The sequence below is a fragment of the Diabrotica virgifera genome, chromosome 5 (assembly GCF_917563875.1).
Source record: "Diabrotica virgifera virgifera chromosome 5, PGI_DIABVI_V3a".
Lineage (NCBI taxonomy): Eukaryota > Metazoa > Arthropoda > Insecta > Coleoptera > Chrysomelidae > Diabrotica > Diabrotica virgifera.
The window spans coordinates 199,127,500-199,199,588 of NC_065447.1; positions in this window are offsets into that span (position 1 = coordinate 199,127,500).

Here is a 72,089-nt window from a genome sequence, read left to right on the forward strand (position 1 = left end):
TATATATTAATATAATCGAATAAACAAAAACACAATTTCATACTTCACTTGTATTAATACCTAACTTAAAACATTTAAGAATTTTTTTAATTTTACACGAAATAAATATTCAGTATGACAGTAATGACAGAATGCTTTTGCATGATAGCGGGTTTCGATGATTAATCGATAGTTGGTATTAATATTTAATAGTACTTAATTACTAAATATGTAAAGTTTTGATTTATTTTGTATGAATATAATTGCAAAATACTATAGAATTTCACTTTTTGACATAAATTTAATTAATAATAACGTAAATTATGTACAATATTTTTAATAATTAAAGTAAATAATTTGTAAGTTCACTCAAATAAATAATCGATTACTGCCATCGACCACTTACATTCAATCTCATATAATTTGAATAATCGCGGCAGGTAAAGTAAAATTCTTCTTTCAGTACAATAAAGTGTTACTTTGCTGCCGCAAATGAGGGTAAATGAGTACAATAATGAATGACTTTAGTGACGGTTGGCGATAAATGTATTTATTTAACTAATACGAATTTCTTCTAATTGAGTCTATGGATCAATCACAAGTCACATTTAACGTTGACTTCTCTTTCTGTCGGTTCCTCCCCTGTCGGAGACTGGATATCATCGAGGATATCATCTAACTTTGTTTACATTTGTTCCAAATAGTTGGTTTGTGGTGCAAAGAATCCAATCTCTTAATATACTACTCGTGAAGTTGATCGAAGTTCAGCTAGCACGATAGTGTAGATAGGTACTTTATGCGACTTCGCTTCGCCTCGGCCTACTTCTATTCTCTGTCGGTTTTTGCGACCGAGTCAAAGGATTCAAAGTCGGTATCGCCCCGCTTCAATGTGTTCCTCGCGAAGTTGAACGAGTGTGTGGTGACATGTACTTCGGATTTCGGTCAAATTTCCCGAGTAACTTCGCGAGCAGTGTGGAGCTTGCTTAGATTTCTCCTCCCGCAGAATGTCCTGGATGAGAAATCAGTACCGGTTTCTTCAACCAATGTTAGGATGGCATTAATGGTGTTCATATTGTCTGATTCGAATCCTATGACAAATAAATATTGTTAAGGAATACGATAGAATTTAATTCTAAAAGAGAATAAAATGAGTTGCTTCAAGTTAAAATTGACGTTTTTTACACAATATTCCAATTGAATATTCACTAATTAATAGCTGCTACAAAAAAGAGTGTGCGGATTTCGAGACCACAGGTGTTAACAATATTTATCAGTACTTATTCAGGCTAATTGTTTACATGTACCTGTAACAAATACCAAAAATACATAGCAGTCATGGAGTTTTCTATGTCGCTATTGTATCATTAGAATAGAAATATGCTTTATTGTCACTGAAAATTATACAATTTTATGGACAAAGCTTAACATAGATTCACGAAAAAGATATACATAACAATAACAAATACAATTTTATAAAATTAGATAAATCGTCAATAAAAAAAGTATAAAAAAGTTAAAAAAGTGAAGTAAAAAAACAAAAACCAATATATTGCAAAATTACTATAAATTGCAAAATTGAACATACAACATAATATAATAAAACACAAACAAAGGAACTAATAAGTTTAAGCTGCTGTATGTGACACCCAAATATATATAAATACACTTTAGTTACTTGTACATTACTGTGATTTCTTAGTTAGTCATTACTAAAGACCGGATTATATGTTCCTGTTTTGACTGAAATATGTACATATATATGTCTGAAATATGAGTAAAATATGTTGAAAATATTCCCTAAAAGTTTAAAATATGTTCCAAATATGTGGAATATGTGAAAAACATTGTAAAGTAACAAGAAAATATGCATTAAAAATGTATGAAAGTTTTATTAAATAACGGTAAGTACATATATTGACAAAATTAACCTAAATATACCAATGTATACCTATCTAGTACCTATTACTATTATTTACGTTTCTACATTTTATTCCTTCTTATAAAAACAATTCACATTCAAATGTTTTTCAACATTTTCAATAGTAGAATTATGTCGCCTATCCGTTAGTAGTAATTTGTATGTTGAAAAGCTTCGTTCAACATCAACTGATGTGATTGGTGCAAGTTTTAAAACATTAACAATCTCCGCATTTAAATTGGTATTAACATCAAAATCGCCACAAAGAATTTGGTTTGATTCCTGTAATAATTTTAAATCACTATTTTTCTGTAGTAAAGTTTCAATACATTTTTTATTTATTGATTATCCAATTTTTCCAGAAACTTCTTCAGCGTTTTCCTGAAATTTCTGAATTAAATTAAGAGACTCTTGTAGTGGAAGCGATTCAGTTTCAAGATTGAGGATGGTTTTATAAACAAATTCTTAATTCGATTTAATAAAACAAATTTCATTGTGCAGTCATCTGTTTTCTAAAATTGATTTGCATTTTGAAATCGCACCAATATTTGTTTCTTCAAAACTTAAAATTAGTTCTTTTACAGGGAGAAAATGTTCCGCATAAAAACAGGCAGCTTTTAAATATGTTCCCTATCTTGTGATTATAGGCTTCGGTGGCAAAAGAGTATTTGGTAATTTTTCTTTATATATCTGAATCCTTAAAGGCGATTTTAAAAATATTTTCTTCACGTTGCTAATTAAAATATTAACTGTGGGGAATGAATTTCGAATTTCTTCCGCCACTCTATTTAAACCATGGTCCAAACACGTCACATGAATTAAATTGGGATATAAAACTTTTAGTTGTTGGCCAGTCTTGACCATGTATGACGCAGCATCGGAAACCATAATCAAGATTTCGTTGGAACAATGTCGGGAAGGAAAAAGTTCATGAAAGCATCATTTATAAACCTAACCATTGTTACGTGGTTAACTGTGTCAAGCTGTTTATAAGCAATCAAATATGATTTACCAGGGGCGCTCTCATTTAAACAACCTATTAATAAATTTACCATATAGCCGCCACAACCGTCGTTTCATCTACTATAGATATATATAATTGTTATCTATAGTTTGGTGGGTTTTTCCGTAGGTCTGCGACGATTCTTGTGACATCAACAAAAATTTCGCTAAAATTTATTAAAAATATGCCAAAATATGTGAAATGGTCGAAAATATGTTCAAACCATCAAAATATGTTAAAAAAACGAAAATATTCTAAATATGTAAAATTAAATTAGTGTCAAACGCCTTTAATTATCATAATTCGTCCACATCCGGAAGCATTTGATTGTATCTTTGATGGTTATCGATATGCAAAAAACATATAATCCGGTCTTTAGTCATTACCATCTTCTATTCATTGCCTCTTCAACCAATGCGGTCTGTTAAATTTTAGCCTTACCCAGAGATCGAATCACTGTTGCTACGCAGTGCTATGTAAAGTTGCAAGTAATACCAAGCAGAAGTCGACAGTAGGCATTATTTTAAAGAAGTTAGTGTTAGAAATGAAAAAATAGAGTTTAGTGTAGTGAAAAAGTTCCTCTTAAACGAAAGTTCATCAATAAATGGGGGGCAGAGCTTAACCGTGACCATTAGAGTGTCGAAGATAATCCACGCAAATTCCGACTAAAAATTGTAACAAAATTGGAAACTACTAAAAATGTAAAATTGTGAATAATCTAAGAACATCAGAGAAACATATTTACTATATATTGCACCAAAAAATCTAAGACTAGGACAAAATCTGGTTGTTCAGCTCCAAAGAAATCCAGGATGGTGCTTTCTGAGGAGTATGGCATAGCAAGGTGATAAATACGGAAAAAAATTTCTGATTTACTAGATTAAAAAATCTAGAGTCTTAGTTGAAGAATATTACTTTTAATTTCTCATAAAATTAAATCAAACATTCGCAAAAATAAACCCAATTTAGAGAAGAAAAAATTGTAGTCTCCCAGAATAATGCTTGTACACAAAAATGTATTGACAATCGGAAAATTGATAGATATTTGACAAATTAAGAGAACATTTTTTTATTTAGGAATTCGCATCAACCCGAAGGTTATTAGCGAGAAGCAATTTACAATATTAAAAATTATATATTTACAAAATTAATAGCTTTTAAATAGTTTAACATATTTGTGAACGAACCGTTTGCACCTAGTGCTTCCTCAAGTTTGTTGGGATACTGTAAATTCTTCTTGTTGTGGAGAAAACTGCACAGTCTACAATTATATGTTTCACCGAGAGCTTAACGTTACACTGATCACATTTCGGTTCCGGTTCTTTTGTTATATTAAGAACTTGTGTGTAGCACTGGTATGGCCTAACCTAAGACGGGTTAAGGTCACTTGATCCCTTCTTTTGGTGAGGAAACATCTCCATGGTTTAATGTTCCGCTTAATATTCCGAAGATTGGACACTGAAAATTGCCACCGGTTTTGCTACTCACTTAGGATACGCGATTTGATAACACTTGAAACATCACTAGTTGTCACATATTTCACGATAGTAGAGTCAGCTGAGTTGACGGCTTCACGCGCACACTTGTCTGCTTCTTTATTACCTCTAATACCAATATGTGATGGGATCCAAATGAAGATTACCTCCTTATTTCGATTTTGTTTCTCGATCAGATTTTGTTTTATTTTTCCCAGAATGTGATTTTCTGGGTATATTTTTCCTATGGATTGTAGTAAACTTAGTGAATCAGTCAAAATGATGTATTTCTGATCTGGTGAGGATATAATATATGTCAATGCCCCATATATGGCATATAATTCTGCATTGAAAATACTATAGTGTATTGTTTTCGAATAGGTCTGTTATCTGAACATAGCTTAAAATAAATGGTGGTGACTGCTGGTTTATGAATGCTTCTAGAGATTTTGTTTTATTTTGTTTTTTCTTTCTCTTAGGATTAAGTGATATCGCTGCTGGATTGGTAAACTCCGGTTTATTAGTGGTATCATAAGGAGGCGGGGAAGGACTTAAGGTATCGTCAATCGTTCGTTTTGAACTGTTTTGTGAAGATTCAATATTCATATGTAAAATAGTTGATTCGCTCTCAGTTTGTTTAGTGTTCAGTTGATTTTTTGTAGTTGGGGTATCTGTTTGAATTGAAGTAGATGCTGGTGTGATGGTTAATATTTCTGGAGGAGTAGGTATTGGGATTTTTTCTGCTGTGGTTGGATCAATGGAATTTGGGTTTGGATTGATAGGTGCTGGAATGTTGGTTGATATTTCTGGAGCAGTAAATGTTGGGATTTTTTTTGCTGTGGTTGGAGCGATAGGATTTGGATTCGAATTGATAGGATTTTTGCAGTTAGCTGCCGTATGCCCATTTTGTTTACAGTTGTAACATGTTAGGTTACCGTTTGATAAGAAGATTCTGTGTGAAGTATTATCGTAGTTGATTACAAAGGATTCTGGAATTGTGAGATATGTTGGGCTAATAAAGATTTGCCTTCTAAAGCTCAGTATACGACTAAATTCAGGTAACGGTGCACCAATTTTTAGAAAGGACATTGTAGATAGAATTACAAGTTCCATGGATTCAAATTCATTTATTAATACATCATGAGGAATTGATGGGCAAACACTAGAGGGAATTATTCTTTCGGAGGGAGTTATTTGTTTGATAGTCTAGAGCAGAAGAGTTTGTTTTTTGGATGGATGATTTTTCCCAAAGAAAGGAGGTAATCTTGTATTTTCGCATCTTTAATGGAATTAAAAATGATGGCCTGGTGTTTAGAGGGGAATTTATCTTGAGTAAGAGCGGTAGAGTAACTTCTTGGTGCAGAATTATCCATTTGAGAATGGCCTGGTAAATTTATTTCATAATTTTCTAACATATTTTTCGATGTTTAAACATTTCTAAGTACGGACCTGTCATTCGTCAGAAGAAAGACCGAGCGGACACACAGGTCGACGATAATTAAATGTTTTTGTTTAACGTCAAGCAGATTTCGATATGAAAAATTTACAATGATGTTAAATACTAATTAGGTGTTCTCGGTGAAAATTACAGTAAAACTGTGCTTACAAATTATCACAGTTGAGATTCAGTTGTCACTAGTAACTTCACCAATATTGGTTAAATTTTGAAAACTTATTCTCACTTAATTTTAACTATTTTGTAGAGCAAAAATAAACACACCGTTCCGACATATAATCAGGATCGGCCCCTAAGAGAACATTCATCGGGCATATTTTACAGATTTTGCTCCCTTAGACTTCATTTAATAAGACTATATGTGTTTTTGCAGAAATTCCAGAGAGACAATATACAAACATGGAAACACAGCTGGATAGTCATTCATATTAAAAAAGATGAAAAATGAAGAAACCTGTCTTCTGGACAAGCAGAAATTAATTAATGTTTTTACTTAAACAATGTTTAATAATGTTTATTAATGTTTGGGAACGAGAGTAGATACCAAGAGAAAGAGAGGAAGACCAAGATAAACATGGCACCAATCTATTGGAAAAGTTATGCAAAAGAGACGCAAATCCTGGAAAGAAGCAAAAGTCTTGGCACAAAATAGAAAGCAGTGGCGCTTTTTACACAATATCTAAGTTATTATTGTAATCCCGACACCAGTAGGGTAGAAGAGAATTAGATTTTATACTTATAAGCCATTTAATAGTGAAATGCAAGCTACTGTATACCCGTGTTTCCTAACTACAAATTAATTTGTTACTTTGCAAAAACAAATTACTACTCACAGATTAAATCGATTTTTTTCTGAAATAGGCCTTCATAAGAGCATTAGATATAGTGACTATTTCTTATATAAAAATCAAAGTTAAATGAAATCATCATCAATGGGGTTACAACTCTTATTGAGTCTTTTCCGTGTTTAGTATTCCCTTCATTGTTTGTCAATCCTGTGTCACTATTTCTTATTATTTTACTCTAATTTTCTCCAGATCCTACCTGACTGCATCTTTCCCTTTTTCTAGGCCGTCCTACAGACCTTCGCTCATCTGGTATTTGACAAAACACATTGTATAATACAAGGAATTGTTTTTACTATATTCTGTTGATAACATGTCCTGCCCATCTTAGTCTATTGGCCTTTATAGATCTCAATAGATTTTTATTTCCAAAATGAGACTGTAATTCGTTGTTTTCTTCGTTTGTCACGCTTTCTCTGCAAGGGCCATATATTTGGCATAAACGAGTTTACGTCCCACACCAACAATTTATTTACTTCTTTTTCAGTTAGCGTCCATGTTTCGCTTCCATACATGACTCTTTTCGCCATTATTCGAGTCACACGTTCCACGAGAAAGTTTAGTATAATCATGTTAACAAGTCGCTTATAATTGCTTCTAAAAATATAAAATATATTCAGGCTACATGCTACTAAAACTTTTCAATTTAACAAAACACTAGAATATCTTCTCTTGAGAGTCCCCAATATTCAGCATTCATCCAGTCAATAAAGCAAGAAAGACCAATTATTAAGTCTACTAAAGTCCCTCAATATACATTAAAATTGTGAACCTACGTCCCTGTTCGTAGTACAACAGAGAAACTGAGCTTTTGGGATTGCTTCTGATGCCACTGAGAGTCTTAACAAAACATAATTAATACCCAACGGAAGTTGTGTAGGGTGTAAGGACAGTTGGGTCTGTGTTTTATTACTTTTAGTTATATTACATTGAGATTGTAACTTATTCAGCTGGTTTATACGAACGCTTCATCGGGAATTTCTATTTTAAAATATCAGAGACGGATACCAGAGCTCAATTAGGATTTCTAATTAAAAAATTTACTTTATTTTCTGGAAAATGGAGAGAGAAATTTTAGAAATTATAGAACATTTAATTTTATATAACAAAAACAAGGACAATTTAAACACAATTCACAAATTTCTTCCTCGCTTATTTAGGGTATTAAAAATATATGTATTACTAAACATATCTATCTAATGCATCTATCTATGCGCTGCATGTGTCCTAATTACAAACGTTTATACATTAGGCTAAAGTGGGATAGTTCCTGGAGGCATATTTACAGATGCTATGGTATGTTGGCACCAGAGTGTTGAAATCTCTAAGGTTTAGGAAAAACATTACATTTGCAAATACTTATAGATTTGGACACCAGAGTGTTGAAACCAGCGAGCTCTTGCAGTGGCTATACGTGCATAGATGCTAACGGATATTGACACTGATTTTAAATGTGGCCGGAATGGCAGCTATCGGGTTGCTTGTTTGCCAAAAGGTATGGGAAGGATATATTATATAGTTTACACAAAATGAGTATAAAAAAAAGAATGTGTGTGTACTTTGTACGCACGTAAGAAGATATTCTTCTATTATATAATAGGTAATTTAAACGAAGTAAATATACTTAAAAGGTTATTTGTACTTATTTTATTTAAAAATCAAACTAACTTTCTTATCTACCACTTTCAAAAAAGAAGAATATCTTCAAAAATTATATAATAATATACTTACAATCATAAAATCTATAAAAAAATAAAAAAATAATAACTTGCTTGGGGCTCGAACCCACTTCACGTCTACCGCGCCGTACGAAAGCTGACGGCATTTCAAACTAGACCACATTCGCGTGTACGTCATGTGGGAATATACACAAACCAAACGTTTACACCATAAATTTATATGAATTTAATAAAATTATTAGTTTGATTTTTGTCGAAATAAAATACAACAAAATATAGCGTAAGAAAACAATATATGAGATGAAGATTTGTAGAAAGTTTGTTCGTAATCAGATTATGTAAATTAAAGCATTGCCTACCAATAGGTAACTACATTATTTTGTTTACATTTTCCAAATAGATCGGTATTGAAACTATTAGGTATTTCCAACTGAAACATGTAGAATTACGTACCTGCGGCTTTTCAAAACTATTTAAAAAGTCACTATAATTATAAATTTGATTTTATTTCTGTCCACACATCAATAAAACCTAATATTATGCAATATTTTTGTTTACCGATAATCTCCATATTGAACAATTATTGACAGATCATTTCAAAATTTCAACACCCAATCAGAGCCCGTATAACCACTAATACCATACTGTCGGTGTGCGCATGCGCGGGGATCAATCAAATTTTACCCTCAATCGATTCGACGCTAAAGAAGAATATCTTCAAAAAGTTAATAAACAAAATTAATCACTAAACGAGATTTTTTAGACATATACATATATTCTTCCTCGTTTATTGTGTGTACGGAAATTATATTATGTATTCCTGAACCATCTATCCAATAATAATCCAATGCATCTAGCTATGCGCTGCCTGTTTGCTATTACAAACGTTTATACGTTAGGCTAAATCTGGATAGTTCCTGGGATTTGGCTGTATACCATTTAGTTAAAGGACTTTAAGATGGAAGTGAGAAACTTCTTGTGTAACTGGTATAAATATTTGATTAAAGATTAAATATAAAATCCAAATGGATTACAATTATTGTTGATTATTTTTCAGGACCAATTATTCGGACTTATCAGTCCATCTTTAGTGAACTTTTAGGTACTTGAGATATTAACCTCAAAAACCAAGAGTGGTTGGATTTTTATTGAAGGATAAATAAGTAAAAGTATTAAATTAAACGACATAAAGGTGATTAAAAGAGATATAACTATCCTGGAACATGTATGGCCCTACCTCTAAATAGCAATTACATCGGTGTTGGTCTGCAGCAATAACCTGCCGACTAGAGTTGGCAGTGTTATTACTATAGTACCCTTATTGCAAGCAAACTATTGTATTTATTTAGGTCTACTTTTTCGGATATTTTTATTACCAATCCCCCCTTACTTTGGTAATTCTTCGTTAGTCCATATTTTGTTCAAAAATGTATGTATCATTTTTATTCATTGCTCAGTATCTGCTTTTAATAGGCCAATGGGTATAATATATTGTCGATTCCTGCGGCTTTGCCATTTTTTCGTATGTTTTCGATTTCTTCCGTTGTAATTTCGCTAATATTTACTTCTAGTTTTGGTGATTCTAATTCGACTTCTTGTGTTATTACATGTTTGGCATAGGTATACATTTTCGAATTATTTCTTTCATCTTTTATCCTTTACTTCCCGTATATTTTTTTGTGTCTCTCCTGTTAGGTGTCGTATGATTGTATATCGTGTTGACTTCCGTGTTTTTGTCTCATATTTATTTTTCTTCTCTAGCTTGGCCTTCCTTTTGCAGGATTTCTTTTTTAATTATTATTTCCCTTTCTTCTATAAGTCGTAAATTATCTTTAATTATCCAGTTTAACTTTTTTCCTCTTTTTAATCCGATTGTGTTTTATGCTGAATTTGTCATTACTTCTTTAAAATGTATCTAATTCGTAACACACTTCGGTTAATTGCCAGTTTCTCAGTGCTTTTACTTCTTATACTCTTTGGTTTTTGGGGCATCGACGTTCTATTTTTCATTCTCATTGTTCTTGTCTCTTGCTAATTTAATTTTTTAGCTTCTTTCTGACTAACATATGGTTTACCTCCACATAAGCAAAATATTACAACTAGGTATACCCTAAATATCCCCCATATAGGGACATCCCTCACATAATAACAAAGATATCACTTGAATATACAACTCTTTATCTTCCGACTATTAATTTAGATTGAACTAAAGAATGATGCCCATAATGTTGAAATAGGATTTTTGAACATTGTAGTGGTACTATAGAAAATTTAACTACAACTATTTTACTTGTGTGTCTTTGTGTATAAAATGTATGGGAAATGCACATGTGGGCAAGAAAATAAACGGTGAGTTAATGAACAATACAAGATATGCTGATGACAGGCAAGGATATCCTTGCCAGTAACATAGATAAATCACAACAGGCAATGTAAAGTGTTAATTCAGCTAGTGAGGAATATGGCCCGGGCCTCAACTTCAAGAAGAAAAAATGGATGCTGATAAGCAAAAGGCAACAATCTGCTCGATAACATACTAGTTGACAATGTATACCTTGGCACCAACGTAAATGCAAAATGGTAATATGCCACTGAACTTAAAGCGAAAATAAAACGAGCTAGTGCAGCATTTAACAATATGAAAAAGCTCCTCATAAGCAAAGATTTGCCTGTTTCACTAAAATTACGTCTAGTTAAATGCTACATTTTTTCGATATTACTGTATGGTGTGGAGGCCTGGACGCTGACAGGGACGCTCGTAAAAAACTAGAAGCATTCGAAATACGGGTATATCGACGCCGCCGACTCATTCTTTGTATATCCTGGACCGAATATGTCACCGACATTGAGGGAAACCACAGGATCGGAAAAGAAAAGGAAATCGTGCGCACAATTAAACCAACAAGACTCGAATACCAAGGTCACATAATGAGACACAATAAATAACGTCTACTGCAATTGATTATCCAGGGGAAGATAGACAGTAAGCGAGGGCCCGGCAGGAGAAGATACTCGTGGCTCTAAAATCGGTGGAAGTGGTTCATGCTCATATCGGTCGAGACTATTTAGAAGACAAGGATCTACAGACCGAGCGAGTCTCGTAAATTGCACGGCTTCGAGCCACGCTTCACGCAACCGTATTTGCGTACTTGTGTTTCGGGTTGCGTGGTCGTGTGGAGTTATAATTTACCAAATTTAAATATAATCGTTTCTACTGATTCATATAATATACTATTAAATTTTTAATATTGCTAATATTATTAAAGTTTTTAACATTGTATTTTAATATAATTTTTTTATTAATAATAATATTACCTAAGTACAGGGTGCGGCAAAAGTCAGTTCCCGCTATGTAGTTTCGTGCATAAGCGCTATAAGTACATGCTAACAATCGGCCTCGCATAACAGCTAGGTGTCCCCTACTGTTTGTAGGGTTAACCTTGAGTTTCGTTCATCTGCCTGTCACGTGTTGCTGTTCGTTGTGTGTGTCGGTGCGTTGTTAGTAACGAGTTAAACATGCAGGCGGGCGGCAAATACACGAAATAAGAACGCGTTTTTCTTTTGCGATTTCTTTTTATGGGGTCTGCTGAAGAATAGTGTGTATGCTAGGCGACCGCAAACTCTCCCACAGTTGAAGACAAAATTATTGAGGAAGAATTTGAACACCTCCGTCAGAACAAGGCAATCCTCAGCCGAACATGCCGTAGCGTTGCGAGCCGTTGTGAACGTTGTATCGAGAAAGATGGACACCAGTTCGAACAGAAAAGCTTAGATTTTTATATGCACCTTTGTAACCCAAATTTACGACTTAACTAAACGTTTTGCATTTTCATTTTCCGATATTTTTCGATTGTGCAAATCGGGGAACTGACTTTTGCCGCACCCTGTATTGCACCTAGTTCAAAAAAAGTACAAGATAAATACCGTGGTATTTTCATATGAAAATGCAAAGCTAATAAGCAAAATATACAATTTGCAGAGTAAATGCTTGTTTTTTTGATAAAATAATACAAATTGTATGTAGGTAGGTAGAGTAACTAAGCGTCGAGTAGTTATAGCAAAAGTAGCTACGCCATCTGTAAAAAAGGTATACTACATTCATCTCGCTAAACTCAACCGTTATCGAGATAAACGCATTTTAAATCTGAGAGACAACATAATTTTTTGCATAAGTAATATCATTGTAGTTACACCCGAAAAATAACTTAAAATCATCAAAATTTACAAAAATGTATTGCAAATTTCTTCAAATGGAATTTGCGATGCAATGACATAAATATGAGAACTGGCACAATAATTATGGTTTCATGTTTATTTTTCGGGTCTAGCTATACAATGATATTATGCAAAAAGTATGTTGTATCGCAGATTTAAAATGCGTTTATCTCGAAAACAGTAGTTGAGTTTATTAGTGAGATGAATGTAGTATACTTTTTTAAGTAAAAATATTGAGAGAACAAAAGTTTTTATTCAAAATGTATATAGGGTGAGGCAGATAACTGGCCTATTAGAAATATCTCGAGAACTAAAGGCAACAGAATCATGAAAATTGGATTAAAGGGGTTTTGAAGGATGATCTATTAAACGAAAATATTTTCATCTCTTTGCAACTTCCGGTTATACCGGAAGTTGTTTATAACTTCGTTTTTTTAAATGGGACACCCTGTATATTTTAACATTTTTGGATTCTCTTCGATGTCTTCTTTCTTAAAATATGAGGTTTTGTAATATTATACAGGGTATTTTAAAAGATAATTACGTTTTTTTATTAATTTCGTAGCAATATTCACACCCTGTAGAATTGTAGTAGTTTGACATATAAAACTCTACTTACGTTCAAATGATTTTTAATATGCTCTACTATTGTTAAGAATCATTAGTATAGCTAAATTTTTAATTTTAGTATACAGGGTTGGTCGAAACTCGGAATGAGTATTTTCTGAGTTTTCTTAAATGGAACACCCTGTCTTTTTGTATTGTAGTGAAATGATATTTTATAGTACTTTTTTATTTCTTAAGAATTCCCTATACCTAACTGCTTTAATTTGTGAGTTATTGGTGATTCAAGCTAAACATTAATTGCAAAAAAAATACGTAAAATTTTATTAGGTTGGCCGTGAAAATACTCAATCCCAAATAATTTTTCAGAAATGAATACATATGAATCCAGACTGGTCCTTAAAATTACCAATAATGGTTTAGCTATAAAAATACCTACGTAGTTAAAATTGTTGGTGCGATTAATAATTAAGCACAAATTAAAGTAGTTAGGTATAGGGAATGCTTAAGAAATAAAAAAGTACCATAAAATATCATTTCATTACAATACTAAAATACAGGGTGTTCCATTTAAGAAAACTCAGAGAATACTCATTCCCAGTTTCGACCAACCCTGTATACTAAAATTAAAAATTTACCTATACTAATGATTCTTACCAATAGTAGAGTATATTAAAAATCATTTGAACGTAAGTATAGTTTTAGATGTCAAACTACTACAATTCTACAGGGTGTTAATTTTGCTACGAAATTAATAAAAAAAACGTAATTATCTTTTAAAATACCCTGTATAATATTACAAAATCTCATATTTTAAGAAAGAATACATCGAAGAGAATCCAAAAATGTAAAAATATACAGGGTGTCCCATTAAAAAAAACGAAGTTATAACCGGAAGTTGCAAAGAGATGAAAATATTTTCATTTAATAGATCATCCTTCAAAACCCCTTTATTCCAATTTTCATGATTCTGTTGCTTTTAGTTCTCGAGATATTTCTAATAGGCCCGTTATTTGCCTCACCCTGTATAGAGTAGGGGATAAAAGTTGAACGTATTAAATGAGCGCTGAAAGACGTATATGTGGCGCCCTCTGGGTAATACATCAGTTTTGGTGGCGAATTTAGATTTTTCATCCAAAAAAACCCCCGCTTACCAAATTTCGTGTTATTATCCCATGCCTTTCGGGAAATATTCAAGAATAAATAAAATAAAAGTTTAATTTTGACACCCTGTATTTCGGTTATTATCAACTTTTATGCTAAGGTAAGTTAGCTTAAATCCACCTATTTTAAGCTTAGAAATCTACGGTTAAGTTATGGCCCATTCTTTATCAAACACCCTGTATAAAATATGATATTACTTGGATGTTTTCTTTTTATATGTGCCGTCAAGTTAGTAGATTTCGAAAAGTTTATGTTACACTTAGTACAACGACAGCTTTTCATTTTCTACTTACAACAAAAAGAACATTTTAAAAATAAAACAAAAGTTTAAATTAGGGATGGGGAAAACCTACCGGTTTAAACCTAAAACAGGTTTTTTTACTTCGCAATAACCGGTTTTACCGGTTGTTTTTTTGTCCCGGTTATAACCGGTTTTTTCTTTTTAAAGTAAAGACCCGTTATTAGGTTTTTACGGTGATTAGGATTAGGTTAGATATTATTTCGGATCCCAATCATAATTATTATTCTCAAGTAATTATTATTCTCAAAAAAAACCATAATTCAAATTTTATTTTATTTTATAAAATACAGAAGCAAACTGAAAGTGCAATCTCAGATCAGCCAAAAACAATTATTAAGTTTTATTATAATATTTCCTTGAAAAGGTATTTGTAATCATAATATTTACATAAGAAGTGATCTGGTTGAATTAGACGCAAACATCATCTATTTTTCAAACTTAACTCTTGACATTGAAAGTGGGTGAATGACTTTTTCTGATTACCAAAAATAATGCTCTGACTATGAATATAGAATTACTGATTACGAATACGAATCTCCAAGAATTTCGCTACGTTTTCAAAACGATACACTCATACAGGAAGTATTAAATGAGTTAAAATGTACCTATTCTACAAATATACAAACGTGTTAAAATTAATACGTGTTCTTTCGACAGTAATACTAATTTTGATCATATTGATATCGAGTCGAATGGAGTATCGCAAACTAAAGTGTATTGTAAATGTAACTTTGTAACCTATTGGATTAAAAAAACCGAAAACCGGTTTTTCCAAAAGCCGGTTTTTTTGGCCGGTTATAATCGCCAGGTTAAACCGTAAGCAAAAAACCGGTATAACCGAAAACCGGTGTTTTGTCAAAAACCGCCATCCCTAGTTTAAATTATAAACACAAAACTAAATAAATAATTTCTCACAACGGTCAAAAACCACACTTAAAAGTTTTAAAAATTCACACCACATAATATCAAATTTTTAAACACTTGACATGACGTGTCTCAAGTAGGATTGCGCGAAGACGTGCAATTTACGAGACGCACTCGGTCTGTAGATCCAAGTATTCAGAAGTGCCGTAAGCAAGATCAAAATAGCCATGTTAATAGCCAACATTGCACTTGTTGAACGGACAGGGCACTTGAAAAAGAAGAATGTTCACTTTTCGCATTTCTCCGCTGTGTATATAACTAAGTTTAAGTAATTTTTTCTTAATCGCAAGTGTCATCAAATAAAAACAAGATATAAAATACTGTAATCCCGTATAAACATTTTATGTACGTGATGCCAAGTCTCAAGTGTATGATTGCAGACGCCGAGCCCCGTTTTTATGGACTAATTTATTTCAAGAGAAATAGTCTGAAGCCTATTTAACACAATAACACAAAACGGCATCTAATGTCGTTATTATATCTCCAAAGGAATTGTTCCATTGCTACTGTCTCACAGACGATAAACCTAACCTAGTTTATTTGCTCATAAAACCAAATTGAAATTTTCCGCCACAATATAGAAGCTATTCAACGTATAACATATTGTTGTTTTCTTCTATGAAACTCACGAGGAATAAAAAAATCGTCAAACTATGGAACATAAAAATGTAATATAGCCACACAAAATTCGATCGGATTCGCGAAAATCCCAACAAAAAGTTGAATCCAATTTTCTGCTTGGTTTCACAAAAAACTTTCCCGGATTTATTCTTAAAATAAAACAATTTTGAACATAGTGTCGCTTCAATCCTGCGAGAGTTGGTTTTTCTTTATTAACAGTTCTCCCCCCCAGCGTTCAATTTATTATCCTCCGTCTATTATAGTAGGATCGAAACATCATTACACTTGTGATAAATTTATTGTTTTGCAAATTAATCCTCATAAAGTAGCATACACGGAGTGGATCAAAAGTCTTCTTTGTCACGTGTTTTTTCCGTTCTGAACGCTGGCAATTAAGATGGCTATTCTGACTTTATCTACGGTAAACCTGAATAGTTTATTTATTTATTTATTTATTTATTTATTTATTTATTTATTGAAATATACATCCACCAGGTATAAACCCATAAAGGTGTACATAAGAAAACTACATTGACTGAACACTTGATGACAAAATATAAAATAAAATAAAGAATAACCAAAAATGTTTCTGTTAATACACATACACAATAATAAAAAAAAACAAAGACCTTAATAAAGAAAAATAACATGACATCAATTCGATAAGCTATTGCGTATTTCGCGTTTAAATATGTTAAAACTAAGAAAAAAAAATGTCCACAGATCTTAACCCTTAAACGCCCAACCTTTTTTAGGTTCCATGTTAAGGGTGGGTAAAAAATGTCCACCTCCAAACTAGATAATATATTTATTGAGAGTTGTTGGAAATGGATTAAACTTAAGAACCTTATGCTTAATAAACACAGTATCTTCTAAAATATTAATATAAACAATTTACAAACCTTACAACAAAATTACAATGTACATCAAAATTAACATACCAATAAAAGCCAATAATTCAGATTTGTCGATGTTCTCCTCATTCTTCCTTCCATCCTATTCATTGGCGGATAATTATGTAGATTATTTAATTATTCGTCGATAATTATATGGATTATCTTCCTACCAACGAGAAATTATATAGAAACCTTTAGTATCAAGTTTTACCAGGGCTGTACTTTTTATGCCCACCCATATTTAACTCAAGATGCTACTTTTATTTTCAAAAATATCGGTAGAGCCAAAATAACATTCGATAGAAGGCTGTCTTTTTAACAATAAATAATTTTTTTAAAATATTTAAACACGTAATAAATATGTTACAAGGGAATACGCATTAGGTGGACATTTTTTACCCACCCTTGGGCGTTTAAGGGTTAAGTTATTTACACTTCTGCAAATACTTCATACGAGGTATGAAAAGTTACACCTGAACGTGACACAGCTCGTGGTACATTAAAGTCTATAAGACTAAGCAAAACATCGCTATTAATTAGGCAATAATATTAGGTCGTTTATTTCACGCTGCTTACGCAGTGAATGGAATCCAAACTCAGAAAGGAGTAAATTATAGCTGTAGCCTCTAACCGGATATCTGTTATATTTTTTGAGGTAACAATATCTTAAAAATCTTTTTTGAACAGATTCAAGATTAGAGACAAGTTCTGAATGATTAGGATTCCATACCACGCTGCAGTAATTAAGTTTACTATTAAGAAGTCCAAAATATAAACTTCGCAAAGCTCCAACAGACGTTACATCTCTGCAGCTTCTAAGAATATATCCTAAAGATTTGGTTGCTTTAGAGACCACGGTATTAATATGTGTTGAGAATGTTAATTTACTGTCAAATATAACACCAAGATCTTTAAACTCTGAGGTAGAAGACAGTAAAATGTTGTTGACCTTATAATCGAAATATATGTTATTGATCTTTCATTATATTTAAGGATAGTTGATTATTGAAACACCATTCAATAATGGCAGAGATATCCTGTTGAAATTTAACGCAGTCGGAAATATGGTTAAATTTGCGAAATATTTTCATACCGTCCGCATACAACAGTGTTTCAGAGTCTACGATGGAGCAGATATAATTAACAAAAAGGAGAAATAATAAGGGACCCAGATTTGATCCCTGAGGTACTCCAGACGTGGCAACAAAACGAAAAGATCGAAAGCCTTGATATTCTACGAACAAACTCCTATCAGTTAAATATGATTTCAGTAATTTTTGAAAGTTATTGGAAATTCCAAACTGATCCAATTTTGTTAGCAATTTATTGTGTGAGACTCGATCAAATGCTTTACTGAAATCAGTGTATATGACGTCCACCTGTCGTCTTGAATCTAAAGCTGACGAAACATATTCTGTAAATATACAAAGGTTTGTTGCCGTACTCCGAGCTTTCACAAAATCATGTTGAATGCTGGTAATCAAACAATGCACATGAGCATACAAGTAATCTGTCAAAACAATTTCGAACAGTTCAGAGAATGCTGATATAAGAGCAATAGGTCGACAGTTAGATATATCAGAGTTTGAACCTGATTTTAAAATAGGACAAACTCTTCTATTTTTCCACGCAGTTGGAAATGTTGTTGTCTTAAGAATGAGGTTAAAAATTACAACAAGCGGTTCTATGAATGACTCGACGTGACATTTAAGTATCGAAACAGGAAAATTATCAGGACCGCAGGAAAATTTATTTTTTAATTTCTTTGCACCTTCTATAATATCGTTACTGGTAATTTTACTGATATTAAAGTAAGAACTTGGATTATAACTAAAATTTGATGTAACAGAGGGAGAGCTATTACTATCAGAAATATAAACACTCTTAAAGAAGTTTGCAAATGCGTTCACTATATCTTGACTCGTGGTAAACTTATCACTACCGTATTTCATCAGACCAGGTATCCGGGATTTATTATTTTTGGCATTAACAAAATTCCAAAATTGTCTCGCATCTGACTTAAAAGAATTTTGGGATCTTTCAACAAATTTTTTATATTCTAGTTGTATTTCTAATTTAATAGTTCTTCTGAGATCTTTAGCTCGTTGGAGGTACAAACAATATTTACTTCGTCAATACATTCTCAGATAATGATGTTTACGTTTAACTTTGGCGATTATTTCAGATGTAAACCATGCTGGATATTTTTGAGATCTAGTTGAACTAAGTGGAACACATTTATTTATAATTTCTTGGAGAGACAAACTAAACGAATCTACAGCAGAATCGACATCTGAAAAATGTTTTAAATGATTCCAGTCCATTTCGGTTAAAAGTTTGTTAAATTTATTTACGCTATATTTTCTAAAATTAAGACGTTTCTGATTCGGAACAAAATATTCATCTTTTTGATTTCATACGAAAAATAACAAGTTAAAGCAGGATGATAATTATCAGTAGGAACTAAGGCATTGACTTCAGGTGTAACTTCGCAACTAAAAACTGACGGTGTTACAATCAAATCTAATATCTTTCTATGTATATTTTTTATTTTGTTACATTGTACAGAATCTGTATAGTTTAATAGTTGAACAAATCTATTAATTTAGGTAGTTAATTGACTATTATTAACATAATATGCCGCAAGATCTGTTAAATTAAAATCTCCAATCAAAACGACCTCATGAGTTTCATGGAAAGTTTCAATATATTCAAAAAAATCAGAATACTCACTAAATGTCAGGTTAGGTGGGATATAAACTGTTATAAAGAAGATTGGTTTGCAATTGGTTTTAAAAACTTTAACACATAAAAACATCAATTTTTTCTATAGGAAGCGCTACACTATGTTGTTCTGAATGACATACGTTATTATTTACAGCAAAAATCACTCCTCCTCCAAACTTGCCAAAACTTCGATCTTTACGATAAACTGTGTAGGTGTCTTCAGGAAATAGTTCACTACTGCGTACTCCATCCCGAAGCCACGATTCTGTGATTGCAATAATGTGATATTGTGATATTAAGACATTTTGAAAAAATATAGTTGTTTCCGAATTTAGACCGCGACAGTTTTGATAATATACAGAAAGTTTGTCATTATTTTTCGGTGATCCAGTGGATGATACTACAGATTTTTTGACACAATAAATGGTAGACTATGTTTGTATTTTATAATTAAGCTTGTTTCACCTGCTGCCAAGCGATCGCTAAGTTCCTTTTTGATTTTTGAAGTATACTCACGTTGCATAACAGTTTGATCTGACCTCATATATATATTCTTATAACAGTCTATTGATTTGAGTGGGATTTAGCTTAAAAAAATTAGTCACTTGATTACTATCCGCAAAACGTAACTTTAATTGGACGACATTTATTTGAGTTGGCTGACGGTTGTAGACCTAAACGGGAAACATGTAAACCATTTAATTGCGGATTTCGATTCATTGATACAGCTGTAAACATATTTTCAATATAAGCTTGCAAATTAATTTCAGTTTCAGGAACACCAAATATTAAAAAATTACTTTCTTTTCTTTTGATTTGGTTCAAATCTGTCGTTATTTTTATCATATCGAAGGAATCCCTTTTTTGTTTAAGTCAATTAGGCCTTAATTGTCTGTATTTCGACTTCATGGTCAGTTTTTATTTTTGTTATTTCAGTTTTTAGGTCGTCGATCTTTTTCTCATAGACATCAAGTTTGCTATTTAAAATTTGCACTATACCAGCAGAAACACTATCGACGATGGATTTAAAAAAAGTTTGATCTTCACAAAGTTGTTTAATGGATTCGTGGGCCGCACTTCTCATTTCAAGTTGCTGTTCCCTGGTTAATGGCATTTTTTTTACAAGAAAACGATGCTGACTGTCGAAAAAAAAAATTAAGTGGAAATTAAGTAGATACTTTTAACTTTTTAGAAGAAGATTGAAAAAGTTCGAATAATAATATATTAACAACACATGGTTAATTAACAGTAACACAGCAGGTCAACTTACGTGTTCACTCAACTGCGGTCGAACTACTAGATAATTATTTATTGAAGATGTTTCGGTAGATGACAATGCGAACCATTACCACAAGTTTTGGAGTCAAGAGTGTCTCCTCCTCCCGTGATCATTTCTGCTATTTATTTTCCGATAATAATTAGCTGAACGGGACGAGTTGAGTTCACTCCCAAAATATGAATATTACCATACTTTAGTTCGTAAAAGATAATATTTGAATTCACTCCCAGGCGATTTTAAGTCATCATTAGTATAAGTAATTGTTATACCTTAAAATTTGGACACCATTGATAGATCATTTGTCATATTTTTTATTGGACGTTCTTGCAGATCTACATCTAATTGGAATGATTTTTAAAGATGCAACCTTGTGATAATTCAAGGAAAAATTGCTTTTATTGCTATGTTCTTGTTAAAATTTGGTCACTAAGTTTCATCGAATACATAGAGTCAAGATGAAATTAAACATGAAAAAGCTGATTAAAATTTGGATGTGTATTGTAAAATGAAGCATTGAGTGAGAGTGAGAGTAAAAGACAAAAGGTTACTACGAGAAATAAGCTTCTCAGGAACCTTGTAGAGAGCAAGACGGGTATAAACCCATAGGTTTTCAAGTCAGCAGCTGCGGCCTTATGTTTCTCGGCAGGGAAATATGGTTTCATCCAAACGAACCATCCAAACTGTTTCCCCTACACCCAGTACCATCTAAAGGAATACACCTGGAATGGAGTTCAGCGTGTAGCCGTAGCCCGATACTCTACAGGAAGCTGTAGTAGGATCCAGATTCGGAAAAGTAAATTGACCTGTGATTTTGATATTGATTAATAAAATTAACAATAGCTCGCCAAATATTTTGCCAGAAAAACAATAAATGATTAGAATTTCAGTCATATCAATTTAGGTTTTCTGTTTTTATTCAAATCAAATCTCTGTAAATTTGATAAACACTGCTCATTTTTATTTGTAAGTTTAGTAACTGCATATTACAATTTAGCAGTGTGTTAGGTTCTTGGTTTGGTACATTTTTGAAAGTTGTTTAATGGCTAGAGTACGAAGTTGCGCAAATTTTCATCAACTGAGCAAGTTTTATAGGGGGCAGATAAATACCTAGGGCTACATTTGGATTGTAAATTAAAATGGCAGAAACATAGCAGAAAGAAAACTGAAGAACTAAAACTGAAATACAAGAAGTTATATTGGTTATTAGTTAGAAGCCCCCAACTTACAAACATTAACAAAATATTAGTTTACAAACAAATGCTTCAGCCAGAATGATCCTAAGTCCTAAGGTTTACAGTGATGAGTCCTAGGGAGAGTAACTATAATTGCCGTCAAAGAGTTCAAAACCGATTACAAAGAAACATAGTCAACGCTCTATGGTATATCCGCAACAAAGACCTAAATCGGGAACTGACCTGTGAAGCTCAATTTGAGTTGGTTTGGAACAGCCCCTTTGTTCCTCTTTTTTTGAGTCATATATCTCATATATCTAAAATTGCTCTTTCCACTGCCTTTTCTGTTGTGACTAGTTTATTTATTTCTATCTTGGTTAGGCTCCCGGTTTGGCATCCATATTGTCATGATAGGAAGGACGCACTGTTTGAACACTTTGCTCCTCAAGCATTGAGATATTTTTATAACTATCAAACTGAGTTTTTCCAAATCCTGTCCATGCCAGTCTTAGTTTTTTAATAATTTCTGCACTTTGGTTTTCTTTTTGGTCAAGTTTCAGAATTTGGCCTAGGTAGATATGTACTCGTATTCATGAACTTGTTCTATCTCACTGCCATATCTACTGCTAATTCGACTGTGTTTGTCACAGTCGAATTTCGACGTATTGGGAGCTATCTGCGACTTGCTGCATCATAATTTGTAGTTCCTCGAGGTGGTTTAACTCGATGCCATTAACACGAATCCACAAATGTTATATTTCGACCAATTTATAGTTTTGAAGACATCTTCTAGGGCTAGATTAAAACACTTTTTCTACGACCGTTTAATAACATGCTCATTATTCGCTATTATTTCATAGATAATAGCACCCATTACTGTACCCGTGAGTAATAATTCATTACTCACGGGCTGAAGTTTCTCACGGGTCATTACTCACGGGCTGAAGTTAGATTCAAATGGCGCATGCCACTTTTAATAATAATCGTATATAAATTGCAAATAAAATTACCTAAACTTGTTTATTTAATACAATAATTATTGTAATTTATACCAATAATTAACTTCGAAAAATGTTTAAAGGAATTTTAACTGTAACAATGTCAGTATATTTTGTACGTTTATATCTTGTTTACTAAAATTTTTGACGTTTATCATTCTATTTAGTGACAGTGACATTAGCGCATTTTGTTTATGTTAATTGGAGTTTATAACTAATATTGTGTTTGTTTTTCAAGTTATATTGCGTTAAATATGTTATAACATATTATGTATATTTATAATATTATATTATATATAGTTAAATGTAAATATACATTATAACTATATATATGAAATACGTCCACTAACAACAGCCATTTCCTATTTATTAGATTCACTGACAGTAGGTACAAATTTAAGCTTATAATTTTTCGGAAACGAATAGAACTTATATTGACTATTTCTAGTTGTATTTTTACCATAAATAAGAATTTGGTAATAGTTGGCAACCAATTATTCAACCACGTACTAGGGGTAAATAGCATTTAGGTATTTTTGTAAATTATTATATTTTAAATCTCGAGTAGTTGATAATTAAATTTTTTACTAATTAAAATAAAAAAAGGTCGTAGAAAAAGTATAGTATTCTACTCGCATATAATGGCTATTACTCACTCTGATGAATTACGACACTCGCCTACGGCTCGTGTCGCAAACTTCATCATCGTGAGTAATAGCCATCATTACATGCTCGTTGAATAATATACTATTGGCGATATTACATTTCCATGTCTAACTCATCTCTTAATCAGAATGGAATTTGTATTTTCGGTTAGTTGTATTATTATCGATTATATTTCGTCCAGTCTATTCTGCAATTATGTATTAGTATCTTGTTCAATGGCCCACATCCCGATACTATCAAAGTATATACCGATACTATTCATTTACTTTCTCTACGAATGTACTCATTGTCAGCAGGTGATCTGACGTACTATATCCTTTGCGGAAGGCAGCCTATTCAACTTGATGGTAATTATCCAATTGGACGGCGTTATGCAGAAAGCTACCAACCCTCAATAGTGGCAAACTGAGATAATCAAGTTTAAAGTTTTTATTGATTTAAAAAATCTGTAGGATATGTTGCTACTACTTTTTAACTTTTTTTTGACTCTGGATAAATATTTTGGTATTTTCTACATGTTTAAATATTTTAGTTGTAAATTAAATAGAGAAATGGCAAATTTTTGTGGATTGGTAGGTTTCTGCAGTTTTCAAAGTGGGAAATTAATACCAACAATATTAAATAAAGACAACATTAAAGTTAGAAAAATTACTTTTGTTTACAGGAAGTTAGGGATATGAATATTTAATGTATTAACTTAATAAATTTTAATATTCATCTACTTCATCCACTTCAGAATCTAGATCTTCAACATTGACATTGTAACCCTGTAACCATCTTCAGTTAAATTGGCACCCTGCAAATTTTGATAAAAAGTAAATGCATCAGCAGGAATAAGGTGCATCATTTCCTTTAAATTTTGTAATTTCGCCTCAGCGATAGGCTTCCCGTTAGGCCACAGTGGTATTAAATCGCTAAAGATTTCTTCGTTACAGTTCTACCTCGAGAAGATTTTTTGATAGAAATTTTTTGATATGGTTGTGAAAAATCGTGTTGTTGTATCTTTAGCCGAAATGGGCCAGACTTTTCTATTATGATTGACCTAATCTTCAACCAATTAATTTTTTCTTTATCTTCGGTAACTTTGCGATTAGCAATTTTTTTCTCAATGTACTACCAATGGTCTCTGCTTTCTACAAGAACGCATTACCTCGATATAGTCATTTGGGGTATATAATCTTTGCTGTCGTTTAAGAGCCGACTCAATGTCACTGAAATCATGCAGTGTCGTTGGGCAAAAAACTATGACCAGAACAGAGATATTTTACGGTAATGCTTTGTAGGTTTGTGCGTGTCCCATGCAAAATTGATTTAAGCATAAGTATTAACTTAATATTTCGATTTTGCCCACCGCAAGAATCACACCAAAGCGTAAGATGTTTGACTTCTGGAGTTAATTTAGTTGTAACATGTTTTATAAGGCAAGAGCCTATTTCTTGGGCGCCCCTTCCAGCTGAACCTTCTACCCAAACGTAGCAGTATCCTCTATTTTCTTTAGCACTGTGTATTCCTGCATTATACACCCACAACTGACGCTTATAAAATACGATGCCAGTAGGTATTCTGGGAAGCGGTAGGGTTTTTTCCAAGTCAAAACTTAAATACTCTTGATCTGTTTGTTCAGTCGCTATCTTGAAATCATCTCTTTTCATTTTCTGTACCTCCTCTGCAACTTGCAAATGCTTCGTATGTTCCTGCTTGAACTCTTCTTTTTTTTCTTCATCCTTTTCATTATCTATTTTCATTTTAAAAGTATCGCAAACATTGCAGGTGTCTTTTTTTAATGGCTTTAATTTCAAATTAAATTTCATGTAGAATATGTTCTTGTATGACATTAAGCTTACGGGATTGGTTTCTTCCTGCTTGTACATGTCATACATTTGTTGTTAAGTGATCTCTCTCCTGTCGTTTCCCCATTACTGAGGATCGTGATTTCTTCCAATATTCCTAACAATGTTTCTCCATTGGTCTCTATCTTCAGCTGCTCTAAGAGCTGCGCAGAATGAGTTTCCAGCTGAATGCTTTATTTGGTCAGACCATCTAGTTGGTGATCGTCCTCTTGATCTTCTCCCCGGAACGTTTCCAGAAACAATTAATCTCTCCAAACTGTCGTCACCTCTGCGAACTACGTGACCAAAGAATTGCAGAATTCGTTGCAGACATATTGTGGACAGCCTTTTTTTAATATTCAGTTGGTTTAGAATGGAAACGTTTGTCCTATGAGCTGTCCAAGGTATGCGCAGCATTCTTCTCCAGCACCACATCTCAAAGGCATCAATTTTTTGGCGCTCGCATGCGCGAAGAGTCCAAGTGTTAAGTGATACTAGGTGGTAAATATTTCGCCTCTGTTTGTTCCCGACGGTAGTGTAAAATGTATTTAGGTGTTTTATTAATATGACTAACAACTGCTTGAATTCGTTCATCTGCTAATTTGTTTTTGCCTCCCTGCTTTAAACCTCTTTGATCACTAATAGGAGCCCGACCATGAAATTTCTTTAAAGCAGTGTTTACTCGAAATACCTTTAGAGTATTTATAAACATTTCTCTACACACCTTTTTTTCCTTTATTTTATAAATTCGAGATAATTTCCTTTTTTTTTCAATCTCGGATACACTAGCAGCAATAAAATTAGTTTGAGCATCATATGAATTTAGCGACCAAAACCTCTCAAATTCATATTTTTGACTTTCAACAGAAACATTTTCTGCACATTTAGATGTACAGTTACAATGGAAATCCCCAATATTTGCAGAAAGCTACCAACCCACTTGGATGCAAGTGGCGCTTTGTTAAAATTCTACCAAGTGGGTTGGAAGGTTTTTGTAAATTAAAAGTATACTACCAAGTGGGTTGGTAGGTTTCTGCAAATTAGAATATCAGATAAATTTAATATGTGGCTTAGCATTTTTATAGTTTTATAGGTTATATATTAATCTAGAGGTGGTAGGTTTTTACAGAATGCAGAACTCGTATTTTGTTGTCCAAATATGCATCCAACCCAATATCTGATATATTGAGGGTTGGTAGCTTTCTGCATAACGCCGTCCAATTGTAAGTCAACGATAAATTACTTTTAATGGGAAATAAGCCACAATTTTACCAAAAAAAAATTATCGGGTTTCGTTGTCAAAATACAAAATACTCAGTATTTTGTATTTTGACAATGAAACCCGATTTGGGCTTCGAAACGTTAATAAAATCATTTTTTTGGTAAAATTGTGGCTTATTTCCCATTAAAATAATTGATTATATAAATGCCAAAAGAAAATAGCTTCAGAACAACAATAAGTCAACGATGTGAATAAATCTCCTAAAGGGTTTGTATGAACTTGACAGCAACGATATGTCTATAATTCTAGAGGTTACAGTCCTATTTTTTGTCTAAGAGTATTATTAGACTGCCATTAAAGTCTTTTCGGAACTTTGCTATTTTAGAGATATCTATAGCTATGTTATTATAGGTATTTATACCGTCTTGCTTGTTTTCAATAAATTGTAAAAAGACGGAATAAAAAATACAATTTTGAATTAAATCAAATTGTCATCGCTGTCATTAGTGTCTATATCAGAATATATAATATCTTCGCTATAAGAATTTTGACTAATATCAAATAATGACTTCTTTAAAATAAATGCATCCTTAATAATTTTTACTTTGTTCTAAAATTTTAAACCATTTTTCTACGGAAATATTTCAAAGAACTTATCCGACAATTACTTTTTAATAGAATTAAAAGCGAAATCTACATTTCGTGTTCCAACAAAATTTTCGGTTTTGTCCAAATAAGTCCTATCTGGTTTAAATCTGGATGATATGGTGGAAGCCTTAATAGGTCACGTCCGTTATTTCCAATAAGAGAATCAACAGCAAATTTTACATGTTTCCGTTTATATGATTCTCTCATGAAATACAGGTCTGGTTTGAGCATGTTAGCAGGAAAATGTATTGGTCTAGGTTTTAGAAAATTTATAATTTCACTCTTTGTTGTTGCTGATGTTGGTCCTTTCTTCTCTTAGGTATTATGTTAAGGAGCATTGCCTATTACGGTGACAGTTGTATGAGGTAGACTACTCAACAAGTTTTCTTCTAACCTATTTTAATTGTTGGCAAAATTCATATTCTCACGATAATCATGGGATTTTGTTCAAACCTGATTCGTTCCATGGACTCACAATGAATATACTCTTGAGAAAGGGTTTTAAGGCGCACTGTGGCATTGTCTTGAAATTAAAATGGAGATTTTACACAAAACTTGTCAACGTCACGAATCGCGTCTTTGTGCGAACACACAAAACAAAACAAAAGTGAAAACAACGAATGAACTAATAACTGAATATTCTGAACTATAAACAGTATTTTAATTCATTTTTTTTTGTAATTTAAATGTCTTCTTCTTCAAGTGCCGTCTGAGGTTGGATATCATCATGACTATCTTCACTATATCTACCGCTGCTCTGAAGTGTTCTACGGAACTGCATTTAAACCAGTCCCTTAAATTTTTCAACCATGGCACTGTTCTTCTTCCTATACTCCTTCCGCCCCTTATCTTTCCCTGTATGATCAGTGTTAGCATTTTTCATATCGCTGTTCCCTTATTACGTGTACCAGATATTGTAACTTTCTTATTTTTCTTATGTTTATTATTTCGTATTTTTTGCCCATTTCTCTCAATACTTCCATGTTCGTTTTTTCTGGGTCCATGCTATGCTAATTATCCTTCTGTAACACCACATTTCAAATGACTGTAGCTTATTTATATGTTCTTGCTTAAATGTCCAGCTTTCAAGTCCATATTGCAGTATCTTGAACACGTAGCATCTCAAAGCTCTTACTGTCAGTTCTAATCTTTGTTGCAGAGAATTGTTTTCATTTTTACAAACGCGTTTCTTGCTATTTCTATACTTACTGGTTCTTGTTTCTGTTGTTTTGTCATAGGTAATTTTATTTATCAACCTTTTCTATCGGTACATTTCCCAAATGTATGCTTGTTTGTAGGTTCGTTTTTCTTAGTTATTATCATGTATTTGGTCTTTTTATATGTATTAATTTTTAGTAAGTACATATTTTTCTTCAGAGAAATTGTTTATTTTGTTTGGTAGTAATTGGAGTTGTTCAGCAGAGATTGCCATAATTACGGTGTCATCTGCATATCTTATGTTGTTTATAGATCTTCCATTAATTATTTTTCCTTCACTTTAAGATAGTAATGCTTCTTCAAAAATGGCTTCACTATACGCATTACAGAGTAATGAAGACATAATACATACCTGAATAACTTCTCTCCTGATTTCAATTTCTGGATAGGGTTCGTTATTTATTACATCTTGTGCTCTTTGATTCCAGTAAAGGTTTGTTATTATTCGTGAGGTCTTTTTACCTATGTTGTTTGTCTTTAGAATTTGGACTAATTTTTCATGTCTTATTTTGTCAAATGGTTTCTCAAAATCAACGTAAACAAACATGCACATCAATATTCATATTCATGCATCTTTGAGCTAACACATTAAAGCAAATAACGGCTCTCTGGTTCCTAGGTTAAATGTCTAGAAAGAGATAAATTATATACAGTGTGGTAAAGCCAAATGGAATAAATTAGAAATAAGCCCGTTGCTATTTTGAACGCATGATTTCATTTTAATATGGCTGAAATTGCAATCCCTACTACTGCATCTCGTCGATTTTTCTGTATTTTAAAGTTTGAAAACAACACTAACCAGGTTGCACAAAAGAAAAAAAAAAGATGATATCTACTAAGTACTTGGCGAGAAATCTCAATTGAATCCAAGAAGCTGTGGCAACATTAGATGGATATATCACGGATGCGCAGCAGATAAGTAGAGAAGTGAGACAGGGCTGTGTACCGTCACCATTACTATTTAATATTTACTCCGAAGAGTTATTTACATAAGCACTTGAAAACTGCAGAGAAGGGATAAAAAATATTAATGGTGAAAATATAAATATTACTCGTTATGTCGACGATACAATAATTATTTTTGCTGAAAGTAAGAAAGACCTACAGACGCTACTAAACACAATTTATGATAATGGGGAATAGTTTGGTTTAACCACAAACATAAACAAAATAAAAACCATGGGTATCAGTAAGACGAGTAAAGTCATAAAAATTATCCATATAAAAAAAATGAAGATATTGAACAAGAGTGGACAAAATTAAATACTTATAGAAGTCTAGATTATGGAAGATCTAAATCTGAAATCAGAAATTCGATCACGAATAGGGCAATAAAAAGCAGCGTTTTTAAAGATGGGAAAATTCCAAATCAAAGACCCAATGTGCAAATCCGATATTGGATGGTAAAATGTTATATCCATTCTATTATTCTTGGTGCCAAAGCTTGATGACATACCGATGTACACAGTATAGCATTTATCTTTGTGTACGTGCAAAATTTAGTTGTGAAAAATGTAAAAATGTGAAATACAAAAGAGGAGTCGTCTATCTTTAGAATAATAGTTTGTAGTTTAACTATTATAATTAATCCATCAGCTTATGAAAGGAGTCTCACATTCCGGTCCTGATACAAACTAACAATGGACGAAGCGTATTTTCCTAAATCAAAGCGAGCAATGCCCATAGAAACAATGGAAACAGTTTATCAATTGATTTTTCATATATCCATGTAGATTTTGCAAAATGACAGCAAAACAATTGTAAGGATTTGCAGCAGATTTTCTTGCGGCATTCACTCCCAACAAGATTGGAACTAAAATTCGTTAGAATGGGAGAACGGTTCTCGTATTTGTTTTTGCCTCTTAGAAATGCAAAACATATATTATACGTAATATTCGATTTTACCCGTCAGCATAGTCGGCAGAGACATAGTATATAGTTAGCAAAGGCATTCTTCTTCTTGTGGTGCTTTCTCTTTTAGTGGAGGTTAGCGACTACACTGGCAAATCTGTCTCTGTCCAATGCGGCTCTAAACAAAGATGTTGAATCAAGGCCGGTTCAGTCTCTGATATTTCTAAGGCATGAAATCTGGCGCCTACCGGGACCCCGTTTTCCTTCAATCTCACCCTGGATGATCAGTTGCGCGAGGCGGTACTTTTCGTTTCTCATTATATGTCCCAGGTAGCTAACTTTTCTGACTTTAATGATTTTCAGCAGTTTCCTATCTGTACCTATTCTCCTCAGAACATCTTCGTTGTTGGTGTGGGTTGTCCAAGGTATTTTCAAGATCCTTCTATAAAGCCAGAGTTCAAAGGCTTCTAAATTGTTCATCAGTGTTGTGTTGAGTGTCCAGGCCTCCGTTCCATACAAAAGTATTGACCACGCATAGCAATACAGAAAACGACATCTAAGGCTGATACTAATGCTACTGTGACAAAATAAGCTTTTCATTTTGATAACCCCTGTCGGGCTATCTCTATTCTCGCCCTTACTTCTTGTTTATAATCAAGTTGATTGTTAAACCAGCAACCAAGATATTTGTATTGGCTTACGTATTCAAGCTGTTGGTGTTTCACATATATTGGAAGAGGTAAATTTTTGTTCCTTGATATTTTCATAACTTAGGTATTCGCAGTATTGATCTTCATCCCCACTTTTTCACAACTCTCAGAAACCCTATCCAACAGTATCTGCAGACTATGGTCCGAATCAGTCATTATTACCGCGTCAACTGCATAGCGGATGTTATTTACTCTTAGACCGTTTATCCTGATTCCTTCTAAATAGTGCGATAAAGCGTTCGCAAATATTACTTCAGAGTAGACGTTAAACAGTATGGGTGATAACACACAACTCTGTCTAACACCTTATTGTATTTCAATTGGCCTTGACGTGTTACCATTGGTCTTTATGATTGCTGTCTGATTCCAATAAATAGCCTCTATAATTTTAGAATCTCTTTTGTCGACTCCGATGTCGTTCAATCTATCTATTAAGGTCTTGTGCTTCACCCTATCGAACGCTTTCTTAAAATCTATAAAACAGACAAAAATGTCTGTTGGCTGATCTTTGCATCTTTGTGCTGAGTTTGAAGACAGAATATTGCTTCTCGTGTCCCCATACCTTTTCTGAAGCCAAATTGTTCTTGACCGGTGACCTCGTCACATCTTTTATATATTCTGTTCTGTATGATTCGTAAGAAAAGCTTCAGAATGTTATTTAATAAACTTATAAGTCCTGACATAATTTGGCGTTCTTTTTAGACAGTGATATGAAGACGGATTCAAGCCATGTTTTATGGATTGCCCCTGTATTTTAAACATTATTAAATAGTCCAAGAAGAAGGTCTAAGTTTTTCTCGTTGATTAACTTCAATAGCTCAGCTGATATTTCATCTTTTCATACAGATTTGTTGTTTTTTAGTTGCCGTAGAGCATATTCCAATTCGGACTTAAGTATTGGAGGACCTTCGTCGTTTTCTTTATTTAATGTAGGAGGTTCTCTGATGTCATAGAAGAGTTCCTTTATATAGTCTTCCCACATGTTTATTTATTCTTCAGGGCTTGAAATTAGTTTGCCTTCTGCGTTGGTTAGATTATTTGGTCCTTGTGAGTATGTGGTGCCTGTGAATTCCTTAAGTTTCTTATGAAGATGGAAGTCATCATGTTTTTTTATATAAGTTTTCGATCTCTTCACATTGTTCCGTTATCCATGTTTTTTTTGCAATTTTTATTTTTTGTTTAATGGTTCTATTTATTGCTTTGTACATTGCTTTGTGCTGTTTGCATTTTCTTCTTTTATCCACTAAATCCAATATTTCCTCTGTCATCCATCTTTGCTTTCGTGGTCGTTGTTCTGTTATCATTTCGGTTGCCGTTGCAAGGGCGTGTCTGATTTCCTCCCAGTTTTGTTCTATATCTTGTGCTCTGTCTTCTTTGTTGGTAATTTCTTTAAGTTTGTTATTCAGCTGCTTTTCTATTTTCTTTTTGGTTTTTTCATCATTTAGTTGTTCGGATACGCGTCTAATAGTCTTCTTTTGTGGTGGTTTACATATTTTTAATCGCACTTCCATCTGCGCCACTACTGGATTATGATCGGAACCAATGTCAGCACTAGGGAAAGTTTTTACGCTTAGAAAGAGCTTCGGTACCTTTTATTGACAAGAATAAAGTCAATTTGGCTGCGGACAATGTTATGTTCTCTATCATGTGGGGACTTCCTGGTATATAACCTTCTTTGTGGTAGTTTAAACCAGGTGTTAGTAATTATATATTCATGTTGCTGACAGAATTCTATCAATCTGTCGCCTCTGTCATTTCTCTTACCTAGTCCCCATTTACCAGCCACTTCTGGCACTGGCTCATCCCCAACTTTAGCGTTAAAATGTCCCATTATAATGGTTATTTCAGTTTTTCGAACTAGTTTAATGATGGTTTCCAATTTTGTGTACCAGCGCTCAATTTCAGAATTTGATTTATCAGCAGTTGGTGCGTAAGTCTGGATTATATTTATATTCATGGGTTTTCCCTGTAGTTGTATCAGTATTATGCGGTCAGAATAAGGGACAAAAGTTATTACTTTTTCAGCGAGTTTCTTAGTTAATACTATTCCTACTCCGTTTCTGTGGTCTTTGTCATTGTTTCCGGAGTAAAATAAGGTTCCTTTCTTGGTTGCACATTTTCCTGAGTGTGGCCATCTCGTTTCACTGATGCCGAGGATCTGTATCTGTAGGCGTTCCATTTCTAGCCATTTCTAGAATCGCGTTATCCAATTTTCCTGCTTCAAAAAGAGTTCGTACATTTCATGTCGCAATTTTGAGGTTTTTAAGGTAATGATTCCTCCCGGGGATTCTTAGCACCCTCTGGTTATTTAAAACTTGCCGGGGACAGAGGGCCATTATATTTGAGTTATCTGCCATGTAGTTGTCGGGGGAAAAATAATGGGGTGGTTTTCCCTTTGCCTTCCCCATGTTTTCTTTCAGGGTTGACTCCCTTAGCCATGTTGCTCCAGTACTGAGGCGCCGGAGACCCGCTTTTTGCCCTCTCCTGTCAGCTATTTAACGCAGATCCATTGTACGCAAGTATTACCAGGGTCACGCGACATAAATGTTTTCGTGGACGTAGGAGTTGGACTCGTTGGCAGAGATGCTCCGTTTGCAAGGGGTACTGACTCTGTCAGAAGACTCTAGAAGATAATACAATAGCCACTTTCTCAAACTGCCACACTGCCATTCTGGCAGCTGTTAAATATAGCATAGACTCAACAGTTTGTCTACAAAATTCAGTCAATAGATTAAAAAACTGGACCAGAAAGTGGAAAATCTCCCTGAATGAAGATAAATGGGCTCATATATAATTTACTAACAAACATGTAACATATAAGCGGACATGAAATTCCATATATGATAATACAGCCAAATAATCTAGCTTTAACCCCTTGATGCAAAGCTGAACTGGAAAGAACACATAAAGAAAAAAAAAGAAGAATTAGGTGTCAGATTCAAAAAAATGTATTGGCTTCTGAAAAGATAATCAGCATTGTCAATACATAACGACCTTTTTACATAAGCTCTTTAATGAAGTTTATCAGTCGGGTGACATACCCAGTGAATGGTTGACCTCAACATTTTTTTGTCTCCCAGGAAGGAGGGATGCTGGGGGGTGCACCGACCACCGCACCATAAGCCTGATGTCTCACACACTTAAAATGTTTTTAAAGATCATTCATAAACGCATATACCAAACACTTGATATGTATATTGAAGAAACCCAATTTGGATTCCGCAGAGGCGCAGGTACCCGTGAAGCTCTCTTTGCATTCAACGTACTAATCCAGAGATGTTTGGATGTGAACCAGGATATGTACGTCTGTTTCATAAAATATATTACAACAAGGCTTTCGATAAGGTCCGCCACAAACAGCTAATGGGCGTTCTCAAAGCAAAACAATGACCTTCGAATTATAACAAATCTGTATTATAAACAGCAAGCACACATACGCATTAATAAATACACATCAGAAGAGTTCGAAATTAAAAGAGGAGTGCGACAGGGGTGTGTATTCTCACCACTAATATTTAATGCATACTCTCAAGAAATTATGAAAAGAGCTCTTGAGGTAGAAACAGCAGGAATAAAGGTAAATGGAACGCCAATTAACAACATTAGATATGCGGACGATCTATCATAATAGCAGACAACCTTAAAGATCTCCAAAAGCTAATGAACAAAATAGTTGAGTATGGAGAAGAATATGGATTATTAATAAAATCAAGAAAACTAAATTTATGAGGATATCAAAAACAAAACCTAAAATAATGAGGAAAGCCTGAAAATTAAAGGTAAAACTTTAGAACAAGTTGAAAACTACAACTATCTTGGCACAATAATTAATAACACAAACGGGTAGTCCAAAGAAATCAAAGTTCGAATAGAGAAAGCAAGAACAAACTTCAATAAAATGAGAAAGGTACTTTGTGCAAGAGAACTGAAATTAGATTTGAGAGTTAGGTTAGCAATATGTTATATTTTCTCGACCCTGATTTACGGGATAGAAGCATGGAAACTTAACGCGTCGACTAATAAAAACTTGGAAGCATTTGAACTGCGGGTGTATAGAAGAATACTGAAGATATCTTGTACCGAGCATTTAAAAAACAACGAATTCATGAGAAGAGTCAACAAAAGACTGGAGGTATTGGAAACCGTCAAGACACGGGAGCTGCAATACCTGGGGCATGTTATGCGTAATGATAGATAGAACATACTTCAATTGATTGTACGAGGGAGGGTCCAAGGCAAGAGAGGTCTGGGAGGGAGGGGGGTCTCGTGGTTGCGTAACTTGAGGGAATGGTACGGATGCACATCAACGGAACTATTCAGAGCAGCAGCATCTAAGATTAGAATATCCATGATGATTACCAACCTCCGTCGCGGAGATGGCACGTGAAGAAGAAGAAGAAGAACGACCTTTTACTCTACAACCAGATTCTAAAACCTAAGTGGACATATGGCATGCAACCGTGTGGTTGTACCAAAAAAACTAATATTAAAATAATTTAAACTTTACAAAATAAAGTATTGGGGTGAAGTGTCAATACCCTTAGTACATCCACAACCAAAATATCCACAGAGATCTACGGACCTAGGGATGGGGTATGTGGAGAAACAAATACAAACAAGCTGAAAATGCGAGCATTATCATAACGAAAACTGTGTTTATTTACGTATTTTAATTCATAATATGGAAAATTGCTATTACGGAAAGTTGTTTAGAATTAAAAATTATGTTTTAATGTGCAATTGTTTTAATTATATCATTATAATTTAAATGTTATGAACTATAAAGGTACTTTACTCTTGATCGAAATTTATATTTTTTATATACCTCGTATAAAATTAATAAAATTTGATATATGATGGTTGCATCATAAATCTTAGACCATGAAAAGCTTTTTATGAAGAAAAATTTTTCTTCGTCAAATTAAAAATAAAAGAGTTATAAATGAAAATATTGTTGGTATCCATATTTTGAGAAAAATCTTCAAATATTTTCTTCCATTAGAAGGATGTAATTGCACATATCAGACCATAATTTTTTTTCCAAACAACTTTTCATATAGTCGGTTCGCTAAACTCAGACACAACTGGCTAGTGATTTTAGTCAGTAATTTTACCAATTTGGCAAAAAAAAAATAATTACTAAATAGTTAATAATTACTAAATAATTAGTAATCTTGCCAATTTTGCCAAAATTTGGCAAGAACCAAAAAAGTACATACTATAATCACTAGCCAGTTGTGTCTGAGTTTAGCGAACCGACTATAATAACAATTTTCATTTCATAACAAATGGACAGTCCATTTATCATTATGTACTCCCACTAAAGGGGAGGCCGTATACTCGTATAAACCTTTTTAAAATTGTTAATAAAATATTGCTTTCAAAATACACTCAAATTGTATTTTTGAACATCGTATTTATTTTATATAATAATTAAATTCACTATCAAATATGTCATTGATATTTTATTAATACTTAATTTAAAGTTTAGTTTGACCACTTCTTCTTCTTCTTCAGTTTATTGGCCTCCACCTACTTGGGTATTTGGCCAGCTCATCGTCTCGGAACAAGGGAAAAATCCCTTATTCACTTACAATTTGGAGTTAGTACATTGTACAATTTGTTTCTTCTTCTTCTTCTTCTTAGTTTGACCACTATTTGACATTCACGAAGTGTCAAACTCAAATAATGTAAATAACCTATGCTTTGCTTAACAAATTCAGATTAAAAAACTATCCTACTTACTAGCAACGATTTCAGCTGACGTTTAGTGTGTCGGCAGAAAATAAAAGGACTGTGACGTCACATTTTAGACCTTGAGGTCGATTATCTGGAAGACGGTTAGAGATATGGAAATGCCGTTTTCAGATTTGGATTCAGAAGACAAAACATCGTTAAATCTACTCTAAGTATTGCAGGAGCGGCAACGCAATAACACACACTTTGCGAATTTATAAACGAAAACCTTTCGTTGAAAATCGCCTGCAGGCAAGAAGAAAGAAAAGGCTTTCACATCACCAAAACGTCGAGGCCATTCAGCTTCTGGATAACTATAGCCAAAAAAAGAAGACTCAAGAGGCCAAAGCCTTATGAGTAAGCGTCGCGCATAGTGCAAGTTAAGTGAAAAAGCTGTTACTGTGATTGGTGCACAAGAAAAATTGCTTTAAAAATTAGAAAATCTAAGAAAACACCACTGGGTGATTCTTAGATTAAATTAGATAGTAAGTTAAATAAACAACGTAAGAAAATATACGATTTACTCAACCGAAAATAGATGCACAGCAAGTAGAGTACATGTTTTAACTGTATCATCATCATCCAGCCTTCTGCATCCAAAGTTGAACATAGGCCTCTCCTAATTTCTTCCAGTTTTGTCGATCTTGGGCTTTCTGCAACCAATTCCCAGCAATCTTTTTGACGTCGTCTGTCCATCGTGTAGGTGGTCTACCTCTACTTCTTCTGTCTTCTCTTGGTCTCCACACTCTAGTTTTTTGGGTTCACCTCCCGTCCTTCATTCTGGCTACATGGCCCGCCCAATTCCACTTCAGCCATGCTACTCGCTCTATGACATGTGTGACGCCTGTCCTTCTTCTGATTTCTTCGTTTCTGACCTTGTCTCTGAGAGTCAGTCCAAGTAGTGACCGTTCCATTCTCCTTTGAGCCACTCTAAGTTTCGTTGCTGTGGCCTGGGTTGACGATAATATTTCGGCGCCGTAGGTCATGACTGGAAGCACACATTGGTTGAACGTCTTCCTTTTCAAATAATTGGGCAAGTTGCTCTTGAAGATGTCTGATAGAGCTCCATATGCGGCCCATGCTAAGGTGATCCTTCTCTGTAATTCGGCAGTTTGATTGTCCCTGGCAATTTGGATTTCATGCCCTAAGTATTTATATTTATGGACCAATGCTATTTCGTTGACGTCGACTTTTGGATTTTCGCTTGGTACCAGGTTTGTCATGTATTGTGTTTTTCCAAAATTTATGTTTAAACCAACTTTTTTACAGGCGGCATCTAACTCAGTAAGCATAGTTCTCTTCTCTTTTAAGTTGTCTGTTATAAGAACTATGTCGTCTGCGAATCGTAGGTGGGAGAGCCTTTCGCCGTCGATATTTATTCCTTTGGCGTCCAATTCCTCTTTTGATTTTTATAGATTTGGTATCTTTGTGTAGTAGGACGGTCATGGTTGCATTATTGTATACGTTCGCTATCAGATTGGAGTACCGATAATCTATACGACTTTCCTCCAATGCTCTCATTATGCTGTTAATTTCTATCGTATAAAATGCTTTGCGAAAGTCTAGGAAAGCCAGGACCAATGGTCGGTTGTATTCGATAGATTTTTCTATAATTCCTTTTATGCAGTGTAGGTGGTCGTTAGTGCCAAAGTTTTACCTAAAACCCGCCTGTTCTCTAGGTTGGTAAAAATCCAATTTTCTTTCCAGTCTATTTGTTATTATTCTTGTGAATAACTTGTAGAGGTGGTCTAATAGGCTTTTGGGCCGGTAATTCTCGAGGTCTGTTGGATCGCCCTTTTTGTGTAACAAGATGGTAAGTGCACTATGCCATCTTGTAGGTGTTTTACTTTGGTGCAAACATAATTTGAACAATTCCTTTATGTTGTTTAAAAGTCTGTCTCCTCCAATCTTTACGGCTTCTATAGCAATATTGTCTTGTCCCGGAGCTTTATTTCTTTTCATTTTTCTCAATGCGTTCCCGATTTCGTCTGTAGATATATCAGGCGTCAATTCCGATCCTTGGTGGACTAACCTTTTTCCTAAATCTTCTAGTGGCCCATCATGGTTTTGTTGGCTGTTGTATAGTTCTGTATAGGAGTCTTCTACTACCCTTAATAATTTATCTCTGTTGATAATGATATTTCCATATGTTTCCTTTAATTTCGTTAGTTCTTTTTTGCCATTTGTTAATTGTCTTCTTAGAACTTTGAGGTTCTTGTTATCTTCAATTGTTTGTTGAATTTGTTCGTTTTTATATTTTCGGCTGTCCGTTCTATAGATTTTTGTATTTTTTACTTATCTCTCTAAGTTTATGGTGTTCTTTACTTCTATTACTTTGCATTTTTCTCCGCTCTTTAATTAATGTTTGTGTTTAGGGGCTTACTCTTTTGTTATGTGATCTTTTGGCAGTGTATCTTTTGGCTCTCTTCTATAGCTTCTATTAAAATGCCATTAATGGTGTTAACATATAGGTCTGTATTCCTATCGCTTTCGAGAATGCTGTTGATATGTTCTTCAAATGCATTTATATTTTTATGTTCGGTCCAAGTAGTTGTGGACTTCTTTTTGATCATGCGGTATCTCTCTTTCCCAAGGTCTATTTCTATCGAGGCTTTTACCATCCTGTGGTCGCTACCTGTTGATTATAAAATCGGTTTTTGTCGGATTTTCGGATTATTGTCGTTGATTATAAAATCGGTCTCGTTCTTAGTTTTTCCATTTGGTCTCTGCCACTTCCATCTACGATGTTATTTTTTGTAGAAGAAGCTGTTCATTTGGAATAGATTTTTCTCCAGCAGGAAACTAAGTAAAGTTCCTTTCTATCTCCCAAACCAAATTTTCCCGGTGATGTTTCCGTATCGTCTGCTTTTCTCCCCGTTTTAGCGTTAAAGTCGCCGCATATTATGGTATAGTGTGTTGTTGTATCATTTAAGGCTAGAACAATGTCATCGTAGAATTCCTCTACTTCGTAGTCCGCATGGCCACTTGTTGGGGCATATACCTGTACGATTTTTAAGGCATACCGTGCATTTAGTTTTAAGGTTAAAAAGCTACTCTAGTAGAGAAAGTTTTTACTGATATGATGTTGCTTTCATGCTTTCTATGTACAAAGAAACCAACGCCCCCCGTTGTTTCAGTTTCACTACCGACCTGATAGAATAAATGACCTTATTTCAGCTTTTTCAGGCTTTCTCCTCTCTGTTTTACCTCGCTAACGCCTATCAGATCCCATTTAATTTTCGACATTTATGCTTCCATCTCTATGATTCGTTCTTCAGTTGCCAGGGATCTAGCATTATATGTAGCGACGTTGAGTTTTTAAGGGTTTTCTATGTATGGTATGTTTACTTGTCCCCCCCAGAATACGAATTTGTGGGATAGACTATCAGTTTAGTGCGATATTCTGGAAGTTTTTTCCTACTCGCCTGTGGGCCTCGATTTTTGACCCTTCGCTTCTTTATCGAACGTATTCGTTTCGTATCTGTTTAGTATACGAAGCGAATACGTTCGATAACGAAGCGAAGGGTCAAAAATCGAGGCCCTGGGGTACTTCACTTTTAGATAATGACATTTTCATTTTCTTTTAGGAGGTATTTGGCGTGATTTTAAAACCTGCCGCGCTTGCCAAGATGTGTTGGCCGGTTTTTATCGGAATTACATTTCCTTAATTCCAGTTGTTACAGTTATTCCGCTGATACTCGGTCGTCAGAGCCTCGTTTGTGGTAACAGGGTTCACCAACGTGAAGGTGAGGTTGACATTTGAGTAGGAGAGGCTATTTGAGACGCATCACTACCCCATCAAACCCCTTGATACACCCCTATAATATGCAGAATTCAGTTGAAAAATATAAAAAATGTGAAATGTAAAGTACGAACCGCATACATCTTCATAATAATAATTCGTAGTATATCTTTTATAACTAATTCATCAGCTTATCAATGGGACTCTCACATTCCGGTCCTGATACAAACTAACAATCGATGAAGCGTATTTTCCTAAATCAAAGCGAGCAATGCCCATGGAAACAATGGAAACAGTTTATCAATTGATTTTCCATATATCCATGTAGATTTTACAAAATGACAGCAAAACAATTGTAAGGATTTGCAGCAGATTTTCTTGCGCCATTCACTCGCAACAAGATTGGAACTAAAATTCGTTAGAATGGGAGATTGGTTCTCGTATTTGTTCCTGCCTCTTATAAATGCAGAACATAATGCTCGATTTTACCCGAATGGAATGAAAATGCATAGGATTACGAATATAATGCGATTTTATGATATTACTTTTAAAAATGAATTTTAAAACTGGTTAGTTTTTTGAAAATTGTCTATAAATCAACAGAAACAGCCGGCAGAATGTCGATTTAAAGTCAGCGAAGGCATTACGAAGTTTTTCATATGTTTTTTTTAAACTTCTGTGTGATTTAAAACGCTGAAACAAAAAAAATGTAGACGGCATACAAAATTAAACAAAATTTGAACAAAAAAATTTTCATTTAAACACGTAAGTTAATCGGAAAAAGCAGTATATACAGGATACAGTGTAAATACATAATTATGAAGCCCCTGTGTAGACCAGAGCGCGAATTTATAAAACCTATACTATTTCAGTCATGGGGGCGACTGAATTCGAGTAGGTTTTGTATGCAGAATATTAGTTACATATCCTATGCTATTTCGGTCCAGAAATTAACTGTATCGGTGTAGCATACGATTCGTAAGCGAAATTTTTTATTATTATTGAGCAAATGTCTATACTCTTTCAGTCATGTAAGTAAAACTAATCAAATATTTACTAAGTGGATTTATTATTATATCGTAAAATTTACATATGTTTTGAAAATTAAAATGAATAACATATATTTGGAAAATACTAAAAATTAAAAACAAATGAATATTTACTAATATACGAATATATACAGTATGTCCCAGTAAGTTGGAACCATATGGAAAACATTTTATTATTGATTTTACGGAAAAAAGAAACATATTCTTCATAAAAATTCTACATGGTCTAAAACCGAAGATGCAATCATCTGATATTACTTTTGCATTATTACATCTGATATTACTACTAGTAAGTTTTATTAATAGTATATGAGAAATGTCAAAGAATATGAATTTCTGTTAAGAGTAAAGTATCTTTAGAGAAAAAATTTCACTTTTTTTTCAATTAAAAGAATGTAGTTGCATATTAGAAAATCATTTTTAAGTCCAAACAAATTTTCGTAATAACAATTTTCAATCTTGTGAAATATATAAAGTTACTTTACTCTTGACACAAATTCATATTTTTTGACATCCCTCGTATACTATTGAAAAAGCTTGATATCAGATGATTGCATCTTTTGTTTTAGACTATGCAGAACTTTTTATGAAGAATATATTTTTTTCGTAAAATCAATAATAAACAAGTTTTCTATATGGTTCCAACTTACAGGGATATACTGTATATATTTGTACATTAGTAATATTCATTTGTTTTTAATTTTTAATATTATCCAAATATATATTATTAATTTTAATTTTCAAAACATATCTAAGTTTTATGGTATAATAATAAATGCACTTGATAAATATTTAATTAGTTTTACTCACATGACTGAAAGAGTATAGACATTTGCTCAATAATAAGAAAAAATTTCGCTTACAAATCCTACACCGATACAGTTAATTTCTGGACCGAAATAGCATAGGATATGTAACTAATATTCTGCATACAAAACCTACTCGAAATCAGTCGCCACCATTACTGAAATAGTATACGTTTTGTAAATTCGCGACCAGAGCGGATCTATAACTACAGATCGTTCCAAACCCTTTTTTCAGTGCGTTACAGATTATCAAATTCTCTCTAACATATTAGAGTTGGAAGTGACAGAAAAAACGTACCTCTGTGATTATTTTACATTGAACTTACAAACTATTTGCATACTAAACGACTTCTACTTAAAGATGTAAAATTGTTTGGCGATTACAATACTCTAAATCGGTAACCAATCAACGATGCGAATAAAGATAATTTGACACAAAAGTAATCGATTGTGACAGTATTTTTACCAGATCATATAGTAAAATGGAAAATGTAATTTCTAGATTAGTATTTTCCAGCGACGTAAATATAAATATTCACGTCATTGGTATATTCGGGTATTGTATTGTGAAATTTGATATTTTTTTTATTTAGCTAATGCCTCGACAGCTAATAGCCATTGGCATGGTAGGAACGGTGAATTTTTGCAGTTAGGTACTTAGTGCCATGTGTAGTGTGTGTTGAGTAAGTGTCTTGTTACTTTGCAAAATCGACGTCATTGTCTTTGCCAAGAAACGCTAATAGTATCCAAACGTCTGCGGTCCCTCTGGTGAGTACCGATCCCACAAGGACAGAAACTATTTTTATTTATTATATTATAATTCATAATGAACGAAAAATTTCTGACCCTGGTCGGATTCGAACTCACGACCATTCGGACTTTTCGATCCAAAGGTAGGCGCTCTTACCACTGAGCCACAGAGGGGGTTTATTATATTTATTTAATTTTACATTAAACTATTTTAAATATTAATATTCTGGCAAATATTTGTGTAAATATTGATGTTTATACAAATATAAATATTCCGACAACTGCCAGTGTCAGATTTAACTAAAATGTCATGTAATGATTTGCGACATTCATAAAATCCTATATGACGTCAAAATTAATGACGCACAAAAAAGAGTTTGGGACCTTTAGAATCCACTATTCGCGGTGTGCAAGTACTTGGAAGGGAAACGAGAAACGACCGTGCGCGAGTCGCGGAGAAATATTACAACTATCTTAAATAATTCATATTGTCAATTGAAATTGTCAAATTGACGTATATTTCATACCTTCTGTCATTGAAGCAGAAAAATTATATATTGCTCAACAATATTGATATGATATGCAATTATTATATAAAGGTAAATTTATTTAATTGTATTTTGCTTGCAGTACTGCATTTTAATAACTAATTTTATTTACTGCATACAACTGTTTACGTTTGCATAACATAACCTGCATCTTATTTTTTCTTCTTATTATTTTTTTGGACTATGGCCTTGACAATTATCCAGCAACCAGGACTAATATAATTGGCCAATATAATTAAAAGTGCGAATAAAAGTACAGAGCGTAGAAATAGAAGTCGCTTTGCCGAACTTGCACGGTCCCAATATGAAAATACAACTAGATAATTTGGATGTGAGGTGGCATTCTGATGTTTGCAAAAAAAGTTGTGTTATAACCTCTTTAATAATATTGACTTTTCTCCCTCTTAAATAGGTCCAGAATATCACTAAAAAAATTATAATATTTAAAAAGGATTAAAACTAACGTTTTTCAACATTCTTTGCTTCTAACATTAAAACGATTCTTTTTGGAGCAACCTTCAGTTGGAAGACAAGGCCTCTCAAATCATTAATTAGCGAATTCCTTGTCAGAAGAACGGCGGCAAGAAAATAAGAGTGTTCAACACTAGCATTTATTGGAACATGGAATGTTCAGAGCATGTTTCAGCCTGGAGAAACGTAAAATATTGTTCAGAGTTGAACATGTTGAATATTGGTCAACTGGGTATCAGTGGCCTAAATCAGGTTATTTCTCAAATGAAGTCAAAATATATTATTCTCGTATATAGCGAGGACGACCTACATAGACATGGTGGGTCAGCAATAGTTAATAAAATATCTGATAAAGCATTAGGACACTTTTTCACCATCTCAGAAAGATTAATGTTATTAAAGTGAGTAGTGACCTGTCATGCCAAACTGAACTTGATACAATAAGAGCCGGTTGTTCGAACGCTAATCAACAATGATCACTATCAAATATTTAATCACTGTCACCAACTGTCAATGTTAACTTTGACCGGGTTGCTGAAAACATAATTGATTATAATTATGAGATTAGTAAATCAATTAACATAACAATTATTAACATAATTGATTAAGTAACTAATTTCATAACTGTAATCAATAATTATATTTTCAGCAACCCAATAAAAGTTGACATTGACAGTTGGTGACAGTAATTAAATATTTGATAATGATCATTTTTGATTATCGTTCGAACAACCGGCCCTTAGCGTATGCTCCTACGGCGAATGTCTACGAGGAGGTACAATAATTATTATTTTATAGAGATATTAAAGAGGCACTGAAAATAGCGAAAACTATACTAAAATCACCATAAAGATGCACTAAAAATTAACAAACCAAGATAATGTTACGAGGAGCACTTCCGAATCATGATTTACCATGTATAAAGTTTGTAAATCATGATTTGGGACAATAGGGATGTTCACTAATTTTTAAATATAGTTAAATTCAATAGATTATAAGGTATATAAAAACGTAACAATTATAAAACTGTTTAAAATTGTATATTTTTTAAGATAAATGAGTTCATAATGTTGATTTTCTTGGAGGCTAGAAAAACGGTACCCTGCAGCGAGGCTACGGTCTGTGACGTCAGCAGTCGTATCGTCTTTGATTGACGACTAGTTTTGTATACTTATTTACGAAGCGTATTTGAATGTGTGCAGTTCTTTACGTATTTAATTAGTAAAAATGAAAATAAATAAGTGGTGTTTTGTTCCTTGGTGTGTAAATACCTCTAAAAACAATTCTGACATGATTTTTATTACAGTTCCAGCTAATTTAAATCGTAAAAAGAAACGCAAAAAAGAAGTATGTATTTGTATCAATAAAAAACAAGCTTTTCTCTTGCGAGAATCGCTTCTTTATTGTAAGTTATGGATCTTTTCCTAAATAAATGGGTTTTGATTATATGAATTCTATGATATGTTTTAGATTTAAGTTAGCTTGGTTATAAAAAAATAAATAATAAAAATTCTTAATACCTACAGTTGAAAACTTCGTATTTTGGACTTCTAAATATCTGTTTCTAAATATCCAGGCAACGAAATGGATTAGCAAGAAAAATTTTACAAAAATAAAAAGTACCTACATAGTTTATGATCTTTCAATTTGTCTAAAGGTTTAAAATACCTGGTGTCCATAACATAGTAATAAAGTAGGTATGAGGTAGTAGGTAGGTATACCTATTTATTACCGACATCCCCTATAAACTAGACATCATTTAAATTAGTAGAGCAAAATCTATGCACATTATATTTAAATGCATTCATTTTTTCGAATCCTGAGAAAACTAATAAATATTTTTGAACAATTTGAACGCAGAATTAAAGATTACATTATTACTGAGGGCCGAAAGTCCATTAGAATAAACAAAATGTTTCCTTTGAATGAAATATTTGAAATTAAAAATCACACTAAATTTTCTCTTTTTTTTCACCCCTCTACCTTATTAAAATAATCATTCCGCTACTCTGTGGTTGATTTATTTCTTTACAAGATGACAATAAATCAGACACCATTGTTACATGTACAGTAGGTAGGTTAAGCGAATCAGCTATTTTAAAACCTTTCATTTTATTTATTTATTTGTACCACCCAAAATAAATATGTCATTAGAAACAGTCTATCCACTTTAAACTAAACAAATTCATCCTAAAACTCCACGTTAGCCCTAATAAAACAATAACAATAAGGGCCGGTTTCACCATCGACAAATAGCGGTGTATTCAATGAATAAAGTTATTCGACCAATAAAACTGACATATCTCAGTTTCACCAACGTCAAATAAGACTTATTCTATGAATAAACTCCAAATAAGTTATTAGTCCAATATCGGGCAGATAAATATTTATTCTTAGAATAAGTTGACAGCTAACCTCACTTTAAATATCAATAATAAAGAAAATTCATTAGTTTAATTTGAATTTATCTACAATGTTTTATAACAGGTAAACGTAATTATATCAAATGATTTTGAGTGCTGCTGACAACATGCCTGTCACTTGTATAGGAACTAATAGTGCAAATCCAACTGATCAGAATAACGTTAATTTTAATTTGTTTTTTGTCGTGATTTTGAGCTTAACATAGTATTTAAAGACATTCATAGATTAATTATTTTATAAACTTTACGTTTTTGGTGATTTTGAGTGCTGACACATGCCTGTGACTTGTATAGTAGTGAACTGTGAAAGTCCAACTGATCAGAATAATGTTAATTTTAATTTGTTTTTTGTCGTGATTTTGAGCTTAATATAGTATTTAAAGACATTCATTAGATTAATTATTTTATAAACTTTTCGTTTTTGGTGATTTTAAGCGCTGAAAACATGCATGTAACTTGTATAGTAGTGAACTGTGGAAGTCGAGCTGATCGGATAATGTTAATTTTTTCCGTGTTCCCTCTATAGGGCTTTTCATTCACAGTCATTTGTTTTGAGCTTCTGTCATATGTCGTATAATCCTTGTATAGTAATATTATACACGGATTATACAGAATCTAACAGGAGCTCGAAACAAATGACAATCGATGAAAAGCCCTATTAGAAACTCATTTATGTTTCCTCGCCTAACTAAATTATCAAAAAACAGGACGCACTCATGCTAGGAATTATGATTTTTATTAATATTATTACAATAATTATTTATATGTGACACTAACGTAACTAGTGACATTAATTTTAGGCCAATGTGACAAACTTTATTAATACTAAATTTTAACATGTATCCCCTATTTTGTTAAATAATATTATTTTGTTTTTCATTCTATTTAAAATAAATGCAGTTTTGACAGGGAATTTGTTTTGTTATTTATTTATTCCATATAGACCTGTATCCCTCCTACCAAAAAAAAGTTGATTAATAGCAAGCTGAAAATTTATTAATAGCTTAACGGTGTCTAGTCCCACAAACTTTGATGCATGGGAACACTGAAAGTTTTAACTGTGGAACAGGTTAAAAATTTGAAAGGTCAAACTACGAAAATGTTTATGTAATTTGTCAGATAAAACTTCCAATTGATTTGCTACCAATTCATTAAATTCTCATGCAAAAACCAGACTGGTGAAAAAATCACCAACTGGGCATTTTAATGAGTAGAACACGAAGACCATGTCAAACTACAGGAATCATGTTGGTGAGTAACAGCAGTCTGATTTTTGCACGAGAATTTAATGACAGGGTAACAGATCAATTGGATGTTCTGTCTGACAAAATATATGGGATGTTTTCGTAATCTGATGTTCCAATTTTGAGTTTCCAAACTGTTTCACAATTAAAACTACCCCTGTTCCAGTGTCACAATACATCAAAGTTTGTCCAACTGGACACCGTTAAGCTATTAACAAATTTTCAGCTTGCTATTAATCAATTTTTTTGGTACACGGCATCCAGACCTAAAGCCGGGCTCAAACGACTCGTGTACTTGGCGAATAATCGTTACTTGCGTTACTTACTATGTCTTTTGGGAGGGTTACTAGAACAATTCTTTGACAATTAATAGTAGTATTAACATTATTATTATTAGTGTTTGACAAATAGTAAAATAATTGTACTAGTAACCCACTCACACAGCATTGCCAGTATACGCAAGTGACGATTATTCGCCAAGTACACGAGTCGTTTGAGTCCGGCTTAATAGGTTTTTTCGTAGTACGACACAAACGATTAGCAACTGCTGCCAACCATCAGATGCATGAGAAGTTAACAGTTAGCGTTGTGCAGTTAATAGTTAGCATTCATAGACTACGAATGCACATGTGTCTGATGGTTGGCAAGAGTTCCTGATCGTTCTACGAACAAACCTATCAGTAAGCACAATTTGTGATATCCATGGGTAGTTAACAGAAAGAGGCAGGATTCGATTTTTAAAACATTTATTTTAGAGTCCAAACATAGTCATACCTTAAACGATAAATGTATATTATCATTACAAGTTGATACTAATTACAAAAATAAATACACATTTAAAAGACCAATACATAATTACTCATGATGAAGAAGTACATTATAATTAAAAATGAATAACCATTTTCATATTGCTGCAACACAATGCCAAAGCCATCTCATATTTCAGTTCGTTTAGTGAGCGCAACAAGCACTCTGACCGAACAGTTTCAAAACTCATTAGTTTTTCATCAGAGAATGCATATGTTGCTATCTCCAAACCATGTAGCTGTAACATATGTACATGCATTGGGTTCTTCTTCGTCTGTCTTGTCCTGGGCATACTTTACTATTACCGGCCATATGCATACAATCTGCATTTGCTATGTCATCAGAACTGGCTCTCACCTCACCCAAGCATTTAGTCGTTTAGCATTAGCTTTTTGGAAATGCTTCACCTAAAAAAAATATTTTATTTTTTTTTTTGGAAATTTTTCAACTACAAAAATTTATTTTTATTAGAGTATTTGCATTCTTTACAATGATTGAGAATATTTTATTTAAAATCAGACATTCATACAATATAATTTTAAAACAATCATGACAGTAATTCAAATAGATGGCAGTAATAAATCATTTTCAGAGAATTATAGAGTTCGCAGTTTACAGATTAGGACGACAATATGTCTGGTTTCATACAGATATATAAACGTAAATAAATCTAATATTTAGAACTAATTTATCCAAAAGACACTAATACTGTTATCCATATATTTCTTAATGGTGAATAAATAAAATAAAGGCATACCTTTCCTACAATAATATGGAAATCAGGAAATCATTAACAATTTTTACTCCATTCAAAACAAATCCAGCTGTAAAATATTTATGTGCCTGAAGGCTTTTGTAGGCTTTCATCTGCTGCTTAGAGTAGCAACTGTGAGACTCCACCAAATATGTATAAATATCTATAATAGTAACTTGATGGACTGCACTTAACTGTAAAATCCAATTCTGACTGAATTGCGTATGAATCTAAATCCCCAATTATTTTCAGCTTCAATAAATATCTAAAACAATAAAAGAAATAATGTTATTGCTTGCAAAATTCATCATTATTGATAAATAACGGGGCAAAATGAACAGGAAATAAAAATTATTTCGCCTACCTTTCTCGCAACATCTGAAGTTTCCAATAATAATTTCCTTAAATAATCATTTTGCATTGTGGTTAAGTTTATAAAGTTCACAAAAACAGGAAACGAAATCCAAATGAATCCAAAATAGACAAAATACGATGATTATAAACAATGAAAAATCATTGAAAAATATATACCTACAAACATAACCTCTTTGTTACTGTTAGTTTATGTGCCAACCAGAGGTCACGTGGGATTACAGTGGAAAATAATGCAATGTGCTTGGCAAAACACCGAAGAGGTGGAGGCCAACAAACTAATATGAGGAAGAAGAACTGTCATTCGCTTGTGTCAACGAGTACAGTCTGTGAAAAATCATTATATTTTGAACTTATTTGACGAATAACTAACTGTGGATTGCAAATAGTTATTGAAACCAAATAAAATTTAATCGACTAATAAATCTTATTCGACGAATAACTATTCACTGATTTATTTTTTGTTGGTGAAACCGACCCTAAGAGAACAAAATACAGAATAAAATGACCTGAACTAACGTCAAACAGGTACCTACCCAAAGAGAAAGAATACTGTGGAAATGCCGACATGGCAAGGTGCGACATGGTACGAGTACCATGACGAGTGACGTCAGGATCGTTTTCTTGAAATTTAAAATAATGCTAGATTTCTAATGAAGTTTTTTAATAGAAAGGCTTTTTTAATTTTCTTAATATTTTAGACAATTATTCCTAGGGTGTTTCTTAATCATTTTACATGTTTAAAATGACTATTAAATTTTTTGTGAACATCCCTATTAAACAAACCCAACAAACCAAGGCAAATGTTGAGTGGTTAGTAAATTAAAAAAATAACCAAAAACGAAAACCTAAAGGGATATAGCTGAAATTGCATCCAATTATTGTTTTTGACAATTTTTATTCCTAATTTTATTACAATAAAATAATTTATAATGAGTTTTTGAGTCTGATTTTTATTTCACTTACAATATCAATATATTTTCTATAAAACACATCGTACTTTGGAGAACCTGTTCTGGATAAGTATAAGAGAAAAAATAGTTCCAACATTCACGAATTCTAAAACAAAATGTGGTGGTATTCCAGACTTAAGGGCGTAGGCCCAAAATTTCGAGTCTATGTGTTTTAAATGCATTTATTTTTTTTTCGAATCCTAAAATTTCGAATTTCGAAAGATTACATTACTACCGAGGGCTGTAAGTCCCTTAGAATAACCAACAAGCTTCTTTTGAATGAGATATTTGAAATTAAAAATCACACTTAATTTTCCATTTTTTTCACACTTGTAACGCTGTAACTTATTCATATTATAAAATATTATAGAATTTTTCAGGGAATTTCGGCCATAGGTAATAATGCAATCTTTCATTCTGCGTTTAAATTTTTCAAATATACTTATGAGTTTTCTCAGTGATCGAAAAAAAATAATGCATTTAAAACACATTGGTGCGGAATTTTGCTCCCACGACCATAATGTTTGCAAACGATAAATCCACACATTTAATAGAATACTTATAAAATTTTTGGATAAAAAATAGAGACAATGAACAGAAGCTAGAAATGAAACAGGAGTTTTTACATTTTTACTTAATACGTTAACAGTTTTTCTTTCATATTATGTCATATTTAATTTTTAGGAGTATAAACCTGAATAATTAGTATTATTCATAAAAATTAGGTCAGAACCATTCTGTATACATCTGATACAAATACGCATTTGTTTTTCATTGTGTCCATTCATGAATGGATTCATATCAAATAAATAAAATTAATTGAAAATATTCTGACAACTTTTATATTTGCTTAATACAATTCAGTGGTTTCCATGAAAAGTGGTAAAAATTTTACAGGATAAAATATGTTTTAAATGAAAACGTAAAATATTTGATTGTTTTTTGTAATTCAATTCCAATTTTTTTATTTCATGCGGTTATTTCGGACATCTCACTCATCCTTAGAATGGATCCAATCTTCTACATTGTAAAATGTACAGTATATCCGCGATTTTAACCTATTAATATGCTCGTTTCACCCATTTTTGGTTTTATTACCTTCAGTCTATTTGCATCCACTTCTGGACAAAGCCCCCCCACGAGTTCTATACTCATCTCTGCTTTGTGCAATTTGATGCCAGTTTCTTCCCCCTTTTGTTTACAATTGCTTACAATTATTGCTACAATCCGTGTGGCCTCCAATGTTTCATAAGTTTCCACTGTTAGAAAAAAACTGTTTTATTAAAATCGGTAGAAATATCAGTTTTTTAGATTTATTGGTATCTTTTTGTTTTTAAACAAAACAAAATGTTCCGTTTGTGTCCTGTTTCCGTTTTCGTCGCCTTCCATATAAAGAATTTTAAAAATATTCCTTCTTCTTTTTCTTCTTCTCCTTCTTCTTCTTCTTCTTCTTCTTCTTCTTTCTTCCTATTTATCAGAAATTCTGCATTTTGATTTTTAAGATTGCTACCTATATGGAAGGTTGTTACTGCACATTTTGCGCGGTCATCCGATACTTCTTCTACCGATTGGTGATTTATCTCTTGCTATTTTGACGACATAGGCCTTCCCAATTCAGCTTATGTATAATATGGTAATTCCATTCTTTTTATTTTTCTATATAGTCTTCATTCTTTTATACACCGTACCTACATTTCATGTTCTTCTGTCTTCATTCCTCTTTAGATTTCTTGTCGTATTTTCTGCAACTCTTTTCAATACTCTGATCTCTGCCATTTCCAGTAGTCTTGGTGTTGTGGCTGCATCTCGAGTCTTATAATTTCTGTTGAATATGTCATTATTGGTCTTATACTGGCTTTATATATTTTATCTCTGTGTTAGTATTTCGATCGATTTCACCAGTTTTTAAGGCATCCTGTCAGTATATTTGATTTTTGTACTTGATCTCCAATTCTTTGTCCAGGTTTCTATTCTACATAGTGTAAGTCCAAGGTATGTTATTTCCATTATTTGTTCAATACTTATGCCATAAATTTCTATTTTCCATCGGATTGGTTCTCTGCTGATTACTATTGCTTTGGTGTTCTGGGTTGAAATTGTCATAATAAATTATTTTGCTCGTATGCTAGATTTTTGTATTAGTCTTTCCGGATTATTTTCACATTGGGCTATTATTACATCGTTTGCATAAAAGAGTGTCTTTACTTCTTTTTGCCATTTTTAATAGTTTTTCTTCGTTGACACACGTTGAGCAAAGGGCCCAACGAGCCCCTGTCTTATTCCGCAGCCTATGTCTATGGGTTCTTTAAGTTGTCCATATATTCTATCTTCCATTTTGTTGTTTTGGTAGATGTATTCAATAGTTTTATATTTGTTAATATTCAGGGAATCTTTTCAATTATACTATCAATTATACTGATCTATTACAACTTAATAATGTCTCAGTGACTTGCTTTATGGCAAATATTGCATATTTACAAGACATTCCAGAACTAAGACCGTGTTGTTCATCTGCTAAACCTATACTCTGATTCATTAGTTCTGGTAAAATTTAGTTGTAGATTTTAGGGTAGTACTTAATAGTAGATGAGCAAAGTATGCTAAATGTGCAGTCACTCGAGCGCTTTGGGGACCTATTGGGTTGTGAAAAGTAGGTCCTAAAACCAAAAAAAAGTTAAGTAAAGCTTTCGATTTGAATGGGGACTTTCCATTTTTAATTTAATTTTCCATTTCCAACAATCGTTTTTCGGATTGTAACGCCATCTATCCATAATTCGGAAAAATGTTTCGAATAAAGTTACTTATTTTTACGTAAGGAATCCAAATCTGCAATAAAAAATGGGGGCTCCTATTTAAGATTTTAAAGAAACCCCCAACCCCTCCACCGTGGGAGGTCGTGTTTGGTGCCATTCGATAGATTTTTCAAAAATATTGAATAAGTGTATTTTACAGTTTTTAGATCTGATGTTCATTTCGCGGGATTCGTATTTAAAATATTAAATTTACCCTCCACCCCTCTCCGTGGGAAGTCGTGTTTGGTATCATTCGATAGATTTTTAAAAAATATTGAGCACATATTTTTTAGTTTTTCAATCTGTCATTAATTTCGCGAAATATTCGCTTTTTTCTTGTGAATATTTGGGACTTACCCATTTCCTTACGCCCGGCTCAAATTGTCAGATTTTTGAAATATACACTCTTTTGCATGTACTTAACTTACCTTATCTTAATCTGACAATTTCGAGTTTTTTTAAGGACAGATTTTTTTTCGGGCCCCCTTAAGGAACTCCCCTGTGTTAAGAGCCAATACATGGTAGAGGTACATCTGCAGGGTACCAGGTTTCTCCCATATGCTAATCTGACGCGCTCGAATAACTGCAAAAATCCCCGCTTGGGCTCCCCTACCATAAGAAATTTATACCTTTCTAATTTTCTGGCTGTTTTTATCTCCTTTTTTGAATAGTAAAATTAATTCGACAGTTCTCTATCCTTCTGGTATCTTATTGTGTGTTTATAATTTTGTTAATAATGTTGTTAGTAGTTTTTTATTGCAGCTTCATAATATTTCAGTAATTTGTTTAGTATTCCGTCTTTTCCTGTTCTTCGGGTTTTAAATTCTTTAAAAAGCTTCATATTTTCAAGTGTAAAAAAAATATTTAGTTATTAAACATTAGCATATGAGCAAAATAAGGTAATTTATCTTAAAAGCTTATCAGATGGAAACTAATTTACCAAAATGTTCATTAGGAAATCTATTGTCTCGCCATATCATTATTCTCTGTTCCTCCCTTCTCCAAATTGTCAGTGACACCCTTGTTGAAATAAATGGGAGGTAGAAACTATCTTTTACAATTTCTATATGGTGACGGCTGACATTCAACGCGAACGGCAGCGTCATGAAGCAAATAAACGTTATTGTTTGTATAGGTTAACATAAATCTGTCTACCTCGATCCATATTGCGACATATCAGGCGTAGCTCAGGAAATAAAATCCGTACATTATATTCACGATATAATTAAAGTTTTCTGATATAAGAAGCAACCTGAAATAGTACCTAGTACAAAAAGGTTATTTGTTAGAAGTTACTATAAACATTCTACATTTGATACAAGGCGTACATTTGCCATTTCTGTCATATCTAGCGGCATTAACAGGATGTGTCACATATAAATAAATAAAAAATTTCGATATCAGACTAATATACTGCGAGGCATAAGTTGTTAGGGATATTAGAAAATTATTCTTATTTTCCTAGTGGATTTTCTCGTAGAACATATTAACGGATTCCGCCAGTTTTTTTGATAACTTTAGATTTTTCTTTAGTGTTTAGAGAGTTATTGTGCAAAGGTTTACTCAACCTTCTTTTTTGTACTTATACCGGGTGGAAGAAAAGAAGTGTTTTTCTCATATTACGTTTGAAACACCCTGTAGGGAGGACAAGGAACAAATTTGAGTACACATTGGAATCGTATTCTAGTCTTATTACTCTGGGCTAATTAGCAAAATTCATGGAAAAGTTATTTACCAGCAATTTTATTGCGGGAATCAAATTATAAGATCCTATATATTAATAATATAGGTATGCAAAGTCCGCAGATAGTGTGCTACTTTTTTATAAACAAAATGGCGCCGACAAATCATATTTTTTTCAATTATTGCTCTATAACTCCAAATATTTTAACATTACAACAAAAACACTCAAATAAAAATTCACCGCAATTCAATTCTGCATAGAGATATTTTTTCCCGATTTGCTCCGACAAAAATTTTCCTCGGAAAATGCAGGTTTTCCCAACAAAAACTCTAATTTCCAAATAAAGTTTTAGGTAAGTAACTATTACTCAATAATTAAATAACTTCTAAGTGACATCAAAGCTTTCTTAGTATAGATTGTAATTCCAGAAGCCAGCGAAAATTAAACGAATATTTTAGCAACAATTCAATTGTAAGTTAACAATTTAGGATCGCAATAATAACCAAAATAATCATGATACATTGATCAAACTTATAAGATTATAAATATGAGACACTTATTTAATATTTTATCGACAATATAAAAATTTTCCTTTTTTTTTGCATAATTATGAAATTTAAAAAAAAATAGTTATAATACTTTGGTCTAATTAGTAAAGTACAAAGAAAGGTTATTTACCAGCAATTTCATTACTGGAATCGAATATTATGATCCTATATAATAATAATATAGGTATGCAAAGTCCGCAGATAGTGTGCTACTTTTTTTATTAACAAAATGGCGCCCCCAAATCGTGTTTTTTTTTTATTATTGGTATATAACTCCGAAGATTTTAACTTTACACCAAAAACACTCAAATAAAAATTCACCCCAATTTAATTCTACATATAGACATGTTTCTCCCGATTTGCTCTGACGAAAATTTTCCTCGGAAAATGTGGGTTTTCCCAACAAAATCTCGAATTTTCAAATTAATTTTTTGGGCAAGTAATTATTTGTCAATAATTAAATAACTTGGTGAAAAAAAGCTTTCTTGGTATAGATTATAACTTCAGAAGCCGGTGAAAATTAAACGAATATTTTAGCATCAATTCAATTGTTAATTAACAATTTACAGTCGCAATAAAAACCAAAATAATCATGAGACATTGATCAAACTTAAAAACATTATAAAGATGTGATGCCTATTTAATATTTTGTCCACAAAACATAGTTTTTTAAATTTTTTTGCATAATCCTTAAATGTTTAAAAAAAATAGTTATAAACAAATTAACATTTCTCAGAAATTGTTTATTATATTTTAATTTTAAAAAATACTTAAAATGCGTATTTCAAGGGTCTTGAAACTAAATGCTTCAAAAATTTTTTCCAACCAGTCGCAAAAAAGTTTGTTCCGATTATTCCGTTGTTTATGATTTGTTTTAATTGTTTCAAAGCTTAAAAGTGAGTCTGTGGTACAGTCTAATTACTGACAAAGAATATCAAATATTAGTTCAATGGTTCTATTTTAATCAAAGATTAAAAATACTTTTTTTTGTAATTTTTAGCGCGAAAGTAGGCTTGATAAAGAGCCCGAGATGTTCACTCGAAGCGACTGACACGCTTTAAACTCGCGTGAGTTGTGTATGTGGACGGGTATAATACATAATACATAGCTACGGTACTGTATTAGTCTACTTTCGCGCGTGTAAATTACAAAAAAATATTTAGAATCTTTAATTAAAATATAACCATTAAACTAATAATCGATATTTTTCGTAAGTAATTAGCTTGTACTTTAAACTCACTTTTACGCTTTGAAATAATTTTAAAAAATTATAAACAACGCAGTAATCGTATGTTTAGTTTGCTGTTTCATGACTTTTTTGCAAATGGCTGTAAAAAAGTTTTAAAACATTCATTTTCAAGATATTTGAAATACGCATTTTAACTATTTTTTAAAATTAGAATATAATAAAAACTTTCTGATAAACGTTAATTTGTTTATAACTATTTTCTCTAAACATTTAAAGATTATGCATAAAAATAAAAAATTTATATTTTGTCGACAAAATTTTAAATAGGCATCTCATCTTTATAAGATTTCAAAGTTTGATCAGTGTATCATAATTATTTTGGTTATTATTGCGACCGAAAATTATTAATTAAAAATTTAATTGTTGCTAAAATATTTGTTCAATTTTCACCAGCTTCTGGAACTATAATCCAAGCCAAGAAGGCTTTTAAGTCACCAAATTATTTAATTATTGGTAGATAATTACTTATCTAATACTTTATTTGAAAATTAAAGATTTTGTTGGGAAAACCCGGATTTTCCGAGAAAAATTTTCGTCGGAGCAGATCGTAAAAAGCATATCTCTATGCAGAATTTAATTGCGGTGAATTTTTATTTGAGTGTTTTTGCTGTAAAGTTAAAATCTTCGGAGTTATAGAGCAATAATTGAAAAAAACACGGTTTTCGGGCGCCATTTTGTTTATAAAAAAAAGTAGCACACTATCTGCGGACTTTGCATACCTATATTATTAATATATACAATCACAAGCTTCGAGTCCAGCAATAAATTGCTGGTAAATAACTTTTCCACCTACCTCTACCGAAAGTATACTTTTCCGGACCTGATTGTAGGGAGCAAAGTTGTACTTTTCCTCCCTAGGGAGGAAAATATTTTTCCTCCCTAGGGAGGAAAAGTAAAAGTGACGTCATGGTATTTCATTCATGAAATATAACTTATTGACGCCCTGTATAATATCTATTTTCTATTACGAAGTATCTATACATTTTAACGTTTGTTTATAAAACATCCTGTATTTTGCAGAATGGTAAAAAACAGTAAATTGTTATTTTGATTTAACAATGTTTACATTAATAATTTGACTTATATTTGACAGTTGACAGTTATATTGTACCTACTTGTTGTTTTAGTTCTAATAAATTTTGTTGGTTAGTTACATAAATAAATTAAGTAAAAATGAAAAAATTACTTGTTATTTGAGGAAGGTGGAAAACCCATATGTATAACATGGGAGTAAAGTGCCTTTTCCTCCCTTGAATGATTACTGCCCTCCGCTACGCGTCGGGCAGTAAACTTCATTCTCGGGAGGAAAAGTTACACTTTCCTCCCTTGTTATACAAATAGCTATTTCCCAAAAATGGCCTATTCTCCGATAATCAGCCCAGACTATATGTTTTGTGAACATTTTGTTTTTTGAATAACCTTAATACCTTTAGAAACAAAGAAAACAGACGTTTTTTTAACATGTATTTTAACCAAATTAAAAATTTGAGATACCCTGTAGGGAGGAAAAGGTACAAATGTACAATAATATTATGTTGTAGACACACATTTTTTAAACATTTTATTTTTTTAATTTTTCTGATATCTTTTACAACAAAGAAACTAGACGGTTCTACTCTTTTACGTGTTTTAACTGAAGACATGCGATACGTGAGGAGGCCATGTGTCATCATACCACTGAGATGAAATTATTTCATATATATAGTGCGAATGGAATATAGTGTTCAAAGGACAAAAATCTGTGTAATGTACGTCTCGTTATTTAAAGAGCCTCCACGTAGACACCAAATCCGTACCTACTCTTAAGAAAATTCCACCTCAAAACACCACAGAGCCTTCCTCAATTAAACAATCTCGTCTCTCGTATGTTACGCTGTACATACCGCTTACCAGGTCCACATATAACTCTTACAAGTGTCAATAAGAACTGTTTACGTTATTTGCTTTCCTTTTTTTTTTTAATTTTCTTAACTGATATTTTTTATTGTTAATTTAGCTTAATTTCAGTTAAAACACATGTCATGTTAATGAGTAAAACTACCTATTTTCTATGTTTCTTACGACATCAGCGATATTCAAAAAGCAAAATGTTCACAAAATATAAGACTACAATGAATGTATACTCACATTTGTACCTCGCCCTCCCTATAGAATGTCTCAAGCTTAACATAAGAAAAACACTGCTTTTCTGCCCGGTATAAATAAAAAAAAGAAGTTTGAAGAAAAATCTAAAATAATAAAAAAAAAAAGAGTGTGTGTACTTGTGTACGCACGTAAGAAGTTATACTTCTTTGTCGTCATAAAAAACAGTTTTTTTATATACCTCATACAAAATCGGTAATATTTGCTATAAGATGGTTATATTTTAGGGTTTAGATCATTCAGAACTTTCTATGACTTTTCTTTCGTAAAATTAATAACAAAAGTTATCATAATTGAAATAACAGAAAATAATGTTGATTATATATGTTGAGAAAAATTTTTAATTTCTTTTTCAATTAGAAGGATGTAATTCCATATTAGAATATAGTTATATTTCCAATTAACTGTTCATAATAACAATGTTCAATATTGTAAAAATAAAGCTACTTTTCTCTTGAGTGACATTCATATTTTTTTGACATACCCTGTGTAATACCCATAAAAATTTACTATCTGATGGTTGAATCAGAGATTCTAGATATTGCAGAACTTTTTATGTAGAACAACTATTTTTCGTAAAATGAATAATAAAAAAGTTTTCCATATTATGGTTCCAACTTACAGGGACATACTGTATATTATGACAAAAATATTTTTAAATCTGTAGGCAAGTCAAAAGTGTAAACTCAACCTTAATTTAACAAGAGTTATAGTCGGTTCGCTAAACTCACGACACAACTGGCTAGTGTTTTTAGTAGATATTTTTTTTGTTTTTGGCCAATTTTGTGAAAATTGGCAAAATTACTAACTATTTAGTAATTATTTTCTTGTCAATTTTACAAAATTGGCAAAATTACTTACTAAATTCACTAGACATTTGTAGTAACACTGGTGGTACTCATTATTTTCTTTTAAAATATCATACAATATACAGGGTGTAACAAAAATACAGGTCATAAATGAAATCACATATTCTGCGACCAAAAATAGTCCGACTGAACCTAACTTACCTTAGTACAAATGTTCACATAAAAATAGTTACAGCCCTTTGAAGTTACAAAATAAAAATGGATTTTTTCCAATATATCGAAAACTGTTTGTGGTTTCTTATTGAAAACGGATATGTGGCATCCTTATGACAGGAATATCTTAAAATAAAATTATAGTGAAATTTGTGCACACCATAAAAATTTTATGGGGGTTTTGTTCCCTTAAACCCCCCCAAACTTTTGTGTACGTTCCAATTCAATTATCATTGTGGCACCATTAGTTAATAACAATATTTCTAAAACTTTTTTGCCTCTTAGTACTTTTTGGAAAAGCTAGTTTTTGTCGAGATATTTTGAATATTTGTCAAATCCACCATATATTTGTATATCTACTGTTACGTACTGGTAATAATACGAAAAATTATTTATAAATAATTACAGTTTGAGGTATATTTTGAACCGTATTAGAAAAGAAGCCACATCTCGATAAAAGATGCCTTATCGGAAAAATACTAAGAGGCAAAAAGTTTCAAAAACACTCTGTTTAACTAATGTAACCGCAATAATAGTTTAGTTGTAACGTACACAAACATTTGGGAGGTTTAAAGGCACAAAACCCCCATAAAATTTTTACGTAAACATATTAAAAAAGAAGCCGCATCTCGATTGAAAATGATTTATCGAAAAATTACTAAGAGGCAAAAAACTTTTAAAAACATTGTGTTTAACTAATGGTACCACAATAAGAATTTAATTGGAACGTACATAAAAGTTTGGGGGGTTTAAGGGAACAAAACCCCCATAATATTTTTATGGGGTGCACAAATTTCACTATAATTTCTTTTAAAGATGTACCTACCATAACAATGCCACATGTCACTTTTCATTAAAAAATCTCTAATAGTTTTCGATATATCGGAAAAAATCGATTTTCATTTTGTAACTTCAAAGGGCTGTAACTTTTTTTGTGTGCCTATTTGTACTAAGGTAAGTTAGGTTCAATCGAACTATTTTTGGTCCCAGAATATGTGGTTTAATTTATGACCTGTATTTTTGTTACAGCCTGTATTATTTACAAAAGTATATACAAATCCGGTATAATATCCCTACTTTATAGCATTTTCAATATCTTCCGTAAGTCCAAACGGTGAGCTTAATTTTTTTTCCAATGCATCCAACTTTCTTTGAAGCGAAGCTGAATTGTTAAAATATAAAAAAACTCTCCTGCGGTGTTGTCCGTATGAGATGATATGCCAGTCTCTAATGCATCATTGTCCTCTATGTTTACTTTTACATTTATCTGTATAGCCTACAAAATTAATCCAATTTAAATTTTAGATCACAACTACAACTGATATGAATAACATTGTAACTCCACTTATAATGTTTTTCAACTATTGCTTAAATGATATCTACAAAGGACAACTTTCATTTTGATCTAAAAACTTTTATCCTATCTTATGTACCTTAATATAAAGTTTTTTAATAAAATAACCTCATTGTAAGTGCAAATTTTGAATCACTCAGTGGAAAAACTTGGTAACCAATGTTACAATACTATAAATTTGTATTATTGATGAATATTTTTATAAACACATTGTAACATCTATATAATTTACGAGTGAACTAACTTCCACTGTTATATCTGATGTTCACAGTGGATTACATGTTCAAGAAGCATCAACAGCGAAAACCCCTTCCTGCATCAAAGGCATTAGTTTATTATTAGATACGTCTGCTAAGTAAAAATTCCCAAAGAAGAAAAATCTTGGAAAGGAGAGACAAAGAGATCCAAGTGTTTTCAAAATTAATATTTTGTAGAAACTGAGGAACTCTGACCAAGAATACACTAGAAAAACTGTAAAATTAACGTAAATGAGAGAATCGGGACCTCGATGTAACGATAAATGTAACATTAAATGTAAATCGAAATTATATAAAAAAAGAATGACTCAATTAATTTAATAATTTTTGGGCAATAGCTGATCATTATAAACAGAGTGATTTATGTAGAGTTTGTAGAGCATACTTATGCAGATATAGTCCGTCCGCTATAACTTTTCCCATACGGTACGAATCATTTTCAATCAAACTAAATCAAAACATAAATTGAAACGAACGTCGATGTGTATATACATTTTGTATACTGTATACTATATACTACACACATCGGCATACGTTTCACTTTCTGTTTTGACTTAATTTGATTGAAAATGAATCGCACCGCATGGGAAAAGTTATAGCGGACGGACTATTCTCAACCAATAGTGAAAAGTTAAATGAGTCCACGTAAAACTGGTAAATATGAATATAATTTGCAGTTAGCAGAACACTGACACCAAGTTTGTAAGAAACATTTTTGATACTTTACCAGATAATATATGGTTAACTACGCTATTCAAAAAAAGTGGCATTGTAGCTCGACTTAAATCAGAACCATTAATGCTAACAACAATGTGATACATGAAAGCGAAAAGCTGAGGAAAAGTTATAAAATATGGATTAAGCAAATTGTAGCTGGAGCATCACATGAGCTAATGGTTTATTGCATATAAGGAGACAGTCTGTTACCAACGCACTGTACTTAGCTGAGAATATTTTTTAACAAAAAATCAAAATATTAAATTATTCTTCATTATTTATTTTTTAGTTGTTATATCCACTTGAAAAAGCATAAGATAAATGTGTTTATTGGTTTTACTCACTCTCAATTTACTTCTTTTTTTTCCAATCTCCTCGTTCTTTCAACATCATGTTACCTATGCACTTTTTTGAGGCTTGCGTACCATTTCCTGTGATGGAACTTGATCAGGATGATTTTCGTCCTCTAAATAAGCTGGTTCGTCTAAAATTAATAGATTTATGTAAAATATTGTGATGTGAATGTATGAGATAGCCACTTTACACGATGCAAGTAATTGCGCAATTTCTTGCAGCAATTGAAATTGCATCGTGTCACACGAGAATTGCACAGAAAAGGTGCAATTACTTGCAGCAACTTCTTGCTGCAAGAAGTTGCAGCTAAATAGAACATGTTCATGCAATTCTTTCTGCAATTGTTATATATAACACATATTATAATTTTCTCAATAATCTAACATTTTTAATCTAATATCTGATAACTCTACTCAAAAAATCACATTTAATTTTTAAAAACAACATAACCTAAAATTTATGGTTAGGTCAAAGTTTCTGTCTATTTCATATCAGCTTCTGTAATTACTTGTACACTTGTACCCTGTAATCATTTTATTGCAGAAATCTAGTTGCAAGTTGCAACTGATTGCAGAAGTTTTTGCTGCAAGAACTTGTGCTATAAATTTCGCAATTACTTGCAATGTGTAAAGTGGCTCAAATGTAGGAACAAAATTTGTTTTAACTTATTTTCAAAACACTTACCTGTAATCATTGACAGTAATAAAAGACTCCAAGTACTGGATCCTCCGAGTCTTTAGTTTTGAATAAGTGAGATCGTAAAATCGTCCCGGTTGATTGATGTTTATCCACAGTTCTCTAGTGTAGAGAATCTCTACACTACCTCTACGAGCCAATAGGTTTTTATCAGTAATTTTGCGATTGAAAATCGCACTCACACAGTTTGGGCTTCCACAATGACATGCAACAAGCATGTTAATAAGTCCAAAAATATAATATGAAAACTATTTAAAAAGGCAGTATAACAATCACTCTATATTTATCAATCAACGACATAACCACACCGTCCCCAAACCACAGCCCACAGCTGCGCTACAGCTGCCATATTGGATAATTTTTGACATGTCATTTGAACATCCAATCAGAACAAAGTTATAATGCGCGTATGCGCCTGGCCGATGCGTATGAGCCTGGTTTTAACATTAAAAATTCACCCTCAACGCGCGTAAAGAAGTATAACTTCAAAAATAACGAAATCCGTTAATCTATTCACGAAAAAATTTAGTATGAAAACTGAGCATAATTTTCTATATCCCTAACTTGTGCCTCGCAGTATATTATGTATTATGATTATCTGGGATTAATACAAAATTGATAGTAATAGCAATTTAATTTTATAATTTTTTGACGTTTAAATTCCCACTCATCCCAGTCATCAAAAAAAATATGAAAAAAATAAAACAAAAATAAAAAGGCTCTAGTCAAACAGGAGAGGAATGATACGTTGACAAGAAAAACCAAACTGAATGTATCGGCTCTAATGGAGCCACTAACAGTTTGCATAGATAACAGAAAACAGAAACAAGATTTTGAATTTGCCATGAGCAGCAGTATATTTATTATTAGCAGATATCTTCATGAGGAAATTCTAACCAAAAATGTTGTGAATAAACATAAACAAAGTTCCACAGTATGCCGGAGGCGGAGATATAGATGATGTATTTCCCACTTTTGACCTCACTTACCAGAAGCATTGAATAAATGTCTGATTTTTATTAAAAGTAAAGAAGAATCAATTAAATTCGCAACTTAGATGTTCGTAGTAAACATCAACTCAGATTAAAATGGCAAGCCAACTATACCGAATACGAGAGAGGTTCATCGTTCAAACGTTGGCAACCCAAACTTCTTCAAAAAAGATGTTTTTGTTCAGAGTGCAACAGAATTTTTATCAAAACTACTAACAGTCAAATCATGCTCTTACACCTTCAGGAATGTACAAAATGAATCTAGCAGACACTCCAAACTGTACTTGCGGTAAATATGGAGACCTGACACATATCCTATTAGAATGTGATAACCAACAGGGAAATATTGCAAGTGTTTATGAAGACTTAATAAAACTAAATGTCTGTTTTCCATTGCACTTAAATGAATTATTTTTCTCTGAAAATGCAGAAATCTTTAATTGTATTTATAGCTTAATCAGGAAATGTAAATATAAACTTTATACCATATGTACTAACCATAGGATTAAGAGGAAACTTGCAAGCAATCTGCTAACACTCCAATATTGTAATAAACCATATAATACAAAAAAATAAAAAAAAACAAAAAAATAATATATAAAGAATTAATATAACTAAGCAAAAGAGGACAAAAACAAAATAACAAATAATAAAAAAATATATACAAATTATATGCTCCATAAAAAATATTATAAGGCAATTAAGAAACATAACTTAAAAACAAAGAATCGACTAAAAATAGATAATAAAAAATAAAAAAAAGGAAAAACAATAACAGTCTAAACACCTAAATTTGGGGAGTGCATATAGATTTTCACTTCGGAAAAAATCAAACAAGATAGAACTTTTTGTAATTTCATTAAGAAATGTTTAATAAACAACATATCAAAAAGTTCTACTCGAGAAGTTGGTGCTTCAGTTTTATTAAACAAATGAACTAAGAAATTAGATATTTTTTTAAATAACTCCGAAAATACATATTTTAGAAAAAAACTGACTTAACCATTGAAATATTCAGAAAATTTTACAAAAAAACCTTATATAAAGAATTTTCTAAAATTTAGTCTGTATCTTCTATAATTTTTTTATTTATAACGCTAAAGTCACCCTTCTCACAAACATTGGCGCACTGTAAACTAGCGCACGGCGAAATGCACGGTTGAGTTATTTTAATGTAATTCTTTAACTAATGAATCAAATGAAATTTTATAAATTGAACATAAAAGAAGAATAATTAAGCTATCTTATGGTTATAGTAGAAAGAACTAAAATATATGGACATAAGTACGATGTGGGCGGAAAATGAGCCTTACATGAATTTTGTTTAAAAATGATTTAAAAATGTGTAACTAATACAATTTTTCTTATAAAACTCTCAGTTTTGTACAACTTACCTTTCAAGCATCTTACTAAATGACGTTCTATTCAAAAAAAATCTCAAAAATTTAATTTAAATGATATGACGTCTCAAAAAATGTAATTTTTGAAATCTTCGTAGTTTTATAGAATTACCACCACTTTAAGGCGGTATTACTCAAGTTTCAAAGACCTATTACAATTTTATAAGCGCTTTTTTAAAGCTTAGGATGTAGTCTTTAAAATGCACTATTTTATTTTACTTTAGAAATGAAGTAAACTATTTCATTTTGAGAAAATTAAGAAAGAAAACAAAAATGTAATACAAAAACTGAAAATTACCAGCTAAAAAATGTTTATACAAAGTGATCAAAACTTTTTTCTGTAAAACTTACCTAAAATACATTTAATAATAAGCTTCAACAATAATAAATGTTCAGCAAAAAAAAATTGTTTTTAGCTCTTATACAGTATGTCTGCGTAACTTGGAACCTATTGATAACTTTTTTATTATCAGTTCTACGAAAAAATGGTATTCTTTATAAAATACTCTGCATCGTATATAATCTAAGATGCAATCATCAAATATCAAATTTAATTAATTTTATACGAGGTATGTCAAAAAATATAAATTTCACTCAAGAGTAAAGTACCTTTACATTTCAAAATATCGAAAATTTTTATTAAGAAAAGTTGTTTGGAATTAAAAATTTGTTTTAGTGTTCAATTACATCCTTTTAATTAAAAAATTGTGAATAATAAAGGCACTTAACTCTTAGAAAAATTCATATTTTTTACATATCTCGTATAAAATTAAAAAAGTTTGATATCTGATGGTTGTGTCTTAGATTTTAGACCAGAAAGGGCATTTTATCATGGATAACCTTTTTTGGTAAAAATGATAATAACATAGTTATCATAACTGTAAGAAAATGATGATGAGCATCCGTAATTTGATTAGAATGATGTAATTGTATATTTAAACATATTTTTTAATTTCAAACAATTTTTTATACTATCATTTTTTGATATTCTGGAATATAAAGGTACTTTACTCTTTAACGAAATTCATATTGTTGACATAACTCGTATAAAATTGACAAAAATTTGATATCTGATGGTTGAGTTTTAGAGTTCTGACTATTCAGAGCATTTTATGAAGAATAAGTTTTTTTCGTAAAACTGATAATAAAAAAGTTGTCCATGTGGTTCCTAGCTACGCAGACATACTGTATAAGAGCTTCTGTATAAGAATTTTCAAATTGCAATGCCATATTCGGATTCAGCATATTCAAAAACTAAATAGAAACATATTTGATCAAAGTAAAATGATGAATTTAAAGATATTTTTAAAATTATTTAAACAAAACAATTGTTACTGTTTAAACAATTAATAAACAATTGGCGGCCAAATATGCGAGTAGAACTTTTTACTTTAACAAGTATATAAACCAACAAAAAAATTTTTAGAAAAATATAAGCTTGTTTGATTTTTTCCGAAACAATGCATATTTTCGTTCTAATTACACTCCCCTAAATTATATAGTTTTAATTTACACTCACCACTAACTATCTCTGATTGTAGATCTGTGAATACGTGAATACAAATTATAAAATAGTCTGGTCAATTGGCCCAAGGCCATTAAAAAAATTCACAATGGAAAAAGAAACCAACAACTCTTTCTTTTCTGGGCGTGTGTATCACAGCAAATCTTCTTCTATAAGTGCCGTCTCCCAATCGGAGGTTGGATATCATCATCACTATCTTTACTCTATCTACTGTTGCTCGTAAGAGTTCTATGGAACTGCATTTAAACCAGTCCCTTAACCCTCTAACTGGCAATATCCTAAAAATTATTCTCTTTACCTGGGTATTTTTTCCAAGTTTTATAAGGTATTAAGAAACATAGGAATGCTATTAAAATTAAATTTTCATTTTTTTTGCTTCGTCAATAAATACGTGTTGATAAAAATTGACTTAAAATATACGTCAATTTGACAATTTCAATTGACAATATGAATTATTTAAGAAAGTTGCAATATCTCTCCGCCATTCTCGCACGATCGTTTCTCGTATCCCCTCCAAGTACTTGCACACCACGAATAAGGTTATGAAGTTGATCGGACGACTTTAAAATATCTTTGATATAAATTAGTTTCTTGAAAGCAAATGATATCGGCTTCTGTATTGTTGATTAGCTGTTGTATGCGTTCTAAGCAAGGGTAAAACCCGTCACAATTCCACTGAACTAGCGTGAAAGTAATGGTTTTAGGTAGTCAAGGAAGAGTCCGAGAGACAATCGTTATCATCATTGATTGATTGAGATATTGTACGTTATATTTCTGTGTTGTCTATATTTAACTGTTTAAGTTTCTTAGTGACTCTTGTGAATCAGTTTTTCGCTGTTCTGTCTTCAAGTGAGGGGTATATTTTTGACATAGGGTCTAGGAGTGCCTGGACATTTTGAGTGAAAGGGGTATAATAATAATAATATCGTATGGCATTTTTGCCGGGGAGATCCTTTTTTGGGATAGTTCCAGCGCCAATTACATCTTTAACCCTGTTTCAAGTAACTAGTGTCAATGTACACTAGCCCAGGAGGACCGACGGCTTAACGTACTCTCCGAGGCACGGTGAGACGGCTCGTGTCATTATTGAAAATGAAAATGGTTTGTCTTTGGCAGGGATCGAACCCACGTCTACTGGCGTATGAGGCCAGCGTTTATGCCGTTACCCACGGCCGCTCACAAGGGGCCGCAAGGGGTTATCACTGCCGAATGTATTTTCAAGAAAGGCTAGGAAATTTTCAACAGGAAGGGAAAATGGGATTTTATAGAAAAAGATTTTGGATAGCGTGAATTGTGGAATTAGTTAATTTAGACTTATCGGGGGAGTCTTTCTTAGATCTTTTGGCTTTATGCTTAGTGGGAACAATTACATCTGGTGTGGGCATTTTATTGATTTTAGTGGGTGTATTTTTAGAAGTATGTGTTTCTAAAGAGCTTGTGTCACTGATGTCAGAACGATTTCGTTTCTGAATGGTGGATGGGGGAAGAAAATCATTATTTGGGGTTATGGAAGTAATGGGAATCGTACACTCGAAGTACATCGACTGTATTTATTTGTTGACTAAGATCTAGATTATTTCTTGGGTTTGATAGTGTGTCATTATTTGGTATTGGGGAAGTGGGGATGGGTTCAGTAGGAAACGATTGTTTATTTAGGGAAGGATTTCTAGGAGGATTTTGACAATTATTTGCTGTGTAACCATGTTGTTTGCATAGAAAACATACCATTTTATCCGTAGAGAGAAATATTCTGTGAGAGTTGTTGTCAAAAGGGATTATTATTTAAGTTTGGAGCTCAAAGTTTTCTGTGGATGGAGTGACATATACTTGTGTTCTGAAACTCATGATATGGGTAAATACGTCACCGGGAATTCCAGCTTTTAAATATGACACTGGTGACGCCAGTTGTAGACCTAGATCCTTAAGATGATTTTCTATGATGTCGTGTGGAATTGATGGACAAACGTTGGAGATTATAAACCTTTTAGCTGGGGTTACTAGTATGGCCTTGACATAGTCGAGTAGTACTAAATTTAGTTCTGCATGAATTAAAATAGCTTCGGTCTTCTTGGGATACTTCGGACGTGGTTTAGTCATAGTAGCAGTTGCACATGAACTAGTAAGATTACTGGAAGAATTGGGTACAGGCATGGTGTTGCTAACAGTGGGGGATCATTGATTTAAATTGTTACTAATGTAGTCAAAAGTAACTTGAATTTGTTGTTTGTATTAACGCTTTGGATTTCTGGAAATGAGTGATAACCTGGAATACATCACTGCAATACTGGTTGCCAAACCGTTGGGCGGAATAGCAACCGTTAAAAGCTATTGAGAGTTTGACACTGAATGTGTTTAAGTTGGAAGATTATTAAGTAAAAAATCTCTTACTGACCGAAGCTACAGCATGTTCTTGATGATCAACACTTAACACAATTGTTATTAGTCACCATTTGAGCAAAAAATAATTTTAATAACTTGTATTTACAGTATAATAATTACAAATTTTGGCACTAATTTAGAGATCGATGCATACACGTTCTAACGTTAGTTTGACAGACCCAGAATTTTATTTATTTGTACCGTTTTTATTTAAATAAACTTAAAAAACAAACAGAACGGAATAGGTGTAACTATTTTTGTGGTGACAATTATTATTATAAAAACAGTCTTTAGCATTAGAACAACATAAATACATATCACATTTGCTACACACACATTGAATATTCGACACTTTGCAAAATTTACATTTTTTACCAACCTCTTTGCTGAGCCAAAGTTGTTGATCGATCAATACTGTTGAAGCGAATCTCATCAATGAGATAATTAGCTTTTTTTCCAATCCGTTTCAACAGAAGTTCTTGGATTTTATTTTCGGTCATTACCGACAAATCAAATTTTTTCTTTCTCAAGTTGATATTGCCTGCCATTTACAGAAGCAAAATATAAAAATAAGTGATCAAATGTTGGAAAACAGTGGCAAGGGGTCCCTCAGGAACCCCTTGTATTGTCGTTTATAAAGCTCACTCAGAAAATTTCTTTGTAATAATTCCAATATATAGTGAATCTCGAAGCTGTAAACCACTCATAAAAAGTTTTCACTAAATTCAGATTACTCGCAGTATCAAAATTTTACGTCGAAAAAAAAAATTCAATGAGAGATGTTTGTTCTGCGTTCACCTCAACCTGTCTCACAAAACTGAGGCAAACATGTAATTATACGGCGCGGCGTAATGAATTTAGAATGCGTTTAAAACGTCTCTAAAAGAACTAGAGAAGAAGATTCAAAACAACTTGAGGCTACTTTAATTTTACCTGTGGTTTAAATAAATAATAAGCAAAGGGGCCCTCAGAGACCTCTTGCCATATAAAGGGTTAAATTCTTTAACTAGTACACTCTGCATCTTCCTGTACTCCTTCCTCCTCTTATGCTTCCCTGTATGATCAGTCTTAAGAATTTATATCACTCTCCCCTCATTACGTGTTCCAGATATTTTAACTCTGATTTTTACTGTGCTTATTACTTCGTATTCTTTGACAATTTCTCGTAATATTTCCGTGTTAGTTTTCTTCTGGGTCCATCCGATTCTAAGCATCCTCCTGTTATATCATATTTCTAAAGGCTGTAGCTTATGTATGTGTTCTTGCTACAATGTTCAGCTTTCAAGTCCATATTGCAGTATCAAAAACACGTAGCACCTCAGAGCTCGAATCGAGCAAGTAAGGAAGACACTCATCACCATCATTCTCTTTGCCTTATCCCTATGCGGGGTCGGCTTCCCTAATTGCATTTCTCCGAACAATTCTATCTTGGGTCATATCAATGTTAATCCCCCTTACGAACATGCCCTGTCTTCTTTGGTCTTCCTCTCCAACTCCTTCCAGGAATCTGCACTTTAGCTATTCTTCGTATTGGGTGATTAACGTCTCGACGTTGAACATCACCAAACCATCTTTACCTATGCTTTCTCATTTTGGCATCAATTGGTGCCACACCTAGAATTCCCCTAATATACTCATTTCTAATTTTATTCTACTTTGTCACAAGTAAGGAAGACACTCATGAACATGAAATTGCATGATAAAATCTTATAGGCGAGGAAATAAAGCATTAAAATCGCCTAAACCTCTAACGTTTTTAAAGTAAAACGAATCTTTATGAAACATTTTGCATTCGATTCGGGAAGAGCCTTAGGAAAATTCTTGACCGCAAAATTGCAATGTTGTAGGCGGAAAATACATTTTTCAAAGAGCATCTCAAAGTGTTCAAAAAATAAAACTTCACAGCTTGGAAAATAATCATGGAAATGAGTTAAATTTTCATAGTCTAGAGGTTTTTGATGTA